The 72,089-nt window shown below is 34.5% G+C and overlaps 1 long non-coding RNA gene across 1 annotated transcript; it reads left to right on the top strand.

Annotated features, from left to right (window-relative positions):
- Nucleotides 1–23,159: 23,159 nt before the first annotated feature.
- Nucleotides 23,160–41,996, top strand: LOC110743774. Its single transcript, XR_002523339.2, has 3 exons — nt 23,160–23,295; nt 38,894–39,216; nt 41,767–41,996. It is a non-coding gene; the product is annotated as an uncharacterized LOC110743774 (long non-coding RNA).
- Nucleotides 41,997–72,089: the final 30,093 nt, after the last annotated feature.

Below are 72,089 nucleotides of genomic sequence, written 5' to 3'. Positions count from 1 at the left end.
GCTAATAATTATTTTTAAAGAAATGATACCTATTCAGGTATAGTAGTAGCTTTTAAATACTTCAAAGTATAGATTGTTTTGTAAATAAGTTTTGTACTCCCAAATTATCTGTTTAAAATATGCTTCAAGTTTTATTTCTGCTTATTTCCTTAATTTGTCTACTATTGAAAACTTAATTCTAGAATGATTTCAACTATTTATATAGAATTTTCCCTGTCTCTTCTTTTTTTTTTTTTTTTGAATAAAACTCAGTTGTCTTATTATTTTCTGTCTGATGACTTCACTTGTACCCAAAAACAAAATTAAAAAGCTCTGAATTAAATCATTCCAATACTTTCAAGGATGGGACTTTAAAATATGTATGAAGAATATCTCATCAAAAATGCTTTTTTGTTTCATGAAATTGTACTTTTTTTTCTTAAGTCCATAACCAGCAGCATATATTTATTTCCATTTTTCTTATTTTTCATATCTATAATCTATTGCATGATCATATTGTCATATTAGCCAAATTATGGAAATAGTGAAATAAAAATGTTTGAAAATATTTTCCATTTCCTCCTCATTCCTCCACTACCCTTCCTAGTCTCTGGTAGCCATCCTTCTGCATTAATAAATTCTCTAAAAAGTTTTGAAAATTGCAGGTAAAAATAAATTTTTTTCTTTACCCTTCATAAAACTGGGTAAATGTATTGGCTATTGTTCTTTAACTTATCCATCTTAATCAAAATCCTACTATAAATTCATTGGGAAAATTAAGTAAATAACTTATTTTATACAACTTTTTAATTATTATTTTATTAAATATGAATTAATTGAAATTAAGGTGAATATTGAAGGGAAAATTTTCCTTTTGGCTTTTTGTTCTTTTTTTCTTATCTGCACGGTCAGAATGGCTCACACTGGATCCATATTCCAGTCAACAACAAGGGGATCAAAGTAGGGAGAGGACACACTTATTTTATTTAAAAATCTGTACTATAATTGCACATATCACCTCTGACCATTATTTTTTTTGGCATCACTTAGTCACAGGAAATGCTGTGAAATGCACTATTATCAGATGAACACATGAACAATGCAGAATGAACACAGTGGGGTAGCTTGTTGTCTCAGTTACACCAGCTTACTTAGTGCCTGCGTTGTTGTACATTATTTGTTTTAATAATGTACAGAAGTAATAAAGTCTTTCACCTCTGAATTTCTTCAAAATGTTTTCACACCGATTGCCTCCAAATTTCAGCAAGAAATTATAATTTTTTAAATACCCTGTAATTTGTGTAAGATGGGACATATGAACATGATTAATTATTCTATAAATTAGAATGAAAGTGTTAATTATTATTTAAGTACTCCATTAATTCCATTTTCCATTATTCTGCTTTATTTGAGCTTCTTAATTAGATGGGGAAAACTCTTTACAGTTCAAAATGCAAAATTGTTTCCAACTGTTTTTCTGAAATATACTCAGAACGTTGTAATGTACCACTTGCTTACTTTTACTTATAGGAAGTTTATCATATTCCTCTCTTGTTTTTGTGTGGTAAAAGTTACTTAAAGACTAATAGCTTTAGTCTCTTGGTGAATAATTTAATACCTTTTCATTCCATAGATACTTCAGCACCGTGCTACTCTTCATTGAATATCAAACAAATAAAATAAGACAATTTAATCATAGGTAAACATCAATATTATTTAAAAATTGCACCAATCTATACACACCACACACACACACAAACTGTGTGCAGTCAACTCTCTGTACTCACAGGGTTCACATCTATGTATTCAACCAGCCGTGGATTGAAACTTGTGGATATGGATGGCCAACTGTACCACGCCATTTCACATATGGGTTTGGGCATCTACATAGTTTGGTATCCACAAGGGTTCTAGAACCAGTCCTCTACCAGTATGAAGGGCCAACTGAATACACACATACCCACTGAAACATACACACACACACACACACACACATACAGATTCATATAAAATATGCACATGTATATAAAATATAAAATACACACACACACACACACACAAAATTCATTAAGAGACATGAGCACATAACCAGTTTAGTATACACTAGCAAACAACACCAAGAGTTTCTGAGAGAAAACAATTGAGGTGGGCTATTTTAAAAACAGGGTTTATTACAGTCAAAATAATGAGTAAACCTATACCTATTTTTCTCAAAGAAAGGAATGAATATATTCATAGTAAGACATGGATTAAAGCTTATTATTGTTTTCCTATAAAGTAAATATATACCTCTAAAACTGAACCACAAGAAGAAATTTGTGAAAACCCCCAGAGTGATGAGGAGGATATATTCTCTATTGTCCACTTTATAGGGAAGGTGACAAAGATAATGCTTTCAGAGAACAGAGCCAGAGTCCAGAGAGAACAGCTTGACAGTTCCTTCCAGAGTATTTATAGGTCTCAAAACTCCAAAAAGTTGCTGATGTAGGGGCCTATACATCACACAGAAATATAGAACTGGATGTAGAAACTAGATGATATTTTTGGCTTGCATTATTTGAGGACTGGCTGAGTACATTATTTTAATAACAATAAGAAGGATGTGTACAGATGTTTGAGTAATTGAAGAAGCAGACTATAGCAGAGAATATAGTTGTATATTCAAACACATATTGTCAATGTACTCCTTAATAAAATAACATTAGTTTTATTTAAGGAAGAAATACATTCAGGAAAAATGAAATCATTCCCCACTTAAAAGTAATCTTCCATAACTTTATATTGGTAAATTAAGTTAGGGTTACACTGATAACAATAAATAAATTTGACTTTTAACATAGTGCCAGGAAATATTCATATAAAGTAAATGTATTGATAACAATAAATAAATTTGACTTTTAACATAGTGCCAGGAAATATTCATATAAAGTAAATGTATTTATTTCTATAATTTAAAGAATTTCATAGGAAAGATTATTTTGAAGAATGGATAAAAGTAGAAACAAATGAGAATGAAAAGTCAGAAAAAAAATTCAACAAATTCAACTAGAGGAAAACAGAATGGTTTCATGTTTATTACATAAATAAAGCTTATAAATATAATATATATTTTATAAGGTTAGGATTTATAATATAAATATAATTTATACATAATATAATATTTTATAACATTTATCTTGCTACAGGATGAAAATAGTGATGTCTTTCATCATCAAACAGCAACAAAATTCCTTCCTCACTTGCCCAACAAGAAGTGATTGAATTGTGGCTTAACCTATTTTAGATGGAACATATTTTACCTGCCAATTTTGCTACAATTTGTTTATTAAGGCCACGAAGGATGTCTCACACTTGTAATCCCAGCATTTTTGGAAGCAGAGGGCGGAGGATCGCTTCAGGCCAGGAATTTGAGACCAGCATAGGTAACATAATGAGGCTCCATCTCTACATAATTTTTTTTTTTTTTTAAATTAGCCAGGCATGATGGTGTGCACCTGTAGTCCTAGTTTCTCGGGAGGGTAAGGCGCAAAAGATAGTTTGAACCCAGGAGTATCAGGTTCCTTTGAGCTATGATTACACCACTGCACTGCAGCCTGGGCAACAGAATGACACCGTGTCTCTAAAATAAAATACAGTAAATTTTAAAAATTTGTCCCTACTTTTATGTCAAATTCCAAAGTCTTTACTTCTGGTATATTTTTAAACCAATATGCCAGTGTATTGGACATGGCAACTTTGAGACAGCTAAACCGATCTTTATATTTTGAAACTGAATCCAAAATAAAATCTAAAATCTCTTGTTTGTTCAAATAAATTTCCAACCAAAAGTCTTAGTTTTCTAAAAAGACACTTATTATTGCAAATTCTGAGCATCTTAATTGTTTTTTTTCTCCACTATGTATTTTAAATAAATCTCATCTAGGAAAATGTCTAGTGTATTAGAATGTTCATTGAGAAAAATTTTAGTATCTTAAAATTACAGGTTTTTCTAGTAATTTCTACTAACTGAAAATAATTTAACATTTCAAATCACTATCAGTAAATGATTCGGTATTAAAATATCTCACTCTTATGCATGAACACATGTTCTATCAATATTGTCTGGTGGTGAAACTTGTCTTAACTGTTGCATAATATAATGGATTATTTAAGACTCCAAGGATATTCCATCAATGTTTAGCATAATACATTTCAATGATGATCCAAGAGTTCATTCATAAGTTTCGGGGTATCTGGAAAAATATTACTGGATTAAAAACTTGCTGATAATAATTTTTTATATCATATGGTAGATAAGTTCATATATATATATATATATATATAAAAATACATAATGCAAATGTCAAATGTTTAGTTAACTAGTATTCCAAGTACCATTTAACAATAAAATATGAATCTCTGTTTCTGCTCAATTTTGCTATGAACCTTAAATGGCTCAAAAATGAAGTATATCTATATTTAGAGTATATACAGAGTACAAATATATATATTTGATGAAAAACCCCTTTTTAATATAAGAAATCACTTTATCTCAAATGTGATTATAATTTTCAGAAGTAATTTCGATGTTTTACTAATTTTCCTTTTTAAATCTGGCCTCAGTTAACTTGACATGAATTTGAAATTAATTACTCAGACTCAGGTATTTCTTTATAACAATACAAAATGGACTAATAGAGAAAAATTGGCACCAAACCATGTTAAGTTACTATGAATTCACATTTCTTCTTATGTTAAGGGAAGGGGCAAGAGAAATGAAATGAGATAAAGAGGTGACTGATGACCACAGATATCTGAGCACCAGTAAATGTCTGGGGAGGTTGTGAAATTTCTTCAGTCACTTCAGATAATGTTCTTATAAATCCTTATAAATCACTGTTCTTACAAATCTTTACCATAACACTGTTACTTGTGGGCACACTCCCTTACCTCCTCAGGGGTTAGTTTTGATAAAGGGAGTGTTATCATCTTTTTTTTAAGTGAACCATAAGCGAAATTCGTTGTGTAATTAGCTGGTCTAGGTGCAGAGCTAACCAGAAACTTTTAACCTAAAGGAAATTACTGCAGGGGATCAGATGCAAGAATGGAATCAGTCACGCTAAGCCTCCCTCCACTGGTACATATGTATGTACTAATACATATTGCTAAATAACATATACCTGTGTTGCATATTACATAGGTAATAGGCAAATCGTGTGTTATCAGACTGAAGATCTTAATCTGCCATCAAAACATGAGCAATACCCATGATGCATAGAGTGTAGATTGAGAAAGAGTTGAAAGTTTGACACCAATAGGCTTTCTAGGGATTTGAACTATCTATTCATAAACTTACACCATCAACTTCTGCCTTGGTCTCCGTTCAACTATGATACTTCCACTTGATGATGGAATAATAAAGAACTTTTAGGCATGCCTGGCTTTATGGTTAGGTAGATGCATTAATGCCTCTTAAGATGTGCAGCTTTGGTATCATGATCACCTGATACCCTTTCTTCATTCCTCTAATGTGAAACTCAGTCCGGTAAAAAGCAGGAACTATTTTTCCAGATTAGAATAGTTACTTGTGAAAAGGTGGTTGGCTCATTTACAAATTCCTAAGAGATTCCATTGTGACTCTACTATGGAGCCTGCTACAGGTTCAGTAACAGTTTCCTGATCAAGTTTAAATACTCTGGGCACCATTAGGCATGGAATATGAGAGCCAAATGGTATAAATGTTTGCAATACTGGCAAGAGATATTGAACAGCTTAATTTATTCTGCCTCTACTTAAATATAGAAGCAGATATACAGTATGTGCTCCCAAATTCAAGTTACCAACTTAAGTATCCTGCCTCATTTTTAGAGATAAAAAAACAAAGAAGCTTATTCCATGTCCTTTAGTAAGTAAAGACCCTTTGATGCGTCACACATCAAGACCTTTCCTGAGCAGGCAGGGTCCTGTATAATGGTGGCATTAATCTTCTCTTCTCTGTGACATGATTATTTTCAGAATAGCAAGCCCAGGGTACCTGCTGTCTAGTTCCTGTCAGCATGATGTAAAAATATGGTAATCGGTTAGCTGGTTAGAATCGGAGATGCTTGAAACTAAGATTGTGGAGAGGGTGTAGTTATCAATGATGATAAAGCATAGTTTTTGACCATAGAGGCTGTTAATTTAGCTTAGAGAAATGGCATTGCTGAATGGAGGATCACAAAGAACTGCAAGCACAGAATGTTGAATATTTTAAACAAATCTATTTGGATATTGAAATGATTATGAAAAATAAATAATAGCGTGGAATGGGGTACCATAAATAAGTTAATACATCAAAAATTAAGGAGCGTGACCAAGAAATTGACAATTAAAAAGAGCAATGGTGTTCAAGTCTAATAACATTTGCTTTTCAAATGAGAAGAAAGTGTCAGATAAGAAATATTTTCTTTTTTTTTTAAATTTTTTTTAATTTTTTATTATTATTATACTTTAAGTTCTAGGGTACATGTGCATAACGTGCAGGTTTGTTACATATGTATACTTGTGCCATGTTGCTGTGCTGCACCCATCAACTCGTCAGCACCCATCAACTCGTCATTTACATCAGGTATAACTCCCAATGCAATCCCTCCCCCCTCCCCCTCCCAAAATGGTCTTGGGATGTAAGAAGAATACATATGGTAATTCATATAATTTTGGGGAAATCACTGTCCTTTGAGGACAAGAATGTTTGAGTTTGTGCAAAAAGGTGAAATAAAAGCAATTACAAAAGAAGTCAAGGATTTAGAAAATTATAATGATGGTATATCATGAATACCAGCAGAAGCAATACAATGATTCAGCAAACACTGAGGATTGTGAGGTAGAGATAATACAGAAAAACGTCTATACAATGACTCTTGGCCTCGGGGAAGTTAATGTATAAGGTTGAATGTAGTAAACGGTATTTAAAGTATGACGATATTTGTTCTCAAAGTTCAGGAAAACCAGTAATCAAAGTATGTCTCATAGATATAGCAAGATTTTGAACTTACTGCCAACCAAATTGGTGTGTGAGCCTCTGGGATGCAGAAGGACCACCCGGACGTCATGATCTGTGATACCAAACTACTTTTTAGGAGGGGCTGTTTCCCTGAGATTAGGAGACACAGAGACCTCAATGTGGTGAGGAGAATAAACTTCCAATAAAATTCTATTCATGAATTCCAGTGGCTGGATGTGTTGCAGCAGTTTGAGAAAGTATCAAAAAATATAGACATTGAATAAAAACATCAGAGGGTTTCACGTTGAATTGCTGGCATTAATAATTGCAGCTCTTGGCATTCATTGAACTGGGTAAATATCACTAACTATGGTGAACATCAGAAGTAGTCAATCCAATCAAATGTTTGATTCCAAGACAGGTTTTTAATTTGGTCAAATAGGTTTGCATAAATCATCTATTAATTAAAAAATTTTCTATAATGCTTATACTATGCAGCCATAAAAAAGGATGAGTTTGTGTCCTTTGTAGGGACATGGATGCAGCTGGAAACCATCATTCTCAGCAAACTATCACAAGACAGAAAACCAAACACCGCATGTTCTCACTCATAGGTGGGAATTGAACAATGAGATCACTTGGACACAGGAAAGGGAACATCACACACTGGGGCCTGTTGTGGGTTGGGGGGAGGGGAGAGAGATAGCATTAGGAGATATACCTCATGTAAATGACGAGTTAATGGGTGCAGCACACCAACATGGCACATGTACGCATATGTAACAAACCTGCACGTTGTGCACATGTAACCTAGAACATAAAGTATAATTAAATAAATAAATAAAAATAAAAACAGTATGAATCTCTTTATATACAAAAATTGACTTTACTCAAAATAATTTACTAATACATATTGGTATTGATTTTAATTAAAATAGAGAGAGATTAAATATTTATGATTAATACACAAATATTCATTTAAGATTTTAAAATTATTTCATTTACTTTTTGATTGAAATTGATTTCCTCACATTTTATCAAATAGTACAGGATTCAGTCGACTCCTCTTATCCTGGCATTTGCAACTTTCTCAGGTGAATGCCCTTCACCATCTCTTATCCTTGCAAGTCACCTAATCCAGTACTCACACTATAGTTAGTATTGATTTCATAGGTACCTTAAGTCTTATTCTTATATTCGATACAAAACGAAAACCACTTCTTGAAAAATCTACCAAATATCTGCTTATTCTCTTTATTTCTTTTATGCAGTCCATAAAATACACTATGGTCAGCCTTGATTGAAAGATTGTTAATAACTTAGATTCTTCTTGAATGTATTTCCCTTTTTTTCACTTTCTTAAGTTCTTCTCACAGTTTAGGATGCAAGTCATTTTTGTGTTTTCACAAATCCTTTTTCAACTTCAAATATGTTTGTTTAAATTTATAAAATCTTGTGATTTGTATTTTTCATTTTGTCCACTGTTTTAGAATTTTATTTAACTGTCTTATTGTGTACGTCCATATATCAAATGGAAATGTGACTTCGCTTAAGGACTTTAAATTCAATTCTTCACGTATACAGTAATACGTTAAATAGACAAATGCTTAATTAGAAAAACATGAGTGATCACAGTCATTTGTCTTTATCTATATTTTTATTTTAATCTTTTTCTGTATATATCTTCTCCATTATTTCTTGTAAAAGAGGACATAAGCCAAAACTTTTGACAAAATTATGTCAAGACTCTTATTCATGTTTCTAATATCTTCCTTCGTATGACATAACTCATATTCAGAAGTTTCAGCTACAGAAAATTTTTATAGGTAAAATATCATATATAAAGAAAATGTTTAGCACTTCAGTAGCTAAAACTATTGTTAAAGAAAACATCACACAGAAAAGATGAGTAAACAGAAGTTGATTTTATTCTAATACTATAGCCAGCAATAGGGGAAAAGGACAGACCAAGCCTGGAAACAGCCCTGCCAAAATAACAAGAGGGAGAATTTTTAAGAGTTGGGATGGGGAGATCATACGCCATCTGTGTTTGCTACTTTTCTTTACCCAGAAGAAAAATAAACTTTTTCCTATCTTCACAGTAGGAGATAGTTTTACAATTTGGATCAAGGTGCCCACCTAAGTTAGGCTCCTACCCTCCCACAGAAATTGCAGGATGGTGTGATATTTTCCTTGATGATTACATGTCAAAATGATACCTCCCAGCTCCTGGAGAAATACAGTCCTGGGTTGTAAAACTGGCAATAAGCCTTTTAAAAAGATTTATATCTCAAAAGGGCAAGGAAAGAACTTACAACTTTTCTATAGCAAATGATATAAGAAAAGGAGGTCAGGAAAATCTGTCTAAAATTTAATCAAATTGACGCAAATGTTAAGGGAGTTTTAATCAGTATTCATTCAAGGACAATGGATTTTCTTCAGGCTTAATTATTTTCTTAGAAAACGCATTTTATTTTAAGTTCTTAAAAATGTCCTTAACTTTGGAAAATGATAGCAATTCCTTAGTCTGTTCCTGCTGATATAACAAAATACCACACACCAGGTAATTTAGAAATTTTCTATTCATGGTTCTAGAAGCTGGGAAGTCCAAAATCAACACAATGTCAGATTCAGTGTCTGGTAAGGGCTTGCTGTCTATTCCATAGTTGGAGCCTTGTTGCTCGGTCCTCACATGGCAGAAGAGGTGGAAAGATAAAACTGATTTCCTGGAGCCCTTTGATAAGGAACTTAATACCATCCATGAAGGCAGAGCCCTCATGACCTAATCAGCTTTCAAAAGCCCCACCCCTTAATACCATCACTTTGAGAGTTAAGTTCCAACATATGAATTTAGGGGGAACACCAAGATTCAGATCATAGTGCTTGTTTTCCAACCAGGCTTAATTATTTACCTAACCCAAACGTTTCTGTAATGTTTCATCTATTCCACCGATATCCAGCTATGGTATTCTACAGATGTCTGTCTTTCCCACTACATACTGAATTATTGAAGGTTAATGACTGTACACATATATGGGTATATTAATACATAAACACCCAGCTCCCTATGAATTATAGGGTCCTAATATTAGCTGTTTCCTGAAAGCTGAGTCAGAGCAAGAATCTAGTGGATGCTAATAAGTTTTATGATAGTCTTTCTTGAAAGACTAGAAATTCCAAATATGAGTGGTTGTATATTTTTAAATAAAGTATTTTCTTAGAAAAACTTTTCTGGAAGATTTTCTTTATATTTCTAAATTTATTTTTAGTATAGCTATTTCAAAAATAAAGTGCACTAAAAGTCATATTTACTTCATTTCAAATAATATTTCAAATTAAAAAAGGAAAAGGAAAGATGAACTTCATCAGTAGCTGCTGTAGTCGCAAAAAGCTACATGAAGAAATGAAATACCAATTAATAGTACGGTATGGATCAGAATTAAAAATAGTGATTGTTATATTTTCCTGCAGTCCCTAAGGATAATTAGTCATCATTAACTATTTTAGTTCATAAAGAATTTGATGGTTTATTTTTTAAATGCTCAGTAATATTAGAGGTATAAAATTTTATCTGTGGCACATTGATGATTTCAATGCCACAATTAAGAGATACTGAATTATGCTAATGCCTGAAATTTCTGGCCCAATTTATTACATGCATTTAGCTTCATAAACACAAGTTCACAGTATCTTTGTGATTTCTGCTTAGAATTTCATCAAAAGTATGTGAATTATTCTTCTATGTTTATGTGAATAATTCATTGAACTTTGGTTATCTTATATTTGAATGTCACTTATTATTTAGGGAAAACAATCTATTGCCAGTTTTCCTCTGTATGAAAAACATAAATTCCATGTATATTTTCATATTCTTCAATAGGCAGAAGTAGAATGTAAATTCAGAGAGAGAGGGAAAAAACATGTTGTTCAGTAGAATAAAGCTCCAAAATATGAAATGACTTTATTTTAAATTTCAAATTCACACAGTATTTATTAAAAAACAGTGGATTACACATTCCGATATCAACATTAGAACCAATTAAATTATATGAACCCCTATCTTTTTTTCCTCAGAGACTAAGTTCAGTGTTCCATTCATAGTTCATTAAGGATAAATGTTTCACACATCTTCTTCAGAAACTGTGTTAGTAGCTGAAGCATGTAAAAATTTTACCACTGGGAGTTTTAAAAGAAATGAGAAAAAGACATCCACAAAGAAATATTTGCACGGAAACTTCCTTCAAACTGGACTTTTCTACTACCATAACGTTTGATACAAAATATGTGTATATTTTTAACAAAGATATAATTTAGAAGATATCCAAAATGTAACTTAAGAAGTGACCAGAATTGATATATTCAATATAATTAGTAACATTATTAAACACCTTACATGAAATTCAACCTTGAAAATGCCAATATTTTACATGAAATTTATACTTCAGGGTATTTTACACTGTATTCTATCTTTCACATAGATCATTTATATCAGAGCCTCTGTGCCCTCATGTGTGATTGCCTCGAGTTTTAAGGTGTGCTAATCATCACAATATTTTTTTCTCATCTGTTGAATTAAATCATATCAAATATCAGCAGGTAAATTTTATGGATAATAATATTATATCCAGAGTTTATTCCTTCCAGTGGGTTCTTGGTGTCGTTGACTTCAAGAATGAAGCAGCACCATCCTGGCTAACACGATGAAACTCTGTCTCTACTAAAAATACAAAAAAATCTGCTGGGCGTGGTGGTGAGTGCCTGTAGTCCCAGCTGCTTGGGAGGCTGAGGCAGGAGAATGGCATGAACCCAGGAGGCGGAGCTTACAGTGAGTCGAGATGATGCCACTGCACTCCAGCCTGGGGAAAAGTGCAAGACTCCATCTTAAAAAAAAAAAAAAAAGCCACAAACCTTCAAGGTATTACAGCTCTTAAAGATGGTATGTCGGGAGTTTGTTCCTTCAGAGGTGTCTGGAGTTTCTTCCTTCTGGTGGGTTAGTGGTCTCGCTGACTTCAGGAATGAAGTCACAGACCCTCGCGGTGAGTGTTATAGCTAATAAAGGTAGTATGGACACAAAGAGTGAGGAGCAGCAAGATTTAATGTGAAAAGCAAAAGAACAAAGCTTCCACAGCCTGGAAGAAGAGCCCAATAGGTTGGCGCTGCTGGCTGGGGTGGCCAACTTTTATTCCCTTATTTGGCCCCACCCAAGAGAGTGCTGATTGGTTCGTTTTTACAGAGTGCTCATTGGTGCATTTACAATCCTTCAGCTAGACATAGAGTGCTGATTGGTGCATTTTTATAGAGTGCTGATTGGTACGTTTACAATCCTTTAACAAGACACAGAGTGCTGATTGGTGCATTTTTGCAGAGTGCTGATTGGTGAATTTGCAATCCTTCAGCTAGACACAGAGCACTGATTGGTGTGTTTTTACAGAGTGCTGATTAGTGCATTTACAGTCCTTTAGCCAGACAGAAATGCTCTCCAAGTCCCCACTTGACCCAGGAAGTCCAACTGGCTTCACCTCTCAATATATCTTTTATAAAAATATTAAAATCATAGTATATGTTAGCTGACAGTCTACAAATACAGAGTTTTACTTCAAATATTATTGTTTATAAAGTATATTTTTCCTAAAATGCATTAAGTTTCTTATGGATTATATTCATTCACAAATTGGGAAACCAAAATCAAAATCAAAAGAGGTCATAATGTTTTAGAATGCAGAATATAAATACCTATTTCTACCAAGTCATTGTGATAAAATTGAAATTTATGCTACAAAAATTTATTATAAAATGATATTTTGTATTGTATTCCACAATAATATTTTCAACTGTATAAGTGAGAGGAGAGATTTTTTAGAACTAGATATGTAGAATTGAGAGAATATTCTCTGGAAAAACTTACATGGTTGTTAAAGATTGTCTAGTTGATGTCAGTGCATACAGAAGAAGAAGATCTAGAAAAGACAGCAGAATGGAAGTGATAGAGACAGTAAGCATGAGAGACTTCTGAAAGCAGTGTAATAGAGATAGTCACTTATAAGGGCTATATTCAGAAAAACCAAAATTAAAATGTGCAAAAAAAAGTAATATGGCTTCAGCATCTTGGTTTAGCATAATATTTGAAAACATCAGAATTTTCTACCTCCCTTATTATTCAAATAAAATTTAAATAAAATTCTTGAAACATTTATAGTGATTCTATGCATAAAATTATTGTATAGTATAAGCACAATACTTTAAAAACTGAACAGTATCTTTAATATAGGAAGAAATATCTGGGCTTTAATATGTGAACAGGATATATTGTGAATTTCTGAAGAGAGTTATTGTAGGCATTACCTCAATATTATTTGACCCTAAACCATCTGTGGGGCAGGAGCTCCACAGTAGATAATCTGGGAAAAATGCACTATCCTAAACTTAACCCATTTTTGTGTGTTTTCTACTGGAGATGATAAAGAAAGTTATTGAGAATAAAATGAGTGATGTATGGTATTTTTTAAAGTACTTGTCATATTTCACTATTATATAAAATCAAAAATATTTTTTATTCTGTACTTCGATAAGACCTAGTTACAGCATATTAAATTCACAATATAATAACGAAATAATGCAAGCAAAGTAAATTCTTAATTTATGACTAACATTATTTAAATGTTTTCTTGTTCTTTATGTTGTTTTTTATCTATTTCTCTTTGTCTTTCTATTCATTATAGATCATAATAACTATTTTTATTCAGAATACTATTAAGATTGTTTCTAATTGTATACCTCATTAATTAGAGAATCTTGCAAAGAACAGATATTATTTGGCTCTTTTAAAATATAAGGAAATTGACAGATATAGGGGAATTACATACTAATGAAAACAAAAAATTGTTTTTGTTTTCAAAACAAACCTATTCAACAATGTGCACTGGAACAGATGTAGAAGAAAAATTTATCCCTCCATGTGGAGATTCTGCCTCAGTACAATGAATATAAATAGTATACTATTTATTTTCTTAAGTTATGCTTTTGGGACAACTACTTTATTAGGTATTTATGTAAAAATCATTAAAAATATTGTTTTTAGCATGGTTTGGTGGCTCACACTTGTAATCCCAGCACTTTGGGAGGCCGAGGTGGGTGGATTACCTAAGGTCAGGAGTTAGAGACCAGCCTGGCTAACATGGTGAAACCCTGTCTCCATGAAAAACACAAAACTTAGCTGGGTATGGTGGCAGTCACCTGTAATCTCAGCTACTCAAAAGGCTGAGGCAGGAGACATTGCTTAAACCCAGAAGGTAGAGGTTGCAGTGAGCTGAGATCGTGCCATTCCACTCCAGCCTGGGCGACAAGAGCAAAACTCTGACTCAACTAAAATTACAATAATAAAAAAATCCCTGATTAATTGATTAATCCACTGTAATAGATTATTCTCCCACACTTGCCAAACATACTTCTAGTCAATATATGGCTATTTCCCATTTTGTTGTTGAAAGGACATCCTGTTGAAACACTTCCATATTACATGTTGGAGCGACATGCAGATACACTGTTTAGGATTCTCAGATGTACTGTTGTTTTGAATAAAAGTCAATTTCTTTTCAGATTTCCAACTGGAGGACAAATCATGTATATATATAATATATTGTATATATTTATATTTATATTTATTATTATATATTATATATATATAAATGTTATGTATTTGATGTGTGCAGTATTTACTCATGCTTTTTGTTACTGATGAACGGTTTACTTCTAATCCAGAGACATCTGACTATTGTAAATTAAAACCTATTCAACAATGTGCATTGGAGCATATATAGAAGAAAAATTTATTCCTCCATGTGAAGATTCTGCCTCAGTACAATGAATATAAACATGCCAACGACCTGAAGACATCCTGCCAAAGAGACTGTTTTGTTCAGTTTTCTTACTGGAAATCAGCACGAACTCTTGTGGCTATTCAGGATTATTTTTTCCACTTTATTTTTCTACATTCTAATTTAAACATTGCCAACATTTGATTTTTTTCTTTAAGAATCGATATTGTATATTTTTCATTTAATAATTTCATGTGTCACTGAAAAAATATCTGAATTAGAAAATGGACACTTAAGTAAAGCATATTAAATAATTATGAAATATATAATTATTTAAAATTTTTAATGCCACTCTTCTTGTAAATGAATGGAAGTTTTATGATCTGCATTTTCCTTGCTTCATGGTCGCACTACGAATTTTTAAAGATATCATTTATTGAAGAAACCACATCATTAAGCAAGTGCACAAAAATCATAGGGGAAAAGACTGATTCTTAAGTTTCCAGAGTACATTCATATCAATTATTAAATGGTATTAGACTAAGTCACAAGTCGAATTAAAGATAATGCATTGAAAACTTAAGTCATTTTTAGCCTGATATTCTATAAAGGCAAAATAATCACAGAACTTTATGTAATGTTTTACATATTGAACCAAAGAAAGTCCAGGAACAGACATACTCACAGCAGAGTTCTATGAGATATATAAAGAAGAACTGGTACCATTTCTACTGAAACTGTTTCAAGTGAATAGAGGAGGAAGAACTCTTCCCTAACTCATTCTATGAGGCTGGCATCATTGATACCAAAACCTGGCAGAGATACAGCATCAAAAAAGAGAAAACTTCAGGTCAGGCCCAGTGCGGTGGCTCACGCCTGTAATCCCAGCACTTTGGAAGGCCGGGGCGGGCGGATCATGAGGTCAGGAAATCAAGACTGTCCTGGCTAACACCGTGAAACCCCGTCTCTACTAAAAATACAGAAAATTAGCCAGCGAGGTGGCCGGCGCGCCTAGTCTCAACTACTTGGGAGGCTGAGGCAGGAGAACAGCGTGAACCTGGGAGGCGGAGTTTGCAGTCAGTCAAGATCACTTGCCACTGCACTCCAGCCTGTGCCATAGAGCCAGACTCCGTCTCAAAAAAAAAAAAAAAGAAGACTTCAGGCCAATACCCTGGATGAATACAGACATAAAACTCTTCAATAAAATACTAGTATACAAAATCCAACAGCATATCAAAAAGCTACTCCACCATGATCAAGTAGGCTTTATACCTGGGATGCAAGGGTGGTTCAACATATGCAAGTCAATAAATGTGATTTGTCACATAAAGCAAAATCCACATGATTATCCCAATAGATGCAGAAAAGGCTTTCAATAAATCCAACATCCCTCCCTATTAAAAACCCTCAAAAAACTATGCATTGAAAGAACATACGATACTTCAATGTCATAGAGCCATCTATGACAGACCCACAGCCAACATCATATTGACTAGACAAAAACTAGAAGTATTCCCCTTGAAAACTGTAACAAAAAAGGGAGACTTTCTCTCTTAACACTCATATTCAACACAGTACTGAAAGTCCTAGCCCGAGTAATCAGACAAGACAAAGAAATAAAAGGCATTCAAATAGAAAGAGAGGGAGTCAAATCATCCCTGTTTGCAGGCAATATGATTCTATATATAGAAAACCCCACAGTCTGTGCCCAAGAGCTGCTTGATCTGAAAAACAACTTCAACAACATTTCAGGATACAAAATTAATGTACAAAATAAGTAGCATTCTTATATACCAACGACACCCAAGCTAAGAGCCAAATCAGGAACTCGATCCCATTTACCACAACTACAAAAATATTAATAAGATACCTAGGAACACGACAAACCAGAGACGTGAAAGATCTCTACAATAATAATTATAAAATACAATTTAAAGAAATCAGAGGTGAAACAAACAAATGGGAAAATATTTCATGCTCATGGATAGGAAGAATCAGTATCATTAAAATGGCCATACTGCCCAAAGCAATTTACAGATTCAATACTATTGAAAGCTGACAGCATGTTACCCTACTTCAAACTGTACAACAAGGCCACAGTAACCAAAACAACAAGGTGTTGGTCCAAAAATGGGTGCATCAACCAATGGACCAGAATGGAGATCCCAGAAATAATGCCACACACATAAAACCATCTGATCTTTGACAAAGTTGACAAAAACAAGCAATGGGGAAAGACTCTCTATTTTAAAAATAGGATAACTGGATAGCTATATGCAGAAGATTGAAACCAGACCCCTTCCTTATACCATATACAGAAATCAAATAGGATGGATTAACGACTTAAAGGTAAAACCTAAAAAGATAAAAACCATAAAAACCCAGGAAGATAACCTCAGAAATGCTATTCTAGACATAGGATCTGACAAAGATATCATGATGAAAATGCCCAACACAATTGTAACATACAAAAAAGTTGACAAATGGGACCTAATTAAACTAAAAACATCTGGGCAGCAAAAGTAACTACCAACAAAGTAAGCAGACAAACTACAGAATGAGGGAAATTTTTTGTATACTATGTATCTGACAAAGATAGAATATCTGGAATCTATAAGGGACTTAAATAAATTTAAAAGCAAAACCCAAACAATCCCATTGAAAAGTGGGCAAAGAAGATGAATAGACACATAAAAAGAAGACATACATGCAGTCAACAAGCATACAAAAAAAAAAAGGTCAACAGCACAAATCATTAGAGAAATGCAAATCAAAACCACAATGAGATACCATCTCATATCAGTCAGAATGGCTGTTATTAAAATTCAAAAAATAACAGATGCTGGTCAAGTTGCAGAGAAAAGAAAATGTTTATACACTGCTGGTGGGAATGTAAATTATTTCAGCTATTGTGGAAGGCAGTGTGATGATTCCTCAGAGAATTTAAAACAAAATTACCATTTGACCCAGCAATTCCATTATTGAGTATATTCCTTTGAGTAAACAGTATGTTTTCTAAGTTTTTCTGACAAATTAATAGAAATACTCTGGATATCAAGTGAACCCTTGATTTCCACAGGCTACAGATTATTTAAAAATTAATTTATTGTCCATCACATTTAAATAAAACTAAACAAAATATCACATCTAAATCCAATTACACTTCGGTGCAACACATGCTTCTTTACTTCTCCTTATTTAGAATTTGTTATGGTCCTTTTTGGTTGGTTTTGTTGTTTATTTTCTTCTCACTCATGTTGGTGTCTCTGTCTATTCCATACTCTAAACTACTTTCATTGGCATTCTCTCTAATATCTTGCATTGATCTCTCCTTCTTATGTAAATAAACAAATTTGTACGTCTCCATCTCTGACCTTTCCTCTGGTCCTATTTTTCATTTTCAGAAACCACTAGACAATACGACAGATGTATCACAAATCAGATTCAAAACTGAATATTAGAACACTTGCAAAGATGGCCAAATAGGCATGGCCAAGAAGACCTTCTCCCACAAAGAGAGAACAAAATATGAAGTAGACCAGCATTTCCAAACAGATCCTCTGAGAGAATGAACTGAGAGTGGATAGAAAGATGGTGCAGACACCAGGACTGAAGGACTGAAGGGGAGGAGGATGGACACCAACCACAGGGTCACCAAATGCTAAATACATTCCTGGTCATGAATGGCTCCTAGGGTAGGGGTGAGTGAAATAACTGTAGAGTGGTCCACTCTCTTTCTATGTACCTCCAGAATCCAAGCTATTGTAAAACCCACAACCCCATGGACGTTTGAGATGGCAGTATCATCGCACATCAGGCTAGTTTCATGTGATTTGGACTGATAATTTGCATAAGTGCCGCAAGAACATTGACTAATCTTACACAGCTCTTTAGGCTGTTTTTCAGATTTAGTCTTAGAGTATTAAACAATTAATACGACCACAAAACTAACTTCTGTCTAGAAGTTTTCATAAATAATTTCATTTGGGTTTATTAAAATTCTTTATAAGCCAACCAGAACAATAATTTCTTTATGATTGTATTTATGAATAGCCTTTGACCACGGGACAACATTCTACAATCGCATAATTAGAAGCCATCTGAATTACAGACACATACACACACAGACAATTTCAATTCTACAATTTTAGTCACAGATCAAAAGATGCAAGGTATAAAAACTCATTTGTCCTGATACCGTAGAGCAGCTTCACTTCCTAATGTGTACTCAAAATAGACAAATACACAAATAATCAATTACAACCAACACTAATATTGCATATTCCTGGTTATAAATTGATAAAGTGAAAAATCCCCTCCCTCTCTCTCTCTCTTTTACCTACAAACATTCAAACACAATAATCTAGAAGCGTACAATCTAGTATATTAACTGAAGTCATGTATTAGAGTTACATTGTGTGATGTACCTTTTTCTCCTTTACACTCATGTTTTCAAAAACGTTTACAATAAAAGTAGTACCTTTTGTTTTTTAAAAAAGATTAAAACATTAAATTTTACTAAACAAAAAAAGAAATGCTAAAAAATAAGACCTGCTTAAATTTTTATAAATAATCATTGCTAATTTGTAGAAAATTATGTCTACTATTACTATTATATATAAATATTTCATTTTCTGTAAAAGGTTAAGATGCAAAGCATGTGAGGCATTTGCTTTCTCAACGCTTTTATATTTCTATGTGAGAAGATGGTTTCACTAGAATCCCGAATGTCATTGTTATATATTCTAATAATTCTTTATTAAATTTAATTTTCCAAATATATAGACTTTTTAAAATCTCCCTCTCCTGGCTTAAGGTTAGCCCCATATCTGGCATTAAAAACACTTGCTCAATAAATGAAAGCTAATTTATTTAATGAAAAATGGAATTCATATAATAATGATAAGAATAATAACAATTGCAGCCAGGTGCTGTTCACACCTTTAATCTCAACACTTTGGAAGAACAAGGCGGGCAGATCACCCGGTCAGGAGATTGAGACCATCCTGGCTAACACGGTGAAACCCTGTCTCTACTGGGAAAAAAAAAAAAAATCAAAAAAATCAAAAAAATTAGCCGGGCGTGGTGGCGGGAGGGAGCCTGTAGTCCCAACTACTCCGGAGGTTGAGGCAGGAGAATGGCGTGAACCCAGGAGGCGGGGCTTCCAGTGAGCCGAGATCGCGCCACTGCACTTCCGTCTGGGCGACAGAGGGAGACTCCGTTTCAAAACAAAAACAAAAACAAAAAAGAATAATAACAATTGCAATAATACATGCCTTAAAAGATATTCTTCATATCATAGGGTTTTTCACTCAGTGACATGTTCTCCAAATGTGCCCAGGGTGAAAGTAAATCTTTTTCTTGTATCACTTAACAAATCCTATGAAGAAAATGAAATGGGTTTTTTTCTGCATTTCTTTAAAATAAAGTGTGCTGGAATTTATATTACGACACATAGTTTTCAGTTGTATTTCTGACTCTACCTGATGTCCTGTTATTAACCTGTAGGGAAAATGTATATCCTCTAATATTAGTCAGCTGAATGAAGAATATTTTAAGTAGTATTTGATAATGTTTTATAAGATAAAGGTTTACCTTTTTTTTGTTGTTTACTTATTTTAAAATGCCTCCAATGTTAGCTTCTTCTCTAAGATTAACAGATATTTTTTAAATAAAAAATCATGCTGAAAAGAGGTAATTTTGGTAGTAAGATACTACAGAAAGCAAGTAGGAAACCATCAGTTATCCTGTTTCCTTCTAGTCTTCAGTAGAAAGAGGAAAGAAAATTATTTGGTAAAAATGTTTTAGAGTAATTTTATATCAAAATAAAGCATTCAAATGAATATATTTTACTTTGCAGCCAATAGATATATAAAAAATACTCGACAACAGTAATTATCAGAGAAATTAAGATGAAAATCCCAATGAGACACAATATTAAACCAATCAGAATGGCTATTGTTAAAAAGTCAAAAAACAACAGATGTTGTTGAGGATGAGGAGAAAAGGGAAAGCTTATACACTGGTAAGGGAACTGCAAATGTAAACCTCTATGGAGAACAATATGAAGATTTCTCAAAGAACTAAATATAAAACTACCATCGTATCTAACAATCTCACAACTGGGTATCTATCCAGAGAAAATAAATAATTATATAAAATAGAAAGCTGTACTCATATGTTTATGGGAGCACTATTCATAATAGCAAAGTCATGAACTCAACCTGTCTTTCCTGCAATGGATGATTAAAGAAACATTGGTATACATATACACATACGATGCAGTACTACTCAGCCACAAAGAAGAAAATTATGTCTTTTGCAGTGACATAAATGGAACTGGGTACCACTATATTAAGTGAAATAGCTCAGAAACACAATGTCAAATACTGCATGTTTTTACTTATAAGTGTTAGCTAAAAAATTGATACCTATGGGCAGAGTAGAGTAGTAGACATTGGAGATTCCAAAAGCTGTGAGGGTTGGAGGAGGGTTAGGGTTGAAAAAAAATACCCTATTGGGTACAATGTTCACTATTCGAGTGATGGGTACACTAAATGTCCAGACTTCACCACTATGCAATATATCCAAGTAACAAAACTACATTTGTATTCCCTAAATCTGTTTAAAAATTGAGAAAAAATAATTTTAATGTTATACTGCAATTTCTTGAAATGTATTCCACAAATTCATAAAACCTTCATGATTTAGTTATTTGGTAACACTAACAGTAAAATTCCATTAAAATTAGACACTTCTGCTTTAAGGTAACATAAAGTCACTTTAAACACTGTTCAATTATAATATTTTTGCTTTCAACCATACAAATTTTAAAAAGAACATGTTAAAAATATACAAAGAATATTTAATAAATATCAAAATACAGATTAATCAATATTAAAATAAAAAGTATAAAGTGTTATTGCAGGGCAATCTAAAAATACAAAATAAATCAATAATTGGGTAATTACCTAATTTAGGATATCTCATGCTATTGAATATACTCTGATATTAATTGTGACCTTTTTCCCATTTCATTGTCAAATCTGGTAGAGCAGGGTAACTAAATGCATGAACTTTTCAATAACATTCTGTCTCTGACTTGTATTTTTACTGATGGCAGGGAGAGAAAAAAATAGATAAATACATAATCAATTAATAAAACTGAGAAATAAGAAAGTAAGAGCATAGGCTATAGAGCCACCAGCTTGTGTGGATTCAGATTTGGTTTAGCTACTGATTAATCATGTCTAACAAAATTATATAACTTTTAAGTGCCTCATTTTTCTTATTTTATGATGAGAACAATTAAAGTATCCAATTCATAGATTCTTTAGTTTCCAAAGAATGAAAAGAACTTTCCTTTTCCAAAAAGGATATTTCATGGAAATGTCTTTCTAATCATACAAATGATTAAAAAAAAGAAACTGTTACTCATAGTGTTAGGATTAGTATATGAACTATCTAATCTAATTATGATGGGGAGAGAGTGAACATAGATTTCAGCCAAAAAAATTTACACCTTGTTAAATATATACTGACAATATATTAAGAGGATTAAATGTGAATACGACTTACCAATGAAATTTATGATTTGATTAGACATTCTTGATCAAACTGCCTATGAACAGTCCTATGACCTGAAACTATAGGACAAATTTCCAATGGAGAAAAAAAATTCTATGTCACCATGCATACGATATCATGCTGTTTATCAGAGATCTCATTCCTTTGAAAAAAAGGTTTGTTGTTTCAAGTGCAGTTTTTCTTGTGTACAAACCTAGATTACATTCAATTTAAAGCTCCGCTGTAAATAAGTTTATCATTATCAATGGAAGTAAATGCTTTATTAAAATCCAGAAAACAAAAACAAAAATAGGAAAAGGGGTGTAATATTAAGGTCTGTGTCTTCACTTTGGCCATCGTTTATGCAAAACTATTCAACAATAAACGACCTGGAGTGTTAAACAGACAATATATAAACAGTGCAGAACCTGTGCACCAGAGCTCTTTGATATGCAAACTAAAGCAACGTTTCTTTTTTCTAGAAAGTCAGCCCTAACCAAATATGGAGATTGGCACATTAAAATGTTCCTTTACTTACAGCATTTTAATTAAAGCAAGTTCAGGGGAGAAATCTCATTTTCACAGGCATCAGTCATCTGTAAAATCCCTAGCTTTTGCTGAATGCAAATTCATTGTAAAATATACATGCCAAAAGATAGGTAAAGTATAAAATCTTCCCAGTAGTTATAGAAGAATACTCTGACGGTTCATGGATGAGCAATTTTAATTTTTTGAACATATTTTTTAAATTACTAATTGCTCATTTATTTTAATCTAATTTCAGAATTATTAGTGCACAAGGTTATTCCGTGAATCTCTCCTTCAGTTGCTCAGAAGAAAATATGACACTGGAGTAAAGGCCACACAGTATTGCAAAAAACTGTAGTGAGAAAAATGAGGAACAGTTTGAGAGAAGCAAAAGAAATAAGAAAAGAAAATATGACTCAGGCAATTCAACTTTTTATGGAATGCAAAGTGAGTATCTTTAATTTAGCTCAAATGATCTCAATTCATTAAGAAAAATTAAAAAGGCCTTTGCAGAGGCTTAAAAGCACCGCACTACAGAGTGAAATATAAATATACATACAACCACTATTCTTTGCATTAGAAATTGTAATAAGGCTTCCTAAGGCTGAAGATGTTAAATGATAAGGTTCAAGCCTTGCAGCCTTCAGCATCAGCAAGATTGATCAGTTAGATAATACAAATATAGGCATTTTGGTGCCTTTGTGCCCCTATTTCAACGGTAACCTTTACCTAACATATTTGTATCCCTTTTCTTTGTGTCAAATTTGATAAAATTATTCTCACCCTTCAAGGTGCTTGGTAGCCTGTATCAGGCTCCCCACAGATTAAGTAATATCTTATGAAACCATGTAGACCTATCAACACAGTGCCTATAATATTTTAGGTGCTTGCTGTGTAATGGTGGATGAAGGTCCAACTCCAATTTCTTCTTCATTTCTGCACTCCAGAGGTCACTCACACCTGCAGATTAGTCCAACCTTTCTTTTTGTTTTGTTTTGAGACCAGAGTCTCACTCTTGTCACTCAGGTTGGAGTGCAATGGCGCAATCTCAGTTCAGTGCAACCTCCGCCTCCCAGGTTCAAGTGATTCTCCTGTGCCTGCCACCATGCCTGGCTAATTTTTATTTTATTTTATTTTTTTATTTTTTCATAGAGACACAGTTTCATGATTTTAGCCAGGTTGGTCTTGAACTCCTGACCTCAGGTGATCTGCCCACCTCGGCCTCCCAAAGTGTTGGGATTACAGGCATGAGCCACCGTGCCTGGCCTAGTCCAACCTTTCTTAAAAAGACATAACCAATTGTGTCTGTTCTTAAACCCATTGTAGTACTCATCAGATTATACTGTTCTTAGTGGATAAAGGATGCGCTAGCTATCCTCCTGCTGCAAACATATATGCACTAGATCCCATAGCACTTGAGAGGAAGGAGGTGCCTTAATTAATTTTTAATTCCTGGCATCTATCACACTACCAGTGCCATGATAAATACCTAGTAAATTTCAAAATAAAATTCCAAGGTAGCAGGAAGAGCTTTCCTACAATAAATAAGTTAAAGAAATAAAATTTTAAAAATAACATATACATATGTACTTGCATAGGAAGTATATTATTTCCAAGCATCTCAGAGAAATTTAATGAATAAGTTAAAACAAAATCACTACTTAAACAAATATCAATGTTTTGTACATTTGTGTCATCCTCAATTCATTAAAAACAGATAACACTGTCTATATAATCATTAAATAATTACTTGTGGACCAACGAAATATGCTTAAAATACTGTGACCAAAAATCTGTATTCAAATATGTATATTTTAAAAGTTTATCTTGTATGATTATAATTTCCCATATGATACAATTTCCTTAAGATAACTATTGTGTCAATTTAATGGCGTTACTTGATTTTAAATGCATATTCAATCTGAAATCAAATGATCGTTAAAATGAGAAATTGTATGAATATTTTGCAAGAAATATCACATTTACTTATATGGTTATGATTAAATGCAATTAACATCAAGTAATGTTATTAACCTTTTAAATATTTCTAAAATTATATTAATACCTTAAGTGAAAATGAACATGCTACCTTCTCTTAATGAATTCCATTTTCCACTTAAAATTTTATTTTTCAAATAAAGCCCTATTCAAATATACTGTTGTGAACTTTGGATACATAAAATCTCAATTTTTAATAGCCTATGTCTTGTTTCAATGATGTAAACTAATTAAAACACAACATATATACAATTCTTTCTTTATGAAAATGAAATGTAAATTTACAAAGAATTTAAGAGATAACATGACAAATTAAATAAACCACGCTTCTAAGACATTTTTTGAGAAGTTTTTCAATCACAGCATTAATAGAAAACACACAGTGTAGTGCTATTAGTGGAAATAATATTGAATCACAAATATGTAAAAACTGACATTTTATTAGTGTCATTTATATGACATGACAAAATGCTTTACAAAAGATTTGGCATGTCATTAGCCTATAATCAATTTCTCCCATTATCCATTGAAACTCCAGTTAAGCAAAACATTATTTACAAATTTTCCTTGAAACACTTGGGTCCTTAAACCTCCTCCAACTCAAATATGTCATAAAATCTTTTCCCCTCTATGATCCTACAGCACCTTCTACACTTGACACATTATGTTGCAACCCACTGTTGATTCCATTAGAAAGTAATTCCCTAAATATCGGGACTATATCATTATAATAATAAGCCTTACTCCCACGTAGTCCTGGGCTCATAGTGGACGTTCAGTAACTGTTTTATGAACTGAAGTCATCTGCCTCATAAATACAAAAGTGAAAAACCTGTGTTGGAATGAAATATACGCACATATTTTTGCTTCTTTTTTTTTCTTTCTTTCTTTTTTTTTTTCAATAAGCAAATAATATCTTTCTTTTTAATTTGTTGACTGGAGTCTACTATAATCTTTGTAAAATTATGCTATGCAAATATATTTTTACTTTTTTATTATTATTATACTTTAAGTTCTAGGATACATGTGCATAACGTGCAGGTTTGTTACATATGTATACTTCTGCCATGTTGGTGTGCTGCACCCATTAACTCGTCAGCACCCATCAACTCATCATTTACATCAGGTATAACTCCCAATGCAATCCCTCCCCGCTCTCCCCTCCCCGTGATAGGCCCCGGTGTGTGATGTTCCCCTTCTCGAGTCCAAGTGATCTCATTGTTCAGTTCCCACATATGAGTGAGAACATGCGGTGTTTGGTTTTCTGTTCTTGCAATAGTTTGCTGAGAATGATGGTTTCCAGCTGCATCCATGTCCCTACAAAGGACACGAACTCATCCTTTTTTATGACTGCATAGTATTCCATGATGTATATGTGCCACATTTTCTTAATCCAGTCTGTCACTGATGGACATTTGGGTTGATTCCAAGTCTTTGCTATTGTGAATAGTGCTGCAATAAACATACGTGTGCATGTGTCTTTATAGCAGCATGATTTATAATCCTTTGGGTATATGCCCAGTAATGGGATGGCTAGGTCATATGGTACTTCCAGTTCTAGATCCTTGAGGAATCGCCGTACTGTTTTCCATAATGGTTGAACTAGTTTACAATCCATAACAGTGTAAAAGTGTTGCTATTTCTCCACATCTCTCAGCACCTGTTGTTTTCCTGTCTTTTTTAATGATTTTGCCATTCTAACTGGTGTGAGATGGTATACCATTGTAGTTTTGATTTGCATTTTCTCTGATGGCCAGTGATGAGCATTTTCCGTGTGTCTATTGGCTGTAAGATGTCTTTTGAGAACTCTCTGTTCATATCCTTTGCCCAATTTTGATGGGGTTGTTTGTTTTCTCTTGTAATTTGTTTTGAGTTCTTTGTAGGTTCTGGATATTAGCCCTTTGTCAGATGATTAGATTGCAAAATTTTCTCCCATTCATGGGTTGCCTGTTCCTCTGATGGTGATTTCTTTTGCTGTGCAGAAGCTCTTTGGATTTAATTAGATCCCATTTGTCAATTTTGGCTTTTGTTGCTGTGCTTTTGGTGTTTTAGACCTTGAAGTCCTTGCCCATGCCTATGTCCTGAATGGTATTCCCTAGAGTTTTTCTTCTAGGGGTTTTATGGTATTAAATTACAACATTTGAGTCTCTAATCCATCTTGGTGTAATTTTCATATAAGAGGAGTAAGAGGAAAGGATCAGTTTCAGCTTTCTGCTTATAGTAGCCAATTTAGCACCATTTATTAAATGGGGGAATCACTTTCCCATTTCTTGTTTATCAGGTTTGTAAAGATCAGATGGCTGTAGATGTGTGGTATTATTTCTGAGGCCTCTGTTCTGTTCCATTTAGTCTATATCTCTGTTTGTGCACCAGTACCATGCTGTTTTAGTTACTGTAGCCTGGCCAGTATGGTTGAAGTCAGGTAGCGTGATGCCTCCAGCTTTGTTCTTTTGACAGGATTCTCTTGGCAATGTAGGCTCTTTTGGTTCCATATGAACTTTAAAACAGTTTTCCAATTCTGTGAAGAAACTCATTGGTAGCTTGATGGGATGGCATTTGAATCTATAAATTACCTTGGGCAGTATGGCCATTTTCACGATATTGATTCTTCCCTATCCATGAGCATGGTATGTTCTTCCATTTGTTGTGTGTCCTCTTTTATTTCACTGAGCAGTGGTTTGCAGTTCTCCTTGAGGGTCTTTACATCCTTTGTAAGTTGGATTCCTGGTATTTTATTCTCTTTGAAACAATTGTGAATGGAAGTTCATTCATGATTTGGCTCTCTGTTTGTCTGTTACTGATTGTATAAGAATGCTTGGATTTTTGCACATTAATTTTGTATCCTGAGACTTTGCTGAAGTTGCTTATCAGCTTAAGGAGATTTGGGGCTGAGACAATGGGGTTTCCTAAGAAATATACAATCATGTCATCTGCAAACAGGGACGATTTGACTTCTTCTTTCCTAACTGAATACCCTTGATTTCTTTCTCTTGCCTGTTGCCCTAGCCAGAACTTCCAACACTATGTTGAATAGGGTGTTGAGAGGGGGCATCCTATCTTATGTCAGTTTTCGAGGAATTTTCAGTTTTGCCCATTCAGTATGATATTGGCTGTGGGTTTGTCATAAGTAGCTCTTATGATTTTGAGTACATTCCATCAATACAAATTTATTGAGCGTTTTTGGCATCAGGCTGTTGAATTTTGTCAAGGCCTTTCCTGCGTCAGTATTGAATGTCTTTTGTTGTGGTTTTGTCTTTGGTTCTGTTTACATGCTGGATTACATTTATTGATTCGTATGTTAGATCAGCCTGCATCCCAGGAATGAAGCCCTTGATCATGGTGGATAAGCTTTGATGTGCTGCTGGATCCGGTTTGCCAGTATTTTATTGAGGATTTTTGCATCCCTTGTTCATCAGGGATGTGGTCTAAAATTCCTTTTTTGTTGTGTCTCTGCTTGGGCTTTGGTATCAGGATGATGTTGGCCTCATAAGAGAGAAATGAGTTAGGGAGGATTCCCTCTTTTTCTAATGATTGGGTCGTTTCGAAGGAAGGAATGTTCAGCTCCTCCTTGTACCTCTGGTAGAATTCAGCCTGTGAATCCATCTGGTCCTGGACTTTCTGCTTTCGTTGGTAGGTTGTGGTGTGCCTCAATTTCAGAGCCTGCTATTGGTCTATTCAGGGGTTATAAGCTTCTTTCTGGTTTAGTCTTGGGGAGAGTGTAAGGGTCAGGGAAATTTTCCATTTTCTTCTGATTTTCTAGTTTATTTTATGAGGAGTGTTTATAGTACTCTCCTGATGGTAGTTGTATTTCTGTGCGGTCGGTGGTGATATCCCTTTATCATTTTTATTGCCTCTATTTGATTCTTCTCTCTTTTTCTTCTTTATTAGTCTTGCTAAGCGGTCTATGAAGCTTTTGTTGGTCCTTTTCAAGCAATTCCTGGATTCATTGATTTTTTGGAGGAATTTTCTGTGTCTCTATCTTCAGTTCTGCTCTGATCTTAGTTATTTCTTGCCTTCTGCTAGCTTTTGGAATGTGTTTGCTCTTGCTTCTCTAGTTCTTAATTGTGATGTTAGAGTGTCAATTTTAGATCTTTCCAGCTTTCTCTTGCTTTGGGCATTTAATTGCTATACATTTTCCCTACACACTGCTTTAAATGTGTCCCAGGATTCTGGTATGTTGTATCTTTGTTCTTATTGGTTTCAAAGAACATCTTTATTTCTGCCTTCATTTCGTTATGTACCCAGTAGTCATTCAGGAGCAGGTTATTCAGTTCTCAGATCTCAGCCTCTGTGTTGGGAGATCCACTGCTCTCTTCAAAGCTGTCAGAGTCGTTTGCATCTGCAGAGGTTCCTGCTGCTTTGTTGTTGTTGTTGTTGTTGTTGTTTAGCTGTGCCCTGTCCCCAGAGGTGGAGTCTACAGAGAGAGGCAGGCCTCCTTGAACTGCTGTGAGCTCCACCCAGTTCGATCTTCCCAGGGCTTTGTTTACCTACTTAAGCCTCAGCAATGGTGGGCGCCCCTCCCCCAGCCTAGCTGCTGCCTTGTAGTTAGATCGCAGACTGCTGTGCTAGCAATGAGGAAGGCTCCATGGGTGTGGGACCCTCCCAGCCAGGTGTAGGATATAATCTCCTGGTGTGCCTGTTTGCTTAAAGCTCAGTATTGGGGTGGGAGTTACCCGATTTTCCAGGTGTTGTGTGCCTCAGTTCTCCTGGCTAGGAAAAGGGATTCCCTTCCCCCTTGTGCTTCCAGGTGAGGCGATGCCTCGCCCTGCTTCAGCTCTCGCTGGTCGGGCAGCAACAGCTGACCAGCACAGATTGTCCGGCACTCCCCAGTGAGATGAACCCAGTACCTCAGTTGATAAAGCAGAAATCACCTGTCTTCTGTGTTGCTTCTGCTGAGAGCTGGAGACTGGAGCTGTTCCTATTCGGCCATCTTCCTCCGCCCCTCTTTGCTTCTTAACTAAGATGTCTCAAAGAGGAGAATCAAAAAACTATTTGAAGACGTTGTGGATGTGATTTCATGTAGAATTTCCAAGATGTGCTATTGTAATTCAGATATTTTGTTTCTGACAATGGCCAGTCTTCAGATTCTATTTGAACCAAGACATTCCATAATAGATCTAATCTGTCACATGGTTACTAGTAGGAGAGAATATAAATAGTAGTTTCAAAGACACTAAAAATGAAATGCAGATAAATACTAGTTATTATTTATTGGATCATCTTTGTTAACATTTTCCTGCTGGTTTTGCAAGACTCCGTTTATTCCTTAGTCCCAGGACACCAGTATAGAGTGTAGGGTTGGTTATAGCCAGGTGTCAAGAACAACATTTCTCCCTTGTATGGCTGCTATCTATTCTTTAAGCTGGAAGTGTAACATGCATACATGTTGCAATGACAAATTTTTACCCAAGTTTCTATTTGATTTGCATTCTAGACTACAATCCTGTCAGCTGCTGTTCACTGTTGCAAGAAGAATTTTATCAGAGCTGTTTACCATTAGAGCACCTTGCATTGGGACTCTTATTTTTTATATAGAGCAGAAAACACTGTAGAGCATTTGTAGTTTATATTAAACTTAGGCTAATGATTTTTAAGGCTAAATATTAACAGTTCATCACATCTGTGCAAGAGCAGATGTTCAAAGTCTCTTTCACCTAGTTCAGAAGCATATGAATGTGTACCCACACTGTCATAAATATCGTGACAGAAGAGATCACCTCCTATATACTTGGTGTATTAGTCTGTTTTTACGCTGCTGGTAAAGACATATCAGAGACTAGGAAGAAAAGGAAGTTTAATTTGACTTACATTTCCACATGGCTGGGGAGGTCTCATAATCATGACGGAGAGCAAAAGGCCCTTATTTATTTATTTATTTATTTTGAGATGGAGTCTCACACTGCTGCCCGGCCTGGAGTGCAATGGTGCTATCTTGGCTCACCTCAACCTCTGCCTACGGGGTTCAAGCGATTCTCCTGCCTCAGTCTCCCGAGTAGCTGGGACTGCAGGCTCGCACCACCATTCCCAGCTAATTTTTGTATTTTTTGTAGAGACGGGTTTTCACCATGTTTGCCAGAATGGTCTCATCTCTTGACCTCGTAATCCTCCTGCCTTGTCCTCCCAAAGTGCTGAGATTACAGGCGTGAGCCACTCACTTAAATATTAATCTCTTTTGGGGACACCCTCACACACACACACAGGGTCAATACTTTGTATCCTTCAATCCAATCAAGTTGACACTCACTTTTAACCATCACAGTAGTTTTACTTGGAGGTATAGATTTTAAATAAAAAGTGTTTCATAATTTTAATTATTTGTAATAGACTGATACATCACTCATATTCATGTTGATCTTCATTATGTTTATGACAAATACCATAAAGAGTAAAAAAAGTTATTGCAAATTTATTTCATAAGTTTGTGGAAATATTATTGATAATATTACCTAGTTATATTGCTTCATATCCTTCACAGGTTATTGAACAAAGTTCTGAAATAAATAGTTACTAAACAAAGACTGGTCCCTTTGGCTATCATTCTGTATTTGTTGCTGTGACCGAAGGTTTCTGAGCTAGTCTGGATAATTTTAGACAGCATGTTTCATTTTATCTTAGTCCATCCGCACATTTGATTTAACTTAAAGTTTTGTTCATCAAATATTAAAAAATAAAACAACGCTGATTAATATCTGTTGCACATCGAAAAGGAATTTGAATCAGTCAACCGGTACCCAATGTGCCTATCTATACCTTTGAGTAAGACTCCTGCATTACAGCTCCCTATTCGGCCTTCATATCAGACAGAGGGTTTTAGAATTCAAGGGATGCCCACAGACTTTCTCTTGTTTCTGGAACATCCCATGCCTCTTCATCCAGCTTCACCAGCATACTACTACCAGAAATATCCTATGAGTAGCCTAAGGGACCACTACAAAGAAAGAAATGATAAGAATTGTTTACACACTTCTTCCAACAAAGCCATCAAAAGTAATCCCATTGTGCCTTATGTAACCATGAACCCCTCTGAACACTAGCAATCTAAACCACGAAGACATTCACTGTTTAATCAAAAAGAACATTTAAGTAATTGAATTGTACTGAGTTGTTCAACATTAAAACTTATTGTATTATAGCACTCTGTATTAGTTCCATAGGAAGAACAGATAAAATATAAAGAAATAAAATAAATATTTCTTTGAATAAGTAAGTGAAGACTTCCTACCTTTGTAAATCCTCTAACAAGACAAATGAAAACTTACCACAAAAGATTATCTATGCTTGTAGTAAATGTTAAGAGCATTAATCTATAAGGAGCTATTGCAATTTATCATTAACAAAGAAGGCATATAGGCAATTAATAAAAGATTGAACAAGAGGTGATGATAAATGTATATGAAGACATCCTCTCTCTGTTGGCAAAGGAAATATGCAGTAAGATGAAATGTCAATCTTCACCAAAATGACACACACAAATTGAAAAATATTCCAAGCTCATGGATTGGAAGAATCAATATCATGAATATAATGATGCTACTCAAAACACTGTATAAATTCAATACAACTCCCATAGAATCATCAGCATCATTTTTCACAGAATTAGAAAAAAAATTCTAAAATATATATGGAAATGTAAAGGAGGCCAAAGCAATTCCAAGCAAAAAAAAAAAACAAGCCAGAGGAATCACATTACCTGTTTTCAAACTATAATATGAGGCTATAGTTATCAAAACTGCATAATACTGCTGCAAAAATAAACACACAGATCAATGGAACAGAATACAGGTCCCAGAAATAAAGTTGCACAGCTACAAGCATACGATCTTGACAATAACAAGCGGTGGGAAAATGAGTCACTATTAAATAAATGATGCTAGGAAAATTAGCTAGACATATGCAGAATATTGTAACTAGACCCATCCTTTTACTATATACACAATGTAACTCAAGGTACACTAAAATTTTAAATGTAAGAGCTAAAAACAGAACCAAGCAAAGGGGCGGAGCAAGATGGCTGAATAGGAACAGCTCCAGTCTCCAGCTTCCAGCGTGAGCGACACAGAAGACCGGTGATTTCTGCATTTTCAACGGTGGTACTGGGTTCATCTCAGTAGGGAGTGCCGGACAATTGGTGCTAGTCAGCTGCTGCAGCCCGACCAGCGAGAGCTGAAGCAGGGTGAGGCATCGCCTCACCTGGGAAGCGCAAGGGGGAAGGGAATCCCTTTTCCTAGCCAGGGGAACTGAGAAACACAACACCTGGAAAATCGGGTAACTCCCACCCCAATACTGCGCTTTACCAAGGGTCTTAGCAAACGGGCACACCAGGAGATTATATCCTACACATGGCCGGGAGGGTCCCACGCCCACAGAGCCTCCCTCATTGCTAGCACAGCAGTCTGTGATCTAAGGCAAGGCAGCAGCGAGGCTAGGGGAGGGGCGCCCACCATGGCTGAGGCTTAAGTAAGTAAACAAAGCCACTGGGAAGCTTGAACTGGGTGGAGCTCACAGTAGTTCAAGGAGGCCTGCCTCTCTCTGTAGACTCCACCTCTGGGGACAGGGCATAGCTAAACAACAACAACAAAGCATCAGAAACCTCTGCAGATGCAAACGACTCTGACAGCTTTGAAGAGAGCAGTGGATCTCTAACACAGAGGGTTGAGATCTGAGAACTGAATAACCACTCCTGGAATGACTCTGGGTATAACAGAAGGCAAATCAAGATGTTCTTCAGAACCAATAAGAACAAAATACAGATCTCGGGACATTTAAAAGAAACAGTGTGTAGAGGGAAATGTAGCAGCACTAAAATGCCCACAAAGAGAAGCTGGAAGATGCAGGTCGACACTCTAACATCACGAATTAAAAAAGAACTAGAAACAGAGCAAACATTCAAAAAGCTAGCAGAGGAGGCAAGAAATAACTAAGATCAGAGCAGACTGAAGGGAGATAGGGGCTTAAAATCTCAAAAATCAACAATGAATCCAGGGGTTGGTTTTTAAAGAAAGCGTCAACAAAGGGATTGATGAACTTCAGCTAACAAGACTAATAAAGAAAAGAGAGAAAGAATCAAATACACAATAAAAGAGAAATAGAGAGATATCCCTACAATCCCACAGAAATACAAACTACCATCAGAGAATACTGCCAAATACCTCCACGCAAATAAACTAAGAAAACCTAGAAGAAATGGAAAATTTCTGGACCTTACACACTCTCCCAAGACTAAACCAGGAAGAAGCTGAATCCTGAATAGACAGCAGGCTTTGATGTGAGGCAATAGTGTAGCATACCAACGAAAACATTTTGGGAACCGGTGGGTTGCAGCTGAATTCCTACTAGAAGGTACAAAGGAGGAGCTGATACAATTCCTTCTGAACTATTCCCAATCAATAGAAAAGAGAATCCTCTAACTCAAACATGAGAGGTAACATGTCCTGATACAAAGCCTGGCAGAACACAACAAAAAATTTTAGACCAATATCCCTGATGAACAAGGATGCAAAATCCTCAATAAAATACAGCAAAACCGGATCCAGCAGCACATCAAAAGCTTACATCCACCATGATCAGTGGGCTGTTTCCTGGGATGCAGGGCTGGTTCAACACATAAAATCCCAATAAATGTAATCCAGCATATAGAAAGCAGAACCAAAACAAAAACCACATGATTATCTCAATAGATGCAGAGAAGGCCTTTGACAAAATTCAACAGCTTCATGCTAAAACTTCAATAAATTTGGTATTGATGAGACATTATCTCAAAATCCCTTAAGAGCTATTTATGACAAACCCACAGCCAATATCATACTGAATGAGCAAAAACTGGAAAATTCCCTTTGAAAACTGACACAAGACGGGGATGCCTCTCTCCTCCCTATTCAACATAGTGTTGGAAGTTCTGGCTAGGGCAATCAGGCAAGAGAAAATCAGGGAGAATTCAGTTAGGAAGAAAAGAAGTCAAATCGTCCTGTTTGCAGATGACATGATTGTATGTTAGAAAACCCCATTGTCTCAGCCAGCCCCAAATCTTAAGCTGATAAGCAACTGGCAAGTCTCAGGATACAAAATTAATGTGCAAAAATCACAAGCATTCTTATACACCAGTAGAATGACAGAGCCAAATCAGATAGACTTCCATTCACAATTTAGCTAGAATAAATACCTGAATTCCAACTTACAAAGATATGAGACTTCTTCAAGGAGAACTGCAAACCTGCTCAGTGAAATAAAAAGAGGACACAAACAGGCCTGGAGAACATACCATGCTCATGGATAGGAAGAATCAATATCGTGAAAATGGCCATACTTAAGTATTTATAGATTCAATGCACCATCAAACTGTGTGAGTTCTTCACAGAATTGGAAAAAACTGCTTTACAAAGTTATATGGAACCAAAAGGGCACATCTCCATGACAATCCAAAGTCCAGAATGGCTAGGCATCACGCTACTGACTTCAAACTATACTACAAGGCCCCAACAAAACAGCGCTGGTACTGGTACCATGAGATATAGACCAATGGAACAGAACAGAGTCCTCAAAATAACACCACATCTATAGCCATCTGATCTTCGACAAATCTAGGAAAAGAGAACAAGAAATGGGAAAAGGATTCTCTATTTAATAAATGGTGCTGGGAAAATTGGCTAGCCATAAGCAGAAGCTGAAACTGGATCCTTTCGCACTCCTTATATGAAAATTAATTCAGATGGATTAGGACTTGAAATGTAGACCTAATACCATAAAACCCTAGAAAACCTAGAGACCATTCAGGACAGGCAGGCAAAGGACTTCATGTCTAAAACACCAAAAAGCAATGGCAAAAGCCAAAATTGACAAATGGGATCTAATTGAACTAAGAGCTTCTGCACAACAAAGAAACTACCATCAGTGAACAGGCAACCTACAGAATGGAAAATTTTTGCAATCTACTCATCTGACAAGGGCTAATATCCAGAACCTAAGAGACAAACAAATTTACAAGAGAAAAACAAACCCCATCAAAATTGGGCAAAGGATATGAACAGAGAGTTCTCAAAGACATTCATACAGCCAACAGACACATGAAAAAATGCTCATCATCTGGCCGTAAGAAATGCAAATCAAACCACAATGGAATACCATCTCACCAGTTAGAATGGCAATCATTAAAAGACAGAAGCAACAGGTGCTGGAGAGGATGTGGAGAAATAGCAACTTTTACACTGATGGTGGGATTGTAAACTAGTTTAACCATATGGAAAACAATGCAGTGATTCCTCAGGGATCTGAGAACTAGAGTACCATGACCCAGCCATCCCATTACTGGGCATATACCCAAAGGATTATAAATCATGCTGCTATAAAGACACATGCACACATATGTTTATTGCGGCACTATTCACAATAGCAAAGAGTTTTAATCAACCCAAATGTCCATCAGTGACAGACTGGATTAAGAAAATGTGGCACATATACACCATGGAATACTATGCAACCATAAAAAAGGATGAGTTTGTGTCCTTTGTAGGGACATGGATGCAGCTGGAAACCATCATTCTCAGCAAACTATTGCAAGAACAGAAAACCAAACACCGCATGTTCTCACTCATAGGTGGGAACTGAACAATGAAATCACTTGGGCTCAGGAAGGGAACATCACACACCGGGGCCTATCATGGGGAGAGGGGAGCGGGGAGGGAGGAGGGATTGCATTGGGAGTTATACCTGATATAAATGACGAGTTGATGGGTGCTGAGGAGTTGATGGGTGCAGCACACCAACATGGCACAAGTATATATATGTAACAAACCTGCACGTTATGCACATGTACCCTAGAACTTAAAGTATAATAATAATTTTTTTAAAAAAAGAGCTAAAAACATAAAAATCATTAAAGAAAACCTAGCAAAAACTTTTTTGGACATTAGCTAGGCAAAGACATTATGACTAAGACCGCAAAACAAATGCAAGAAAAATAAAAATTGACAAATGGGACTTATTAAACTAAAGAATTTTCATACAGAAAAATATACTACCAACAGAGTAAACAGACAACCTATAGAATGGGAGAAATTGTTTACGAACCATGCAACCAACAGAAGACTAATATGCAAAATCTGTGAGGAACTTAAATCAAAAAGAAAACAAATAATAATTCAGTTAATAAGTGCACAAAGGACATGAACAGACACTTCTCAAAAAAAAAAAAAAAGACGTACCAGCAGCCAACACATGAAAAAATTCTCATAATCACTAATCATCAGAGGAATGTAAATCAAAACCACAATGAGATACCACCTCACAACTGTCAGAATAGCTACTATTAAAAAGTCAAAAAATAACAGATGTTGGCAAGGTTATAGAGAAAAGGGAATTCGAGTTATCTGTAGTATGTCAAATGTTAAATGCTATGAATAAAAAAAAATGGGAAAGATAGACTAGTGTGCATTTTTTTTTTTTTAAATTGGAAACGGAGTGTACATGATGGCCTCACTGAAATGGTAAAATTTGAAGGAGTAGAAGAGCAAGCTGTGAATATATCTAAGGAACAGACTATCAAATTGGAAGAACAAAGTGCTTGCTTTAGTTGTGTGTCTTGTGTGCTTGAGAAAATAGGGAAGCAAAAATTCTGGAGAAAAATGAGAACAAAAGAACAGAAGGGGAAATGAAGTCATAAGGTACTGCAAGTTGAAACTCTGGTATCTTTTCTATTCTTTTCAGATATAATTATCTTACCATAAAATTTACACCATTAAAATATACAATACAGTGGAATTTATTTGTTGTATATTTCCCAAGTTATGAAATACTCCCTGAGGATAATTTTATTATGTTTTCTTTACTTTACAAAGAAACTCCATACCTATTAACATCTTCCCCCATTCACCTAATACTAGTTCTAGGAAATCTCTGATCTAGATACTGTCTCTATGGATTTGCCTATTCCAGATATTTTATATAAATGGAATAATACAATGTGTTATCTTTTGTGACTGTATTCATTCACTAAACGTAATATTTAAGGTGCATCCATATTGTAGACTCATTACTTCTATCCACTTCATTGCACACTTTTAATTATTTGCTTAAGCTGTTCTTTATATATTCTGGATACAAGTTTCTAATTCAATATATAGCTTGCATTGTTTTACATTCTGTTGACTTTGCACTTGCACTTTCTTGATGTTATCATTGACATAATTGATAGCACAAATTTTTTAATATTCTATTTTGATAAAACCTAATTTATTTGCTTTTATCACTTTTTTGATGTCTTATCAAAGAAACCATTGCTTATCTCAAAGTACAAATATATACTTTTATTTTTTTAATAAGAATCTGATTTTTAGACCTTACATTTAGATATATGTTGGATTTTGAGTTGATTTTTGTGCTTGGTGTGAGGTAGGAGTCAAAACATTGTTTTTTTGCATGTGATATACAGTAGAATCAGCAGTGTTTGTTAAAAGCATTATTCTTTCTCCAATTCAATTGCCTTGGCATGATTATTGAATGTCAAATGATTATACATATATGGATTTATTGCTAGACTCTCAATTCTACTTCAGTGATTAATATGACTATATTTATGCCAGTACCATACTCTCTTGATTACTTAGATTTACAGTGCAAGGAATGCAAAATTTTACCTCTACCCTCAGAGTTTATGGCTGAATCTGAAAATTAAAATTAAATTGACATAAGATATATTAAGAGAAAAAGTATGTGTGCATATATATACTTTTATGATTTATATAAATTATAAAAGTAGAGAGCATATCATATAAATATATAAAGCATATATATTATATATAACACATTATATATACTTTATATAAACGTAAAGTTTTACATGACACAGGAGACCTCGTGAAGGAATAAAGGCCCAAGTAAGTGGTAAAGCCTAGTTTTAATACTAGGTTAAATAAAGAGAGGTGATTGCACAACAGTAAGTAAATTATGTGGAGAGGTAAGGGAAGATAAGAAGTATTTTAACAATATCTGTTTGTACAAAATTATCTCAGCTGTGACTATCTGTTGAATAATATTTTTACTTTTTTTTCTCCAGGTACACGGAAGTCACCTTTGATATGGTAGTCTTTAATATCCTGTGTTCAGCGGGAAAAAGGAAAATTAGAATACTCTTCTCGCATCTGCTGTTTTTAAGTGATTTTTGCTTAAAATAATCCTTTTACCAAACTGGCATAATTTGGATTCATGTATTATGCCAACCTTCTAGGGTAATTTAAAAATGGAAATATTTGAGTCTTCCAACTTTGTCCTTTGTCAAGATTGTTTTGGCTATTCCGGGTTGAATGTTCAAGTTGGTTAATTATTCAAGTGTATGGGTTTTAGGATCAGCTCATCAACTTCTGTCAGAAGAAAAAGAGGGTAGGTTATGATAAGAATTTCATTAAATCTGTATATCAATTTGGGAAGTAATGCTACTGAACGATATTAAGTAGTTTGATCCATTGATGTAGATTTCTTCTATTTATTTAAAGTTTCTTAAATTTTTTGAACAACTATTTTTGCATAAGTAAATAAATATTGTACTTCTTTTGTTAAATTTATTCCAAACATTTTATTTCCATAGACGCTATTGTGAAAATAATTGCTTTTCTTAAGATGTGAATTCTTTATGCTAGTGCATAGAAATATAACTTATTTTTGTGTATTGATATGTATCCTAAAATATTGCTAAACTTATCTATTCCAACAGTTTATAATTCATTCCTTAGGATTTTCTATGTACAAAATCATGTTCTCAAATATATATATACATATATATACACACACACATATATACATATATATACACACACACACACATATATATGTTTGAGACAGAGTCTTGCTCTATTTCCCAGGCTAGAGTGCAGTGGCATGATCTTGGCTCATTGCAATCCCTGCCTCCTGGGTTCCAGTGATTCTTCTGCCTCAGCTTCTGGAGTAGCTGAGAATACAGGTGCCCACCACCATGCCTGGCTAATTTGTGTATTTTTAGTAGAGATGAGGTTTCACCATGTAAGTGATCCACCTGCCTTGGCCTCCCAAAGTAGAGGGATTACAGGCATGAGTCATCACGTCTGGTCAATAAATATAATTTTACTTCTTCATTACCAGTATGAATACAACGTATTTAATTATTTAGTTATTTACTTTTTGCATAATTACCCTACCTAGAACCTCCAGTGCAATGTTGAATATAAGTGGCAAGAACATCTTTATCTTTTTTCCTGATCTTAGCATGAAAATATTCATTATTTTATCACTACATGTGATATTAGCTGTGGGTGTTCAGGACATGCACTCAGGTTGAGAAAGTTCCCTTTCATTTCTAATTTGTTGACTGTTATTATTATGAAAAGGTACTGGACTTTGTCTAATTCTTTTTCTGTGTCTATTTAGATGATCATGTGCGTTTGTCCCTCATGCTATTAATATAGTATATTGATTGATTTTTGAATGGTAAACCAACATTGCAATATCAAGATAAATCTCATTTGTTCATGGTCTGTAATCCTCTCTGATTTGCTGGATTTTGTTTGCTAGTGTTTTATTGAGGAATTTTGCATTTAATTCTTAAAGGATTGTGATCTGTGGTTTTCTTTTCTTGTGATGGCTTTACACATTTGTTTGTCATTGTAAGGGTGATTTCATAGAATAAACTAGCAAGTGTTCCCTTCTCTTTGAATTTTATCTAATTTGACAAAAGTTTTTCCGTATCATTCTCTAGAATCCTTTTTGTTTTTATAAGATTGAGAGTGATGCATTTTTTTTATTTTTTGAATAATCCCTTGTGTTTTAAATTCATCAGGCTAACCATAGATTTGCCAAATTTGTTGATCAATTATAAAACTTAATTTTGATATTGTTGCTTTTCTCTACTGGTTTTCTATTCTGTATTTCCTTTACTTCCTTTCTAATCTTTATTACTTATTTCCTTCTGCATGCTTTGGTTTTAGTTTGATTGCGTTTAGTTTGATATGTTTTTTTCTGTATTTAAGATGAAGAGTAGATTATAATAAATCATAGATTTAACATTAATTTTAATTTAGGAATGTACCGCTATACATTTCCTCTAAGTAGTGTTTTAGATATACCGAGTAAGTTTCAGTGTGTTGTGTTTTTGTTTTTATTTCTAAGTACATTCTAATTTTCCTTGTTTTTTCTTCTCCGACCATTGGATACTTAGAAGTGTGTTGTTCATTTTCACAAGTCTGTGAATTATTCAAATTTCCTTTTTTAATTGACTTCAAATTTAATTCCTTTCTGGTTATAGATTATATTTCACATGAATTTAATTCACTTACATTTATCAAAACTTATATTATTACCTAGAATATGGTCAGTCCTTGAGAATGTTTTGCATGCACTTGATAAGAATAATTATGTATCTATATGGAGTAGAGTGTTCTATAAGTGTTTCTTGGGTTCAATTTTTTATTGTGTTCTTCAAATGTATTTTCATGTTGATCTACTGCCTAGAGGTTCTATCCATTGGAAGGATGTTAAAGCTTTCTAATCATCATTGTTGAATTGTTTATTTCTCCCTTCAGTTATGTGAATGTTTTCTTCATATATTTTGAAGCTTTGTTGTTGGGTACACACACACACACACACACACACACACACAATAAAATGCCTGAATAACTTTTTCTATTAAATAGTATGGATATTTCTCAATGAACTAAAAATAGAATTACCATTTGATCCAGCAATGCTTCTACTGGTATATACCCAAAGTAAAAGAAATAATTATATAACAAAGATGCCTGCCCTCATATATGTATCACAACACTATTCACAATAGCAAAGTCATGAAATCAACCTAATTGTTCACTAACTAATGTTAGGATGAAGAAAATCTGTTAGATATGCATATATGATAATATACTATTCAACTTTAAGTAACGAATTAAATTTTGTGTTTTACAGCTACATAGATGGAACTGGGGATCACAATCTTAAGTGAAACAACTCAGAAACAGAAAATCAAATACTGCATGTTCTTATTTGTAAGTGGAAGCTAAATAATGTGTGCATATGGACGTGGAGTGTGTAATAACAGTCATTGCAGACTTTGAAGGGTGGGAAGGTGGAAGTGGGGTGAAGGACAAAAAATTACTTAATGGGCACAATGCACACTATTAGGTTGATGACTATATTAAAAGTCAAACTTCAACACTATACAATGTATCCATGTCACAAAATTGCACTCGTGCCTCATATTTATACAAACTTTTTTTAAAACAGTATATTTTAAGAGATATTCCATATCTCTTTCTGTTACTTTTTATCATATACATTTTTCCATACTTTTAATCTGATTCTATTTGTGTTATTGAATTGAAAGTCTCCCTTTTAATTTTCATTGTAATAAAAAGAAGAAATACATTGAAGGATTATGAATAGAGTACTGACATGACTTTTCTTAAATTTTAAAAAATCACTAACTGTTGAGTTGAATGGTAAAGTTAGTATAATGGTGAATACATGGTGTTATGCATTTGGCAAAACCAACATAACTGTACCACACAAAGAGTGAACCTTAATGTAAACCATGAACTTCAAATAATAATGTATTAATATTGCTTAATCAAATGTAACAAACATAACACACCAGTGCAAGATGCTAATAAAAGTGGAAACTGAAGATAGTGGTAAAGACGAAGTCTGTACTTTCTACCTAATTTTTCTGTAAACCTAAAACTTGCTCTAAAAAGTAAAGTCTATTAATTGCTTTTAAAAAAAGATTGCTATAAATGTTCCTTTTGCAATTTTGCTTTATTAGTTTACTAACTACTTTACCTTAGAATTTCTTAAGTAGTTGATTCTATACTAAAAGGCAAATTTTTGAAGAATCATTTAACATTCCAGCTAATGAGTCCCTTAGAATAACAGTAATTAAGCAATCACTAAAAGTCACTGTGTTCAATTGTGCTCATAAATGGAAATACACTAGTAATATGTAGATATAGATAGTTACATATTTGAGGGTTGAATTAAAGTATACAGCTAAAGCTGCTAAAATGATTATTTGAGGAACTCAGAAATTTTAGAGAATCCTACATTAGCTGAGAAATGTCAAAGGCTTAGAAGTCCTGCTTCAATGTAAAGAGATACATTAAAACAGACTAAAAAGTAAATTACGGTAATGATGGCAGACATCTTTTATATTTAAGGAAATTGAAATATTCTCTAAATACACAATTTATCACTTATTTTACACACAAGAAGTCATTCACTGAATAGGTCACATACTTGTATTATAATTATTTTATGGCATAATATGTCTTTTACAATTTACTAATAAGCTTTCCAGAGCAGTTTTCCAAAATTATGTCCCAGAAAACACTGACCACACTGCACTTTATTTAATTGTATGCAAAAAGAACGTGTTGAAATAAGTTGCTAGAATGAGTTGGAGAATCACTGAATAGTAAAATTCTCCTCTTAAGAGTTGCAGTGCACATTAGCATGTTAAAGACTCTAAGCTATCTTGCACTAAAGAAAGCTCTTTCACTTGGTTTAACTCAGCATTTCCAAACCTATTTAACCAGAAAACACTTTCTTCTTCCCTTAGAGAACATTATTACCATCTTGAGGAGAAGGTGTGTTCCACAGGAACTATTAGGCATATATCAGTCTTATCCAATCTTCTCATTTCATAGTTGGGGAGATTTAGGACCCAGATAAACTAGATAATAACCGAAGATGAGTTAAATAGTTACTCCAAATCATACAGCAACCTAGTGACAAAATGAAATAATTCTAATCCAGTTATTTCCAGTTTACTTCAATTTCTACTATCTTGCACTGTGTTTCATTATAGGAATGAATATCCTGTCTTTGAACATAAATAATTTGAGGGCTATCTAAATCTTGCTATTTTTAGTTTTAAAGGAATTCTATATATGTGTGTCTGTATTTATCCACACATTATAAATCTCATGTGTGTGAATAATTTATGTCTTTGTTTATGTGCTTATTCATGTCTCCATGAGTCTTACATGTCTGTATGAACCTGAACACCTGTGTTTATTTATTTACACTCTAATTACAATTGAAGAAAAAGCAGTGGTAAAAGGATCACTTTAAACATTCTATATTTTGAGGTTGTCTAGCAGGGAAAATACACAGCTCTACTGGGTACAGAAATAGCTTCTCTGGAATAAGCTGCATTATATCATTAAAACATTGAGGACAAGTCTCAATTTGACAAAATTGATTCATCCAGTGTCTCAGACATTAATTCTATTAAGTATAAACAAAAAAGATTGGGAGGTGGAATAAATGAGCCAGTCACATAGCTAAGGAGATGGCATTTCTTTTCATTTTAGTTACCAAATTTAGCATTACTCAGTAAGTGGATCTGGGTATCAGATAAAACTCTCTTGATTCATTCTCAATCAATCTTATCTTTGTAAATATCTGTATTTTCATAGCTAATACAGTGCAACACACATAATTGCAGGCAAGTAATTTATTTCCCCCAAAGAAAAAAAAACTCAGTCTCATTTCCTTGTCCTCATTTTGATAAAAAGGTAGTATTTTAACAACCCAAAATATATTTTTCCTATTATGAAGTATGAAACTGTGATATCATATTAAAAGTTTTCTTTCTTATGAAACATCTATTACTTTTCTCATGACCTTAGCATAAGGTGTTTGCTAACTTATAGAGAGAGAGAAATCCTGAGTTAATAAAGAGCCTGATTGAACATTTAATAGTATTTTGTATGAATTATAATAGGGTCCATGTTTAGGTCCAAAGGGGAAAATCCACTTTTAGCTTGGTCCACAATGGGAAAGTTATTCTTGTCAGGGAAACACATTTATAAGACTTCTGTTACTACACTAGTGTGGCTAGAATGCTGAAGAGAATCATCTGGGCAAGAGACGCACAGACAGAAATGCTAATTATGTAGGGCCATGAAAACAGAAAAGAAAGTCCTCCTTGCATAATAACTACTACAGGGAATATTATGTGGGCCTCATTGGAGAAAAACAACTGTTGTTAGAAAAACAGCTGATAAAGATGCTGATGTCTAAAATCTGAACACTGGCATACAGTACAGAGATACTGAAAAATCATTATGCAGTAGAAAAGATTAATAAGTGTATTAGTTTTCTATTGCTGCATAAAATTCATCACAAATTTTGTAGCTTCAAACAACCTAAATTTATTTTTCCTCAGTGTCAGAACATAGGTTATTGGGTTCTCCTTTCAGGGTCTCATCAGACTGAAATTACTATGCTAGCCAAAGGTTGATCTCGCTCGGGGCTTAGTGTTCTCTTCCAAGCTCGTTGGTTTGGTCATTAGCAGAATTCAGTTTATTGTGGTTGTAGGACTGAGGTCCCAGTTTTCTTTGTGGTTTTTGGTCACAGGTGGCTCTCAACTCTATAAGACATCTTAAGATACCACGGGCCCTCCCACAATGTGGCAGCTAACTTCTTCAAAAATAGCAGGAAAATCTTTCTTTAGTCCAGTAACATGTGGTCTGGTGGTATATGAAATATAATGTAATCAAGAGATTGACTTCCATCATTTTTGCTATGAGATAACCTAATCAAGGGAGCAAGTATCCTATTATATGCACAGGTCCCATATATTCTCAAAGGGAAGGAAATGTACAGCATGAGTACATGGGGGCATGAGAATTTTGGCGACCATCTGAGAATTCTGACTACTACACTTGAAAACAACATTTTATTTTACAAGAGGTGGGAATAAGAAAAGCACAGGAACATGGAAAAGATTAGTTAAATTTTCACAATTCAACAGATAGAATGTAAAGAATTCTGTTATTCAAATACAGATAATGAAAAATGTCGGTTTTCCAATTAAGATTCGCTTCATCTTTCATCAAAGACAAGGTTTCACTTGATAGGCATCTTTTCCTTTAAGAAAACTGCATATTTACTTCAAATTCTAAATATGTTAACTCTTTTAAACATTCAGAAATAGGTGTTATATATTTATGGTAGAGATATTATTTACATAATCTTGAATAGATTACTTGCAATAATTACTAAGATTATTAATATAATTAATACAGTACAAAATATATTTACATTTAATGTTGTTAATTTAATCCTTCCTTACTAGTAATTTTGTTTTCCTAAACTCTGACCAAATCACTCCTGTTAGCTTGATAAAAATTTTAGACTAGCTTCGTTCAGACTATATGCTCTCTTTCCTTTTAGCAATACTTTAGAAAACTTGCGATTGTAAATTCTCTTCCTCTTTGAGGTTAAAATATTTTACAACCCAGAAATGCCTTTCTCGTGAACCATGGAGCCATCCTTTTGAAAGGTAATAATAAAGCCGGGTGCGGTGGCTCACACCTGTAATCTCAGCACTTTGGGAGGCTGAGGCGGGGGCTCACCTGAAGTCAGGAGTTCAAGACCAGCCTGACCAACATGAAGAAACCCAGTCTCTACTAAAAATACAAAATTAGCCAGGCGTGGTGGCACACGCCTGTAATCCCAGCTACTCGGAAGGTTGAGGCTGGAGAATCGCTTGAGCCCAGGAGGCGGAGGTTGCGGTGAGCCGAGTTCACGCCATTGCAGTCCAGCCTGGGCAACAAGAGTGAAACTCCGTCTCAAAAAAAAGTTTAAATAAACAAACAAACAAACAAACAAACAAACTGTAATAATCAAAGGAGCTATCACCCCAATCTCCCAGTTTCTGTGGAAGTGTAGGATCTTAACTTCAATAACCCACAGTTAACAAATACGGATGGACTAATCACATTGACCAACCTCCTGACTAACATCCTTCAGTACTTTTCCATTAGTGCATCTCAGTATTTCAAAATCCTCCCACCGTTTGTTTCAGAGGAACTGAATTCAATCTCTCTTTCCTCTTGCAATGGTTTTGGCCCCTATTACAATAATTCTGAGTAAGTCTTTTTTTGCTATTTTTAAAGCATCTGATGCAGTGTCTCTTTGATAAGTCTCAAATTAAATAATCATGAAAATTATTGTTACTGTACAAGATGAAACTCAAATGACTATTTTATTTGTGCTTTTTGGTACCCAAAGAAGACATATTACATGTATATAGAATACCCTATAAAAACAGCTAATGCAGTAAAAGTATTTGTGTATGAGAGTGCTATATATTGCACTGTTATCTACACAATCTGAACTGGAATGAATGTGTTTATAAAGCAGCATTACAAGGAACTTTTATCTTATTATTAAGCAGCTAGCCAAGAGTCTCATGGTATTATGGATTAAGTAGCAAAATACTTTGGTTTAATGGAAAAGTTAGGATCTTTAAGATTTGCTTCATCTCTCATAAACTTAAAAATTCACACTGAATGTACTATCTTCAACTCTTAATCTTACAAATTCTAAATGTGTTATAGCTTGTAAACTTAGTTTTTGTCTTATGCCAATGATGTTACATGAGCAAGAGAAAGTGTTGTGGTTGTTTTTTCAAAACACAGAACAAACACTTTATTACTTTGTTGCAGGCATGCTCAACTGCAACACTATTGAAGGTTTGCACTGGATAAGTCTTTGTTGTGAGAGACCGTCTGGTGCATTACAGGATGTTGAGCATCATCCCTGTTCTCTCTAAGCCTCTGGATGATAGTAGCACATCACCCCCCAGTTGTGACAACTAAAACTATCTCCAAACATTGCCAGGTGTCCCTGAGGTGTGTGTGTGTGTGTTGGGTGATGGTGGTGTGGGGTAATCTTAGTCAAGAAGCACTGCTTTGTTGTAAGAAGATTAGCAGATAAAGACATTGTTACCAATCTAATATATTTGGAATTTATTAATGCTTTAATATGTAAACCAGTTAATTCTCTTTTCTACACTGGGAATTTTAACAGAAACAGGAAATCATGGTTTGTCATTTATTCACCCATTGAACTCTAGGCATACCTGGTCTAAGATGGGAACATCTGAACTATCAGCAAAGGTGACCTGATAAGGATATTGGTTGAATCTCTAAGAATAACAGAAAAGACAACTTGCCAAATAAAGGAAACAAGTTCAGAATTTGAGGATTGAGATTAAATTATATTGATGAATCGTAGGTTCTGAAATTAGTTACTCTCTATATGTCACGCTTGTTAACACTGAGAATCAGGTTCCACCAGGGTGCAATGATGCCTTATTATGAAACAAAAAAGGAAACAAGGTAACTAGACCAGTGTGGGTGGAATATATCCCAACTAGAGTAATAAAATTTGGTGATTCACTTATGCTATACACAAATGGTATTTGTTAAATTAAAATATTATGTCATCTTTCAAAACTCATTCCAAATATCACCTCCCTCCAGAAAATATTCTATATTGTAAAAATTGAATTTGCATGCCCACTTCTGTACCTGAAAACTCCCTGATCATAGCACCTACTATAATATACTGCCTTTTCCCACACAGGATACACCATTAAGAGTCAGGACTGTGGCCTATTTGACACTGTATTCCCAATAACATAGACTGATACCTGGTGTGCAGTCACTGCAGAAGGAAGAATTTTAGAGTCCCATAGCAAAACAACAAATTGCTAAACAGCATGTGGAGAGACTAAAATATAAAATTCATAAGAAATAAATATGATATAGTCATAACATTTAACTATATTTGATAGGCTGTTATTTACTTGCTTATTACTTTCTATCATGTTTTCATAATTTATGGCCTCATATTCCCTTTTTTTGACACTCGTCTCTCAGTTTCTCCTTGTCTAGGATCCACTAAAAGAAAAAGTTGAAGGACAAAATGTTTCTATTCTTTCCTTTTGCTTAAGACTCCAGAGTCTCATTTCCCAGGAAAGTATTATCTGAGTGGATTCACATGTGATGTGTCATCACCACTCTATTGTAGGGTTACTGTCGACTTTTATTAGCAGTGAATAAGGATCTGTAAAGTAGTAGCTACAGCGTTTCTTGAAAGTACAGGTCATGCTATTAATGCTTTAAAAATACCTCTTTAAAATTTAAATGTTCATAGTAAAAAAAAAAAACCTTTTATCAAATATAATATACATGACTATGGGATTTGAGGTGAGTGATTCAGTGATACCACTAACAGAGAAGGTTCTTTATAACTTGTGAATTTGTATTGATGCAAAAGTTAACCCACGAAATTAAAAATGTGAGACACAGACTCATAATTTATTAAAAACCCTCGTATTCCAAGAATTGTGATGAATGATCTACTCCCTAAATGCATGTGAATTACATGCAACTCTTTTCCGGTAGACAGAAACTTTTGCTGAATCCACATGAATGCTCCTTATGTATATTTAATGGAAAGGCAGGTTGTTTCACACAGATATTCTCTGAACATAGATAAAATGAATACAGCAATATCAGAATGAAAGATAGTTGTCCCACAGAGTTGACCAAAAAGAGATCTAATATAATAACAGAAAACAAGATACAAAGAATTTAATCAAGGCGGAGGCAATAAAAGACTAAACTTTAAAAATTGGCAAGGTATTTAAGATAAAATGAAGATTAACTTCTGCCTTAGTGAAAGTAAAGATAGAAAAACTTTTTTGAGGTGACAGACACTTACTATGAAATTTCTGCCAGAGTCCTAAGGCATTGCCTCTAGAACAAGCAAAGTAGGATGTTTTTCCTCAAACGCTAGGAGGCTCAGAGGAAGATATTTAGTCCTAGAGTAAAAAGATAAATATCAATAAGAGAATAGATGCTGCAGGTTCAAAAGAATCTTGGAGTTATGCAGTATGATAGAATTTGCAAACCAGCTAATTACTTCCTGAAATTTCCTATGCAGAAGTTATATAACCCACTCTCAATTTGTATTCAAATACAGTTGAGAAGGACTTTCCAAGAAGTGGGGAGATTATGAAGATATTAAAAGTAGGATTTTATTTTTGTAGTAAAAATTTAACAGGGACATCTCCCATAAATACCTTGAATGGGGACAATTGTGGAAAAATAAAATTCAGCTTTTATTCAATGAGGGATATTTTTGACAATGCTATTGTCACAGGATCTTTCAGGTGTCTTGCTGCCAGGCAGAAACCTCTGTGGCTGGTGGCACTTTTGCCCGACTTTTGCTCAGGCCTGCTGGGCTTGTTCTGTCCACTCAGCCTGTAGGAATGTTCGACTTGCACTACCTCTCCAGATCCGATGCCTGCCAAGGGCAAGCCAGATGCAGAGTGGTGAGGGGTGGGTGAATGTGTGAGCATGGGATCCAGCCATTGCACAAAGTCAGGCACATCAGCTGTGGCAGGATGAGCTGCTCCAGGCAGGAGCACAGGCACTGGCTCTCTGTGAGCCTGTGGCTGGACCAGGCATACCACAGGCAGCTTCCACTGTGGGCACCGATGAACGCAGTGATGCCTGGAAGTTTGGAAACACCAGGAACCGCAGAACTGCAAAGAGGGTGTCACAGCCCTGGTTTGGGGAGCTCTTGGGTCTGGGATTCCTGAAGGGCCACAGCCCTTCTCTTGTTCTCTCTTCTCCCCTTCTTGTGACCCACAATGTGGTGTGGGGGGTATGTGTTTCAGCTTTGTTCCTGTTACAGCTCTTTCAGGCCCACCATTTGGCAGGCCCTGAGTTGTTATCTCATGTCCAGGAAGAATAAGATATGCAGACAACTGGAAAGTGAGCAGGGCTAAGAGGTGCTTTACTGAGCAACAGTACAGCTCTCAGGAGACCTGAAGTGGGTAGTTCCTTTCTGCAGGAAGGTCATTCCATCATCTGCCTAAGTCTGGCTGAGTTTAGGGTTTTTATGGGCTTCACAGGGGAGGAAGTGCATGCTGATTGGTCCATGGGAGGACATGGAAAAAACACCATAAGTTCTCACTCTGGTCTGGGGAACTGGCAGCCTGGTCCCCATGCTTCAAGCCGTCCCTGACTTGAAGGTGGGGCTTCACTGGTGACCTGCCCCTTTTTGCCCAGGAGCCTGTCTGCCTCCTGCTGCCATCAACCTGCTGTCCATGGTGCTCACAGCACCCAGGCTGTCCATGCCAAGGGGTGCCTGCAGACCCATGCCAAGCTGCCCTTAGGCCCCTTCCCTGCCACCCTCCCATGTTCCTCATCAGTGCCCAAAGTCTGGAGGGGGCTGACATGGCAGGGGGCTGATGTGTCACCATGACCCCAAGAATATGCACACCCAGGCTTGGCCTCAACTTTGCTTCAAAATCAGAGCAGGCACCGGGAGTGGGGAGAGGTCAGGCAATGGGAGCTGAGACTTCTGAGCCTCCAGGGCAAAGGAGACTTCCCAGGTCCTTGAGAGTGCATGGGTGCCTGGATCCACAGCCACAGCTGAGCTCACGCCCACTGGGTTCATGCTGTCCACTGGGCTCATGCTGCCCACTCGGCCTAGCAGGTTGTGCTCTGTTTGTGCTACCAGCCTAGATCCCATGCCTGCCAAGGGCAGAGAAGGAGGCAGGGCTTCTGCCAGTTTTCAGCTCCCATCAGCTCCATAGAGTGCACAGTCCTGGCCACACCTCCCCTGCTGCAGCTGGTGTCTTGGCAACATCTGTTCCAGATGGCCACTGCTACTACCACTATTTCATCCAAAACGTATCAGAAGGTGTAGCAGAAGTAATTACCACTCAATTCCACAGTATTTTATTTAGAAATTAGACTGTACAAAGAAGGAGTAATATAATGGGGATTCAAAATCATGAAAGGTATTCTATTTTCTTTTCATATGTGGTAAAGAGGGTGAGGATGATGACAGCGGAGAAACAGTGTTCAAAGGTACAGGAATGAGAGAGAACAATTAGAGGAATAAACCAGGGAAAATTGCTGTGCATTTTACCTTCTCCTCTAGTCATTAATGAGGTGAGCATGGGAGGTGGGGAAGGTTAGTGATGGGGATAGTGACAGGGAGAGTGAGCATGGGAGATGGGGAAGATTAGTAGGAGGGAGAGTGACAGGTGGTGGGAACGGGGTAGAAATTGAGATATTTCAGGATTAATGGGCTATGTTTTCACTCTCCTTCCTAAAGATTAGATTTTATCTTCTGAAGGTTTTCCATTTGTCTTTAGAAACAACATTCTTTAACAATTTTTGAATTGGTTGCAAAAATATGAAAGTTACCCTTTTCAGATATTTAAATTTTCTTGGAAATCACAATATAAAGAATGGAAAACAAGGAGAAATTACCTTGCTTTTCATGCTTGTTCAAGTGCTGGTAAAAGAATGTAGGTTGAATGAGGGAGAAAGCAAGATCTGAACTGGCTGATACAAAGAACAGGAATTTTCAAAGTAACTCTAAATGAGGTCAAAGATGAATATTTGTGGAAATAGGGGAAATAAGACAGTGGTATGTAGAAAGGTAGCTGTTATCATAGCATTAGAATATTAGCACATTTCATTCTGGTTATCACAACAGTAAGTCTGGAAATATTTGTTGAGGGCCAGTGGAATGAAACTGAAGGTCATTTTAGTTGAGGCAGTTTAAACGAATATAGAGATGGATTTTAGATAGGTTATTTTCAAGAGTATGAATGTCCTATATATAATAATGTTAGTTTAATATTGCTGAGTAGCAAAATACTACAAACTTAGCCATTTGTTAAAAAAATAAAAAATTGTTACCTCTTTGCTACTTCTGTAGGTCAAGAGTCTCTGCTAGCTCAAATGAACTTCTTGCTTGGGGTCTCACAATTTTGAAATTAAGGTGTTGGCTACACTGGGCTGTTATATAGAGTCTCTGGGAAAGTCTCTGCTTTCAACCTCAGTCAGATTGTTGGCTGAAGTTAGTCCATTATCACCTGTAGAACTGAAACCTCTATTTCCTTGCTGGCAGTCAGCTGGGGCCATTGTCAGCTCCTAAAAGCCATCCACATCTACCAGTAAATAGCTCTCTCTATGTTCAAAACTCAAAACAGTGCACTGAATCCCACTTGTGCTTCAAATCTCTTACATCCTCTGCTTTTGTTAGCCAAATAAAGCTTTCTGCTTTTAAGGGCTCATGTGATAAGATTAAACCCAGCAGATAATCTCCCTTTTCTAAGGTTAAGTGTACCACATAACACGGGAATTATATCATACTTATGGGTTGTGGGGTTTTGGTGGGACATATTTGGGGTCCATTTTTGAAATTTTGTCTACCACAGCTCATGAGGACCTGAAGAATTAGATCAAATTCCCAATGACATAAAGGTAGACAGGTAATAATAATCTTTAAAAAAGCATCAATCTGTTTGCCATGAAACTTGAAGATGTGCTTTTAAAATATGCATAAATACAAAAGATTTTAGAAGTGGCACTGTGGCACATTTCTACCTTCTGTAATATAGCTGGGTGAGGTGGAGTAATCAACTATATTTACCTGAGAGGGCTACAGGGAAAGTGGTGATCTCAGGAGAGGAAAGGATTTAAGTTAATGGAGAGTGAACTATGGAAAGTTTTAATAATTTGTGGCAACTTGTTGACAATTGAATGACATCTTCAAAAGGCTCAATAGAAAATAAGAGTGGGATTCAGGGACAATGAGCTGCAAGTAAGAGATCAGTATATATTAGGATGAAAATACAATAGGTATAAATTTTTAAAATTGCATTCTGGATTTTGATGAAGAAGTCAGAGAGCAATGTCATGGATGGAACTGATTAGTCAAAATGAAACTTAGGGTCAAATATGCTTATGTATCAGCACAGACAAGGTTTCTGTTGCTTCCTAAAGCTCAGAGACATGATAAGCCCATCAGAAATAAAGACCAGACCAGCCATTTAGACAAAACTACCATGTAGCAGAAAATATATGAAATACCTGACAGGTATGGAGTTGCAATCAGGAGAGGGCAGTATTAAGTAAAATGTGGACACCTAGCTGTCAAGAAGGCAAAAGATTGTTTGGATATCTTCCTAAGAATTCTCTTTCTTAAAGATCAGGCAAGTTCCATATGTTTCCTCAAATTACAGAACCTGAGATCTAAACGTTGTTCTGACATAGAAGGAATGATTGAATGAGCACCCTGGTTCAAAATGATTGCAGTTAAATAAGGCTGATTTAATCACGATTTTTGATGTTCTTAATGACACTGTAATTTATTCCAAGACTCAGGAAACTGAGAAGCATAATTTGATAGCTCTAGGTCACCACTAAGTTAAATTTCAGGATTAAAAGTAAAACCCATAGTTTAACCCAAACACAACAAAAACTAGAAAACAAAAATGACAGGACTAGACAGGGAAGAATGAGACAATTCTTTAAAAGTTATTTTTCCCGTTGGTGATCTCCAGATTATGTTTAGCTCTCCTGAAAAACTCAGACTGTGGCTTATTAAATACCCACCTCTGTAACTGCAACTTGAGACACCTGAGAATTCTTCCACTGAACTGTTTGTTGGATATGAATGTGTAATAAGGACACCTCTTTACCATATCATATGTAAAACATTTCTTAATCCTCCCAGCACTGGATCTATGCATAATTTCATGAAAAATAAAATCAAAAGCAAGATTATACCATATTTATAGTTTCTAGGACCTGTGATTTAACTAGCCTATATCAGAGATACTATAATTTAGTGTAGTTCTGCGTTGAATACTTAGAATATTACCCATAGTCTGTAGTTCTGGCTATGACGCTTTTTAGATTTAGTAGATTAAATCATGTTTTGTTCACAACAGATTTTATAAAATGTTTCTCTTCATGCAGTAAATAAATCTGTCATGAATTCAAAATATCATTGTTATTTTTCCTCATTTTGCTTATAAATGCTGGATTTAACCATTTTGGCAGCCACAGAAAAGTTTCTATTTTAAAAGAATATAGGTACTTTAATATGTCTGGAAGTATAGTGGAAATCACTAAGAAAATGTTATTTTATTTTAATTATACAACTATACTCTTCAATATCTGATATTATAAAACCATATTTAATCAAAATATGAAATTTGACTCTCAATACTGTTCCTATATCAGTTTCCTGTATCTTAACAAATAATACACACAATACACTGTGTAATACAAAACAGCATCATGGCAGTAATCATCACCTTCTGCTTCAATGCCATCACATCCTAAGTATTCCAAGACCCATACATCCTACTGCTTACACAGTTAACAATGTGGTGTAGGCTCTAATGTCAGTCTGCATGAGTTTAAATCCTAACTTTGCCACTTAATAGTTGTGTGACTAAAAGCAAGTAAATTAGTTTTTCTGTGCCTCAGTTTTCTCATATACAAAATGTAATTTAATGTCTTATGCACCTACAAATGTTACAATTTTTCTTTTATAGGTAAAGAACTTATTTACTAACTGTACAATTATTAGATATTATTATTTTAGAATCATAATTATCATTTTTTTTTTCAGACGGAGTCTAGCTCTGTTGCTAGGATGGAGTGCAGTGACGTGATCTCGGCTCACTGCAACCTCCGCCTCCGGGGTTCAAGTGACTCTCCTGCCTCAGTCTCCTGTTTAGCTGGGACTGCAGGTGCGTGCCACCATGCCTGGCTACTTTTTGTTTTTTTATTGGAGACGGGGTTTCATCTTGTTGGCCAGGATGGTCTCAATCTCTTGACCTCCTGATCCGCCCATCTCAGCCTCCCAAAGTGCTGGAATTACAGGTGTGAACCACTGTGCCTGGCCCATAATTATCATTTTTTAGTTTTAACATTAAAAAAAAAACTTTCATTTTAGATAAAGGAAGTATATATGCAAGTTTATCACATGGGTATATTGCACCCATGTAGTGATCATAGTACCCAAGAGGTAGTTTTTCAACCCATACTTCCTTCCCTCCCTCCACTATCTAGTAGTCTGCAGTTCCATTATTTCCATGTTTATGTCCATGTGTGCTCCATGTTTAGTAAACAGAAAATCAAATACTGCATAAAGCATTGCTTAGAATTATGGCCTCCAGCTCCATTCATGTTGCTGTAAATGATAAGATTTCATTCTTTTTGATGGCTGTGTAGTATAACATGGTGTTTATCTGCCATGTTTTCTTTATTCAATTGAACATTGATGGGCAACTAGGTTGAATCCATGATTTGTTATTGTGAATAGCGTGATGTAGAGCACGAGTGCACATGTCTTCTCTGTATAATTGAGGTAGGGGATGGGACTGACCTCCAGAGGCAGAAATTCAACTCCAGATCAGATTGAAGTCCGACTGAAACAGGGAAGAGGTGAAAGCATCTTTCCATAAGACAAGCCCACCAGTGCCATGTCCAGTTTACCAGTGCCACGGACACTCATGGAAGTTACCACTGATTTCCATGGCAATGAATGGAAGCACCACCATTGTTCTGAAAATTTCTGAATTATCTGACTCTTAATTTGCAAGTAATTAAAAGTGAGTATAAATATGACTGCAGAGATGCCTCTGAGCTGCTACTCTGAGCACACTGCCCATGAGGTAGCCCTGCTCTGCAAGAACAGTACCTCTTCCACTGCTGCACACTGCTGCATCGATAAAACTTGCTAACAACACTGGCTTATCCTTGAATTCTTTCCTGAGTGAAGCCAAGAACCCTATTTGGAGGCTGCCTGCCTTGCATCAAGTAGCATCCAAAAGAGGCTGAACAAAGATGATGACATGAGAAATCGTGAGAGATGTCGCAGTCGGCAGTCAGCAAGGTGACAGTGAGAGAGGAGAAGTGGTGATTAACAAGACAACAAGTGGAAAGACAGAGACAGTGAAACAGTTAGTGATCAAAGCTGCAAGAGCTGTAACACTGAGGCTACAACACCATAAATCTGCTAACACTGCAAGAGCTGTAACACTAACCAAAGGCTCTTTTCAGAGCCAACATCATTCCTCATAGGCAGAGCCCACTAAATGGGCGAGCAGCCACAGTACTGCTGCCTCATGTGGGACCCACCACTCTTACTGGCAGTGGTGAGTTACTTGCCCCCATGCTGGCCCCTCCCACCATGATAACTAAGGCCACCCAAGCTGGGGGAATCTGAAGAAATCTTCGACTTGGTACCATGTGGAAGATCAGTCAATTTCATTTTTGCTCCTGCGGATGCGTAAGTTTCCTCTCTGCTTCATGATATTGGGTAAGCTAGCAAATAAAAGCATTTGAGGTGAAATAAAAGACTTTTAGGTGAAAGCACTGCCCATAAGATATGCCCATCAGTGCAATGTCAGTTTAACGTTGTCATGACAACTCCTGGAAGTTACTGTCTCTTTCTATGGCATTGACATGAAGTATCACTCTTTTTCTAGAAAATTCTGAATAATCCACACCTTTATTTACATGTAATTGAGTATAAATATGACAGTAGAACTCCCTCTGAGCTTGCTCTGCAAGGAACAGTAACTCTACTGCTGTTGTACATTGCTGCTTCACTAAAACTTGCTGTCTAACAACACTGCCTTGACCTTGAATTCTTTTCCAGGTGAAACCAAGAGCCCTCCTGGGTTAAGCCCCAATTTGGGGGTTCACCAGCCTTGCATCATAATTATCTACTTTTCTTTGGACATATACCCAGTAATGGGATTGCTGGTTCAGCAACTGTGGAAAGCAATTTGAAGATTTCTCAAAGAACTTAATTTTAACGTTTCTTATTATCATTCTAATTTTCAGAGCCTCCAAGTAATTCTTACCCAAACCAGAAAAACTACCTTGCTAACTCTTCTTCTCTCTATTCCTACCTTATAATCCATTTTCTCACTGTATACAGAGTAAGTGTTCTAAAAAGATAATATGATAGTGTCAGAGCCTGCAAAAACACATTTAGTGAATCACCATAGCCTTCAGGAGCATCATAATATGGTCCCATCCAGTTAGTGAAGCCACACATATCAAAATGCTTCAAACTTCCAGCGCTTTCTCATTACCCATACCTTCCCAAATGCTGTTTCCTTCATTAAAACACACTTCCATTCTTCTATCCATTCATTCCTTTAGCTCCTCAAAGAGGCAGTTCGAGTGTCACTCTATGAAAACTTTTCTGGTTCCTATCTTTAGGCTGAGTGAGAGGCCTCTTTTCTGTTTCGTTTTCTCTATATATGCTATTTACTGAATATATATGTTATTCATTCTCTTGTATATCACTCTCATTATCTCACGATATCCCTGAGAGCAAGGACGGCATTTATATTTTTAGTGTATGAATAAAACTTGGTTGATGCACAATAAATATTTATTCAAATAATAAATGGACGGTAAACGAAAGAGGTGTAAAGACATGCTGGTGTCTATACACAATATCAGTCCTTCGTAGGTTTATTTCTCCTCTACCAGAGCTCTAAATATGGGGATTTGGGCACAGTCCTCAACACGCTACTCCTTTCCAACACGTTTTTCTATATGTCTCATTCAAACCATAGTTATAAATATTTTTTGTGCTCCAAATTGACATCTCCATATCTTAACTTTCCTAAAAACTCCTGTGTTTTTTTTCCCCACATTTCCAGTGGGATATCTAGTAGGTAACTAAAACATAGTGTCCATAACTGAATTATTTATTTTCTCTCCCCAAATCTCCCTCATTCTGTCTCAAAAACCAAACCAAACAGAATATGTTTCTTATGCCAAGACCCCAACCCAGGAGTCCTTTCTTTATTTCAACACTGTCCCCCACACTATCTAGAACCTGAGAAAATATTTTAATTTTTTTTTGAAAATTGTACCATGTATCCCACCACTTCTTAATGCCTTCCTACTACTCTGATCCATACCACCATTGATCCTTACTTGAATTATTTCATTAGGCTGCCGAATGGATTCTCTATTTGCACTCTTGATTACCCACATTCATTCTCTACATGCAGCCAGAATGATTTCTTAAAATATAAAATATATAAAATGACCTCCCTGCTTAAAAATTACCCAGTAACTTACAATTTTACCTTTTAAAATATACAAATTTCTAACTGTACATCTCTAGGGGAAATTTGGGAGATACTATAGAAGATTTTGCAGGGTTATTTCACTTGAGGTACAACAAAGTTGGGTATTTATCCAGCAAACTTTCTGTTCGTTATTGGCTTCTCAGGCAGAGATTATTCTCTGGAATGTTTGAGTGCCACCAGAAGGCAAGGGAAATTTGGTGGTTGGAAAAAAAAACAAAGAAAAGCACCCTCAGGTAAGTGTCTCAGATATAGAGGCAAACTTGCAAAGAATATGGGTGGGGCACAAATACAAAATACTCTATTATGGCTTAAAAGCCCCAGAGGACCTGGCCCTTCTTATAACTTCAACCTTAACCCCTGCAATCTTCCACCTCCTTCACTCTGCTCTGTTTATTCTGCTGCTCCTGTGACACCAATCACATCCTTGCTTCAGAACCTCCATATATGCTGTCCTGTTAGTCCAGAATGATTTCCATTCACTTATTTCCAAGCCTGTCTTATATTTTTCACTCAGGAATGAGATCTCATGTGGCCTCCTGAAAGATGCCTTTCCTGAATCCCATTTAAAATATTATCCCTAACAGGGTTATAGATGTTAGGAATAATATCAAGATCATATATATATATATATATAAATAATTTCAAAAATATATATGTATTTAAGTTATATATAGTAACATAAACATGCCATATATTTATATATGTTTATATTTATATTTATATATGTTTATATTTATGTTATATATGTCTAAAATAATATGTCATATATATTTATGTTATATATTTTTTATATAAAATATATAATGTAAAACACTATATTACATATAAAATATATAATATAATGTTATATAATATGATGTCTATTATTGATATATAATATCAATTATGTTATGTTATATTATTATATATTGTATCATGTTATCTATTTTAATTATGATTATATTATTAAATTATTGTATTATAAAATATATAATATAATTATAATTGCATTATTATATTATAATATTTTACTAATTGCTATGTATTGAATATTCAAATACTGTGTATGTTTTATGATATATAATATATTTATATATTTAACATGAAACTATATGTTTATATTTAACTAATAACTATATCTATAATTTGAAATTATTAATTATAAATAGCATGGTAGATACTGATGTGTTTGGAATTTAGTAGGACACTTGAAATATGTATCATTTCAAAAAATTATTATAAAAATGTTTGTTAAATTAATCTTCTAAATAAATTATCTAGCTAATTCAGGGGTATAACTGTAGTCATTACTTCTGTACAACCACACATTTTAAAATAAAAATATTTAAATAGTAAGCAGAAATCACGGAGTCTTTAAAAATTTAGAAATATACATTTTATCTAATTTAATCCAAGAGTATATGAAAGCAAATAAAACACTACCAAGTGAGATCCATATATCCTAAGATATGTACAATATATTTAACTAGTGCATAAGTAGACTACATACAAAGTAATCCATGTACTATAGTGATTTAGTATGAATTCAGAAAGGTACAGGCTTATAACCTGCCTCTGTTACTTTCTACCTTTATGGACTTGGGAAATGTACTCAATTATTCATAGAAAATAGTAGATTCTACAGTTAGTCTGCACTAAATGAAATAAATGATATTTCTTCTCTGCATTTAAATATAACCCATTCCAAATATGAGTCTTGCAACACTGCAAATAATTTTATGTTTTACAAGATGTTTGTCAGAGTGCTAGCTTAAGGAACTCAAAATTATTAAGCCATTAAAAGTACTTCCATTATAATCAGAAGTACCCTTATTTTCCAGCTCATAGTTAATTTTTAAAAGACCAAAAGTTGAAATATGACAATGATGTGTACTATTAAATGGTAGTGATAATTCAGTTTAAAACACCACTACCACTAGAAAAAATATTCATCGTGATTGTATCAGTGCATTATATGCACAAATTAGAAATCCAGGGCAGTAAATATTTTGAATAAATGAGTGTTCAATTTTGGTATAAAAATGTATAATACATTGCACTTTTTATTCATTATTTTAATTTCAAATATGACCAGTAAATTGGTTACTATCAATAAAGATGGTTAAATATCAAAAGAAGACTTACTTCAATACTATCTTTTTTTCTTATAAAATCAATTTAACTACTAATAGGAAAGGATGTTGATAGTCATGGTCAAAAAAGTATCTATGCCCCTAAGGTATACAAGGAGAATGAAATTTATACATACTCTAAAATACTGTTTGACTTTTACATATTTTAATCTCCTTTTAGCCAGTCTTTTAACAGAACTGCTCTCAAGAAACAAAACTAAGTGTTTAGAAATCCTTTTCATGTATGACTTAATGAGTGAAGATGAAGGGAAGTCCATGCAAGGATAGTTAAACCTGGATTGTCATGTAATTGAGTTTTCTTCTCTATATTCAAATATAATTTTCTTCAGGTACGCCTCAAAAATCATGAAAAAGTAAGAAGTTAGTTAAAGCATAAGTATTTAAGTAGATAGTAACAATCTATAAAGAGGGCTTAATGCATCATTAAAATAATTTAAAGAAATTAATGACTAGTCATAACTGATTAAAAATAGGCTCACTCAAAAAAAAAAGGCAAAAACATGTGGAGTGGAAAAAATACTGATAGGTTTAGAGTAATACTAATTATTTTGTATATGATCTGATAGGAAATAGTTTTTAATTTTCTTTCTAGTTTTAAATCACAAAAGCAAGATACAGTTTTTCTACATTTGGAGAAATAGGCTAGCTCTATGGTTATGCACAAAAATAATAATTGAGAAGGCACATAAAAAGGTAATTTAGGAACCAGCTTAGTCTATAAATTATAATGGACATTATTCCCAAAGGAGGCACAGTCATAGTATAGATACAGAAGTCAGCAACACTGACAAATGCCACAGTAGGCTAGTACAGGGGGACTTAAGAGGACTACCTGGTGGAAACTGAAAATAGAGCCAAAAGATGGAATAAAGAAGGTAGTTTTTAAGGGATATATAAAGATAATCATTAATGTTTGAGATTGAGCATATTACTACATTCTTATTGTCCTTGCACTTAGTGTAAACTAATGATAATTACGAAACTGAGTTACTCCGTATAGTATATTACCAATGGGTAACATTGTGATGGTAGTTCTTGTCTAAGAAGCCAAATGACTCAATTCCTAAACAGAGCTTGTGAGCAGAATTTGCACTGGCCATCAAGGAAAAGTTGAAAGTACAGGGCATAAAGAAAACACAGCGGTCATCAATTATTACCTCTAAAATTAATATAAATCTTCATATTTAACTTCCACCTTCACAAAGTCAATATTTTTTCAATTTCAAAAGTAAAACCAATAGATAATATAGTTTTCAGATGAGGCAAAATCATAAAAATGACTGAAATAAAATATAATGTAATATTTACATCAACATATCTTTCAATCATGATTCTTATCTGTCAGTATGAAACATGATATACAAATTGTTATACATGAAAGCTTAAAGGGAATGATCTGAAAAATATGCATACATAATCTAATGTCTGGGGAGTTTTTTAATGGTAGTTTTTAAGGAGAGTCAACGACAATAGATTTTTAGATATATATACGACATGTGTAAATTTTATAATTTCAGGTTACTTCCTCCTGCCACCTGGTAACATGAAAGTTACATAAACCTTTTTGCTACATATGTAATTGAAAACAATGAATATAACATAAATAAAATATTAGCATAATCAATAACAATCTGGAAAATAAAATTTAATGCTCAAATCTCACCAAATAAGATATATTCCCAAATGAAATATAAATGATTAGATTTTTATTTTAATTATATATTCCAATAGCAAAAAAGCACTTAAGTTAATGCACTAAGGTGACTGAGACTTAACTGTAAATGTATATGTTGATCTAAGAATAAATGGGTTTTATATATTTATTCACAAATTCAGAAAGCTGTATAGTTTCACAATACTTAATGATTAACATTTCAATTTAATTGCATAGTACAAACTCATAAGTACTTAGCAATTTATTCATCAATGAAAATGGACAACTGGAACAGAATAGAAAACTCAAATATAATAACTCACATCTACAACTATCTGATCTTCAACAAACTTGACAAAAATAAGCAATGGGGCAAACATTTCTCATTTAAAATATGGTGTTAGGATAACTGGCTAGCCATATGCAGAAAATTGAAACTGGACTCCTTCCTCATACCATATACAAAAATTAAATGAAGATGGACTAAAGACTTAAATGTAGAACCCAGAGCTATCAAAACCTTGGAAGACAACCTAGTCAATATCTTTCAGGACATAGACGCGGGCAAAGATTTCATGACAAAGTTGCCAAAAGCAATTGCAACAAAAGCAAAAATGGACAGATAGGATCTAATTAAACTAAAGACTTTTTGCACAACAAAAGAAACTATCAACAGAGTAAACAGACAACCTGCAGAATGGGAGGAAAAATTTCCAAACTCAGCATCTGACAGAAATCTAATATCCAATATTTGTAAAGAACTTAAACAGATTGACAAGAAAAAAACCAAATAACCCCATTAAAAAGTAGGCAAAGGACGTGAACAGACAATTCTCAAAAGAAGACCTGCATGCATCCAACAATCATGAAATAAAAGCTCAATATCACTTATCATTAGAGAAACGCAAATCAAAACTACAATGAAATATCATCTCACACCAGTCAAAATGCGTATTATTGAAAAGTCAAAAAATGACATGCTGATGAGGTTGAGGAGAAAAAGTAAAGCTTATATACTGTTGATGGGAGTGTCAATTAGTTCAACCACTGCGGAAGACAGTGTGGCAATTCCTCAAAGACCTAAAGACAGAAATACCATTCGACCCAGCAATCCCGTTACTCGGTATATACCCAAAGGAATATAAATATTTGTATTATAAAGACATATGCATGCATATGTTCATTGCAGTACTATTCACAAATCAAAGATATGGAATCAATGTAAGTGGCCATCAGTGGTACACTGGATAAAGAAAATGGGGCACATATACAACATGAAATACTATGCAGCCATAAGAAAGAATGAGATCATATACTTTGCAAGGAGGTGGATGGAGTTGGAGGCCATTATCCTTAATGCAGAAACAGAAAAGCAAATACTGCGTGTTCTCACTTATAAGTGGGAGCTAAATATTTAGAACACATGGCTATATAGAGGGCAACAATACACACTGGGACCTATTGGAGTGTAGAGGGTAGGATGAGGGAGATGATCAGGTAAAATAGCTAATGTGTGCCAGGCTTAATACTTGGGCGATGAAATAATCTGTACAACAAACCCACATGACACATGTTTACCTATGTAACAAAACTGTACATCCTGCACATGTACTTAAAATAAAAGTTTTAAAAAAAAGAAGAAAAAAATCACTTGATGCATTTTGTATCCTACCACCAAGCCACTAATATGCATTGCTAATTCAAATTTGATAAATTTTATTAACATAAAAATAAAAATAGAAATAATCACTACGCTAAATTATGTGCCCAAATTTTTCCAGAAAACAATTTATGTGTAATGACTATAAATATACATGTTCTTAGCTCAAGGATGTCTTATTTTAAATAAAAAAGTGCTTCTTTCTATGTTTTCCAGTTAAAAATAATCAGAAAGACCTATATGAGTTTGAATTATTCCAAATTTGGTTGGAATAAACAACTTGCAAAAGCTTCTGTAAATGTGTAGTCACAAGAGAGCCATCTGGCTCCATGTAATTATACCCATCTCTCATCCAATTCTGAATTTTAAATGTAAAAGCAGGCCCAGGAATATCATACAGATTTGTGATATACACTTGGGGATTGCTGATCCATAAACGAATTAACAGGTTTTGTTCATATGGGTGTGTTCCATCTTCATTTATATTTCAAATCAGAAGAGAGTACAGATTCAGCGATTACTGAATGATTTGCTGCTAGTATGAATTTATTTCTGCTGAAGTATTTCAGAGTGACATCAAATAGAAATTAAGACACACATGGGTGTAAGACAAAAAGTAGAATCTGCCTCATCTTTTTTTTTTCATGTAAGTTCTTTGAATCAAGTTGATAGACGCCTCATGAATACAAAATAAATTTGTGGCTATTTATTTTAAAAGATCACTGACTTCTGCAGGCTTGCTGCAAAGGACTGAATTTGGTACTGGTATATTATGACCAAATTTGCATTAGTTTATATTTTTCCTAGACTATCTGTCTTCTTTCTTTAGAATAGTACTTTTCTGGAATAGAGAAGAAACTTTTTTTATTTTAAGTTCTGGGATACATGTGTAGAATGTGCAGTTTTGTTATACAGGTATACACGTGCCATGTGGTTTGTTGCACCTATCAACCCATCACCTGTATTAGGTATTTCTCCTAATGCTATCCCTCTGCTAGTCCCTGACCCACCGACAGACTCCAGTGTGTGATGTCCCTCTCCCTGTGTCCATGTGTTTTCATTGTTCAACTCCCACTTATGAGTGAAAACATGCAGTGTTTGGTTTTCTGTTCTCGTGACAGTTTGTGGAGAATGATGATTTCCAGCTTCATCCATGTCCCTGTAAAAGACATGAACTCATCTTTTTTTATGGCTGCATGGTATTCCATAGTGTATATGTGCCACATTTTCTTTATACAGTCTATCATTAATGGACTTTTGGGTTGATTCCAAGTCTTTGCTCTTGTGAATAGTGCCACAATAAACATACATGTGCATGTGTCTTTATAGTAGAATGATTTATAATCCTTTGGGTATATACCCAGTAATAGAATTGCTGGATTAAATGGTATTTCTAGTTCTAGATCCTTGAGGAATAGCCACACTGTCTTCCACAATGATTGAACTCATTTGCACTCCCACCAACAGTGTAAAAGCATTCCTATTTCTTCACATCCTCTCCAGCATCTGTTGTTTCCTGACTTCTTAATGATCACCATTCTAACTGGCATCAGATGGTATCTCATTGTGGTTTTGATTTGCATTTCTCTAATGAACAGTGATGATGAGCATTTTTTCATATGTTTGTTGGCTGCATAAATGTCTTCTTTTGAGAATTGTTTATTCATATCCTTTGCCCATTTTTTTTTATGGTGTTGTTTGTTTGGTTTTTTTCCTTGCAAATGTGTTTAAGTTCTCTGTAGATTCTGGATATTAATCCTTTGTCAGATAAATAGACAGAAAAAATTTTCTCCCATTTTTTAGTTTGCCTGTTCACTCTGATGATAAGTTTCTTCTATTGTGCAGAAGCTGTTTAGTTTAACTAGGTCCCATTTGTCAATTTTGGTTTTTGTTACCATTGCTTTTGGTGTTTTAGAACTCTTTGCCCATGTCTGTGTTCTGAATGGTATTGCCCAGGTTTTCTTCTAGGATTTTTATGGTTTTAGTTCTTACATCTAAGTCTTTAATCCTCTTGAGTTGATTTTTGTATAAGATGTAAGGAAAGGATCCAGTTTCAGTTTTCTGCATGTGGCTAGCCAGTTTTCTCAACACCATTTATTAAATAGGGAATCGTTTCCCCATGAGTAGAAACTTCTAACAAATTTTTTACCCTAACACAATAGCATTACAATCATATACACTTTATTGTACAGATTACATATTCTATCCTTATATGGATGACATTGTCAATTGCTGTCTCTCCTGCCTTTGCTTGTTACTTCAAATATTTTTTCTTCATAGGTTCTATTGTATAGTATCAATTCTAGTTTGATGCCTTATTCATGTGTTATCAATTGTATATCCAGTTCATATTATAGTAATTATAGCAATTAAAATTTTAGCCAGATTTCAGTGTTAAGACACTCAGTTTATGAGTAACTTGATCAAATAAAAGTATTTTCAGGATTGTATTATCTTCGTTTATTTTCTTAGTAGTTCCATAGTTAAAATTTATGCCAATTCATTTACTATAGACATATCCTAAATGGATAATTTAAAATGTATACAAAACTATGTGAATAGATCCATTTATGTATGATACCACCTGTTTATATAAGTATATATTATATTAATAAATTAAAACTAACTTAAACATCTAGTAATTCCTGAAGCATTGAGTAGTAAAGAGCCATTCAAATCATGATAACATATATAGGCATTTAAATATACACACACATAAACATATATGCATTTAAAAGAATCTTGGTAAAAAGCACATAAAATATATGCATGAAATGTCCTAATTCTTCTGCACATTTTAACAAATTCAGATGTGTGTTATTTTGTATCCAGGAACACATGTATACACACATATATATGCAAAACACAATATGTGGAAAATGGGAAACAAATAAAAAGTATTTTCAAACAGTAAATTACAAAAAATAAAATACACAACTCAATTGCTTTAAAAGTTTAATATGAATTAATAATTACCTTAAAAAGGTCAAAAAATATTTTTTCCAAATAATTAACTTTTTTTTAAAGTGAAAGCAAGTTTAATAGATAAGTAAGGAAACAAAAGAATGACTACTGCATAGACACAGCAGCCCAAATAATTTTCCACAATAAAACATTTCTCTTCAAAGCAGTTGTGGAATTTTATTATTATGCCAAAATAATATAGAGTGAGAGGCATGCATAGATAAAGACAGAAAGAGAAGAAGGAAAGTGAGGAAAAATGGGAGAGAGAGAAAAGTAGAAGTAGAAACAGAGTGGGAGAGAAATAAAGAATCGCTACTAGGAAAAAAGAAAATATGTGATTGATTTTCCTTCCCAGAAAACATATTACCAGAAAAGCAATTGAGTGTATTGATGTGGGTTCTTATCTAGCAACTTTATGAATCCTAATATACACTTTTTATTTCTTTGCAAAAATTGTGTTTATAATTGACATGTAAAATGTACATGTTTATGGGGTACAGTATGATGTTCCAATGCATGTATACATTATTGTATAATGATCAAATTAGGGTAGTTAGCATGTCCATCACCACGAAACTTTATTATTTGTTTGTGGTGGTAACTTTCAAGATCCTCTTTTCTAGTCATCTTGAAACAGACAGTACATTGTTATTAGCTATAGACACCATACTGTGTAATAGTATATAAAGTGTGTAATAGAATACCAGAACTTGTAGTCTGTATAGTCCTAAGGAAATTGTAGGAGGCAGCAAAATCTTTTTTGTGGCTGGGAGACCTGAGAAAATTCATATAAAATATAGAGTCCATTGAGTGGTACTTCTGAGATTTCCCAGTGCAGGACATCCCATTTGTTTCCAGCCTCAGTCCTTTCAAAATAAGAAATGAAGATTACTGACCTTTATGCTGACAGTCATTCTGCAGAACCCATCCAGTTTCTGCATGGGCCTGGCTGATAAATTTAAAGGACATAGAAGAGGAATCTCAGTCTCCACATCCTTTAACTTATTCATGGTGACAGTAATCTCTACCATCCACCCACAGGAAGAAATATTAGTTTTAGCTTACTATTTTGGCTAGGGGACGAGTCAAGCAGTATCAGAGCTGGTGGCTATCATGGAATAATCAACTTTAGTGACTAAAAATACTAACATCATGGTCAGAGGTCTGACCAGATGCAATGGGAGGAAACATAGATGCCACCTGTGGATGGAGTGCCAACAGGCAGTCTCTGGATGGGAGGAATGTACATCAAATTGTAAGAAGATCCCATAACATAGGAGATACCGGTTTGGCCATCATAGAAGACACGTATAATCTGCTACAGTAAATTAAAAAAAAAAAAAAAAAAACTGAAGAGTTCAGGCAAGCACTCTGTAGAGATTCTGCTTTAAGAGAGCAGTAAATACCGTTCACATTTTAAAGATAAAATTTGGAAGGAAGTGGCCAAATTTGAGGAGTCAAGAGAATTCAGCATTATCATTTCAAAGGGTACTACAAGAGATTGTCATGGTGAGGGTTGATGGTAGCTTTGGTCTAGGGGAATAATAGTAGATCATAATATTGATGGATCTACTATGGATTATAATAGTAGATCATAATCCATAATAATATTGGATTAGACATAGATTTGGGAAATAAAACAAAATTTTCAAACAGGTTGGATAGAGTAGGTACAGGGGACATAGATATTGTTGATAACCCCTAGGTTTCTGGCAGTGCAGAAAAATTAGTGGTGCTGTTATTTAGATGAGGAACATGTTTAGATGAGAATTTCCTAAGTTTTATTTGCAGATTTGTAAATGTGAAGAGTCTTGTAACAGTCCACCAGAGGACTAGGTATATTACATTAGTAGAAAGGATAAGACTAGGGATTTAAATAGTTTAAGCAGCTGGGAGTATTTGAAACTTTGGTAAAATTATATCACTTAGGGAGAGATTACAAAATGAGAAGAGGAGGTCTTCTAGGGTAGAAACTTGACTTTTTTATATTATGTAGTTATCTGTAGATTACTACAAATCTACAAGGAGGCTGATAATGAGAGTACAAACAGGCAGAAAGATTTGGTTTATTTTCACACAGCCTCCGGACTCATATTAATGTTAATATTATATTAACTATAATGTAACTACTCAAATGAACCAATACAATTTAGGAAACTTTCCCTGCAATAGGTAAATGCACGCTTGTAGATAGTATGTTAGGAAGGTAATATTAAATAGATTAGTTTTAATTCAAAAGTATGAACTAAGAACTTTAGACTGGTTTTTCACAAATTTAACTCTGATGATAACTTTTCTGAAAGGCACTGAGATTTTGTGATTATTGGGACAAAATTATGTTCTTGTTCAATATTATAATAAGACATTATTAATGGTGTAGGTTTGCTCAATTCCCTAAATTTTATTTTAGACTTTTGCCTGACTGTACGTCATTGTTTCATCAACTATAACTACTGAGATCTCTTTAAAACCACGCAATCAACATCAAATGAAAAGTAAATGCAATTTTTAAATTACTATGACTAGTTCTACAACCTCATAGATAGTTTAAATTGATATTTTAAATTATACCTTAAAGAAATATGAGTTATTATTATTAATTTAAAGCTAGGCTAGATGAATAAATGTTTAAAAGACAGAGACATATAAAGGATAAATATATACTTGAGAGATGAGAGAGAAACACACATACACACACAGGGGGTAAAGGAAGAGAAACAGAGAAAACACTAGAAATGGATTCACATTTTTGTTCATTTAGCGCAGAGCTATTTTGTGTGGTCATCAATGAGAAGATGAAATATTTGAGATCTTAAATTACTGTCAGCATACTTTGGAGCTTGTAAGAATGAATAATGCTTATTAATTCTAATGTGTTTGTGAATGGTGTTGTGGAAAGGAAACAAAACTGGGAGTCAGCAGGCTTATTTTCTGCTCCTGATTGACTCATCGATTGTATTTATGGCCAATAATTATTTTATGGATATCAGATCCATAGAGCAACCTCCTAAAAAGAACTTACCAATCACTTCAGGATTTAAAATTGTCTAGCTTACTTTTTTCCATCCTTATCTCAGATTCCAAGCTAGAGTAATTGTGAAATTTTGATTGCTTGAACATTTGTAACATATTGCAAGATTTTATGTTTTCCTGATAAACACTGTGCTTTATGAGAGTAAAGACTTTCTTTATCCTCATTAACATTCTTCTTTTTTTTTTTTTTTTTTTTAGATGGAGTTTTGCTCTCGTTGCCCAGGCTGGAGCGCAATGGCACAATCTCGGCACACCGCAATCTGTGCCTACCGGGTTCAAGCGATTCTCCTGTCTCAGCCTACCGATTAGCTGGGATTACAGGCATGCGCCACCACATCCAGCTAATTTTGTATTTTTAGTAGAGACGGGGTTTCTTCATTGGTCAGGCTGGTCGCGAACTCCTGACCTCAGGTGATCTGCCCACCTTAGCCTCCCAAAGTTCTGGGATTACAGGCGTGAGCTAATGCGCCCGGCCTAAATAACATTCTTTAGCCAGAACCTAACAAACTTATCACACAAATGGCACTGCATAGTTATAAAAAACTTGACGAGTATTTATGACTTTTTACATTCTCACATCTGGCACTTTCAAAAATCCTGTAATGATTTTCTTGTACCATCTTCCTTTCCTCTGGACACTTCCCTCCCTTTTTCATCTGCTTGATTAATGTGTATTATTTTTTCACAATTTGTTTTTATTTATTTATAATAATATATTTCCTGAACTTTAACATTAGCGTATTCATCTTTATTGTGATGTTGCCAAGCTGTTCACACCTTACTACTTTAATTTTTCCTTATATATAAATTTCCAATTATTTCTCTCTCAAATTATTATTTGGAGTGACTCTTCTCCCTACGCTTTTGTCAAAACCTGGCCCCTGAAAGATTAGTAACAAAACTTATTGATAAGATCAAGCAGAATGAACATTATCTCACAAAACTTTGTCAGTGTCTCAGAAAAGAAAAGGTACAGTCAGATTTATTAAAAATTATAAATTTGATTTCTAGAAGGCCTTTCAATAAAAGATCTTGATTAGATTGGAGGAAGCAGGAAGGTGATACAAATGTGTAAGATTCAGTGTCTTTTTTAATTCTTTGAGCCTTGGCTTTGTGTATTTGTAATTATCAGGATTTAGGGTTACAAGGGTTGAGTATCAGATTAAACTACTTTAGAGAAAATAATATTTTTTACTATTATAACTAAGACTCCAGGGCCAGAGATGGTTTAAAGCACAACTGATTCCATCTTTCCATAATATTGCCCAGATCTAACCTCTTTGTTATTGTTTTTCTCACCGCTTTCTTCTGTGTTGCCTGCCATTCTGGACAGATCTCTTAGGATTAACAACTGTGGTAGTTCCAGCTTAGTATTCTTTCTGTTTCTGGCACAAAGAAAAAGTGAATGTTCCTTTCATTTTGAGGTCAAAACCATCTAAAATGTGTACCTTATTGGCTTCATTCAGTTTACACTTCTGAACTAATAACTGACAAGAGGATAGAATCCTCTAATAGGCCAGGTATAGTTTAAATGTTTATTCCTGGTACTGAAGAAATAAGTGTGTTTAATTTTGAACCCTGTAGACAGAAAACTGAAAGGGCCGTGTCCCTCAACAAAGTAAGATGTTGTTTCCAAAATAAAAGAAACGGACACACTGTAAGCAAAAACAATTTCCAGTTCTAACAATGAAAATTAACAATCAATTAGCTTCTTTTGGGGTGCTTACACAATAATCTCTACATCTACTATCACATTATATTTTAATTGCATCACTAAGAGCTAAATGACCCAAATTAAACTTGCTCATTACTGTTATGCAAGCATTTATCCAAGTGGTTAGAGTATAGAATCTATAATTATGTGATTACTGAATGAGTGAATAATTAGATTGAGCAAATAATTGTATCTCTTTTGAAGTTAGAATTTTCTTTTAAATATTAATAATAGTGCCAAATTAATTTGTATAATGGTATTACTAGCTTAAATTAGTGTAATTATTATAATCAATATAATAATAATACTCAACTAATAAATTT

This window comes from Papio anubis, chromosome 7 (assembly GCF_008728515.1).
Source record: "Papio anubis isolate 15944 chromosome 7, Panubis1.0, whole genome shotgun sequence".
In the NCBI taxonomy this organism is placed as follows: Eukaryota; Metazoa; Chordata; class Mammalia; order Primates; family Cercopithecidae; genus Papio; species Papio anubis.
Note: the sequence above shows the minus strand (reverse complement) of the source record. Positions and strands in the feature narration are given on the sequence as shown.